The 72,089-nt window shown below is 46.3% G+C and overlaps 4 protein-coding genes and 1 pseudogene across 4 annotated transcripts in view; all 5 read left to right on the forward strand.

The window, feature by feature from the left end:
- The first annotated feature begins 4,063 nt into the window (after positions 1 to 4,063).
- Positions 4,064 to 5,748, forward strand: LOC145354564 (interferon-induced protein with tetratricopeptide repeats 5-like; annotated as a pseudogene).
- Positions 5,749 to 15,468: 9,720 nt separating this feature from the next.
- Positions 15,469 to 22,059, forward strand: LOC145354179 (interferon-induced protein with tetratricopeptide repeats 5-like). Its single transcript, XM_080205253.1, has 2 exons — positions 15,469 to 15,483; positions 20,605 to 22,059. Exons 1-2 carry the CDS (start codon positions 15,469 to 15,471, stop codon positions 22,057 to 22,059), a joined length of 1,470 nt encoding a protein of 489 aa, XP_080061379.1.
- Positions 22,060 to 36,552: 14,493 nt separating this feature from the next.
- Positions 36,553 to 49,185, forward strand: LOC145354331 (interferon-induced protein with tetratricopeptide repeats 5-like). Its single transcript, XM_080205502.1, has 2 exons — positions 36,553 to 36,687; positions 42,562 to 49,185. The coding sequence occupies exons 1-2, from the start codon at positions 36,683 to 36,685 to the stop codon at positions 44,057 to 44,059; spliced, it is 1,503 nt and encodes a 500-aa protein (XP_080061628.1). The 5' UTR covers positions 36,553 to 36,682; the 3' UTR covers positions 44,060 to 49,185.
- A 3,174-nt stretch (positions 49,186 to 52,359) lies between these two features.
- LOC145354180 (interferon-induced protein with tetratricopeptide repeats 5-like) lies at positions 52,360 to 57,214 on the forward strand. The gene is made up of 2 exons (XM_080205254.1): positions 52,360 to 52,560; positions 55,233 to 57,214. The coding sequence occupies exons 1-2, from the start codon at positions 52,556 to 52,558 to the stop codon at positions 56,728 to 56,730; spliced, it is 1,503 nt and encodes a 500-aa protein (XP_080061380.1). The 5' UTR covers positions 52,360 to 52,555; the 3' UTR covers positions 56,731 to 57,214.
- A 14,773-nt stretch (positions 57,215 to 71,987) lies between these two features.
- LOC145354181 (interferon-induced protein with tetratricopeptide repeats 5-like) overlaps positions 71,988 to 72,089 on the forward strand; it is a 5,058-nt gene continuing 4,956 nt past the window's right edge. The window contains exon 1 of the mRNA XM_080205255.1: positions 71,988 to 72,087. Coding sequence (XP_080061381.1) covers positions 72,083 to 72,087 — 5 coding nt within the window. The 5' untranslated portion in view covers positions 71,988 to 72,082. The remainder of the gene's footprint in view (positions 72,088 to 72,089) is intronic.

Here is a 72,089-nt window from a genome sequence, read left to right on the forward strand (position 1 = left end):
CCAATCCCCCTAACACTAGGGTCAATTTAGCATGGCTAATCAACCTAACCCACACCTCTTTGGAGTGTGGGAGGAACCTGAGCACCAGGAGGAAACCAATGCAGACATGGGGAGAATGAACCTGGCGCTGTGATGCAGCAGTGCTAACCACAGTGCCGCCCCCAATGGTTGTTGAAAATGCTTAAAAATCATGATCCACGAAGGGTCTTGGGAGTAACGCGAACCTGATACTTTCCCTCTGTGATTAAAAGTCTTTTTTTTTTCTACTTATTCACTCTGAATGTTGATGCCAGTAGATCTGGGGCACGGTTCATTGAAAATATCTCATTGTCATTGTAATCCTAAATTAGTTGACATAAAATGGGTTATTTCATGACTTTTAACAATTTGATTTGATTTATTGTCACATGGTTTACAGTGGAAAGCATTGTTCCTTGTGCTATATAGACAAAGCATACCATTCTTAGAGTACATAGGGGAGAAGGAAAGGAGAAGGTGCATGACAGTCACAGCTAGGGTGGGGAGAATGATTAATATAAGGTAGGTCATTCAGAATCCAAGGAGGTGGTGGCTAGTGGTATTATCACTAGACTATTAATTCAGAAACTCGACTAATGTTCTGGGGACACGGGTTCGAATGCTGCCAGGGCAGATGGTTGAATTTGAATTCGATAAAAAATATCCGTAATCAAGAATCTACTGATGACCATGTAACCATTGTCGAATGTCGAAAAAACCCATCTAGCTCGCTAATGTCCTTTAGGGAAGGAAATCTGCCATCCTTATCCAGTCTGGCCTACATATGAGTCCAGAGCCACAGCAGTTTGGTTGACTCTTAACTGTCCTCTGAAATGGCCTGGCAAGCCACTCAGTTCAAAGGCAACAAGGGATGGACAATAAATGTTGGCCCAGCCAGCGATGCCCATGTCTCACGAATGAATACAAAAAAAAGTCAGATGACACCAGGGAAGAAGCTGTTCTTGAGCTGCAATTGTTTTTGCAGCAGAGGGGAATATGAACAGAGAGCACATGGCAAGTTCCAATTTAAATAGAAAATAATCCCAGTGGGGGAGGTGTTATTTTGTATTTTTGATGAGGCTTAACACATTCTCTGTGGATGAGCGATCTGTGACTTTCAGTTTACAGGCACAAGTAGATGATCCACCTCTTGGTAAAGACTGCAAAGTAGTGAAGTAATTGCACCGTGCTTTAGCACTGAACCCAAATGATTCTCTTTTCAAGATTATTGTGGTTCTTAGGTTGCAGGAATTTGATCGAAAGAAGGAATTTTACAGATTGGTGGAAGAAGTGCTACAGAATTCACCTGATGATCCATATATAATTCAATACGCAGCCAAAGTTTTAAGATAAGTTGGATCTGATGATTATGCCTTGCAGATATTGAAAAAGACTCTGAATTTAAAATCAAATTCTGCACTCCTTCATCACCAGATAGGTTTATGCTACAAAAATAGGCTGTTTGAACTGAAGAGAACACCTCACAAATATTGTGAAGAAAGACAGCAATTCATTGGATTGTGCAAGTATCATTTTCAAACAGCATTTGATCAGAAACCCTCACTATATTTTGCAATGCTCGATTCGGCAGATATCTATGAAGAATCTGAAGAATATTCCAAAGTCGATGAGATCTATGAAAACCTGATTAGAAATTAACATTGCAACTGTTTGAGTGAACAATTAATACTTTTGAACTACGGAAAGTACCAACTGCACAGGAAGAATTCCCTGCTTAATGTCATTCACCATTTCAAGGAATGCTTAAAACTCAAAGTTCCAAGTAAGAGGAATGAAAAATGACGTGCCAAATTGGAACAAATTGCTGAAGATCGACTGGATGAATATTCAAGAGACAGCACTGTCTTTCATATAAAGGGACTAATTCACCAACTCGATGGCAAGAAATCAAAATGTGGAGATGCCGGCATTGGACTGGGGTAAATACAATAAGTCGTCTCACTATCTCCACTCACATTGTCTGCATCTTTAAGACTTGAATAGCAGGTTAGCTATAAAGACTTGCATTCTAAATCAGTATTCTGTAAACTGTGTGCACCTTTTATATGCCCTTCTCTGATCAGAATCTTCCACACACCTGACCAGGGAACAGCATTTCCGAAAGCTTGTGGGTTTACTATCAAATAAACTGGCTGGACTTTAACCTGGTGTTGTGAGACTTCTTACAGAAGAATTCAAAAGCCATTGAATTCTATGAGAGAGCCCTGGAGTGTGATTGTCACAGGGAAGAATTTCAAAGTGCTCTACGTGAACTGCAGGAGGCTGCATTGAACAATTTTAAATGCATCTCTGATCTATCTGGTGTTAGGGACTAGATCAGAAACTCCATGATAATATTATGAAGCTCAGCTAGACCCCAACTTTACTTGATTTTGGCATTGTGCAAGCATAAAGTATTTCATTCCAAGGTTGATTCTACTGACTCACTAGGTAGTTTGTTTTATTAAAACAAATTTTATTTAAAAGAGTTTTAGAATATAACTTCATGTTCTTTTTATTCATTCATGGGTGGTCATTGCTGGCTGGATAGCATTTATTGTCCACCCCTTGTAACCCTTGGAGGAAAGTCAATGACATTGCTGTGGGTCTGGAGTCACATGTAGGCCAGGCCAGGCCAAGGATGGCAGATTTCCTTCCCTAAAAGACATTAGTAAACCAGATGGGTTTTTCTGACAATCAGCAATAGGTTCATGGTCATCATTCGATTGTTAATTCCACAATTTGCCATGGAGGGATTCGAACCCGGGTCCCCCAGAACAATAGCTGAGTTTCTGGATTAGTAGTCTGGTGGGAACACCTGCACACCAAACACTTCATTGGCCTACTCAAAATGCACCACTTTCCACCTTAATTCTCTGCTTGATGTCTCAGACTGTTCACTGAGCACAGACACATTTACACTGCAGACTGTAACTTTCAGTCTTTCTGCCGCAGTAATTGTGTTCGGATCACATCACTTTGTTCCATGAGCGAACAGAACCCTAACAAGCTCACCTGTAAAATTTCCAAATATGCATTTTCAAATTAGCAACCTAAGATTTATAGAATAGAATCCCTACAGTGCAGAAGGAGCCCACACCGACAACAATCCCAACCCAGGCCCTATCTCCATAACTCCATGCACTTACCCTGGCTAAAGGTCAATTTAGCAAGGGCCAATCAACTTAACCCACACATCTTTGGACCGTGGGAGGAAACCGGAGCACCCGGAGGAAACCTACGCAGACAAAGAGAATGCTCAAACTCCACACAGACAGTGGCCCAAGGTTGGAATTGAAGCTGGATCCCTGTTAGAGTCAGATAAATGCAGAATTCTCAGGGAATTATAGGACTGAAGGAGATAGAAAGAGGTGAGATGCTGAAGGGACCTGAATACCTGGATGGCATTTTTACAGTGTGACCTTCTTGGACCTGAGTCAATGAGACCAAGGCTGACAGGTTGTGGAAGTTGGTGATGGGACAGGATGTATATAGAAAAGAATGTAGGAAACAACTTCCTGTTCTGCCTTAAATAGTGCCACAGAATCTGTAATTTCCAACAGAACCACTGGAACAGGCCCATCTGCCTCACCAGAGCAATGGAATGCTGGGAGATTTTCAGCAGGATAAGAGTTGAAGATGGGGCTGGCTTTTACAAGGTGGTGTAGACCTACCCTGCCCCACACCCCATCTGAAAGGTCAGGGGGAACCAATCCCAGATACTGCCGGTTGCCCTGCATCAATTTAACACCGAGTGCTGCATTAAGGTGAGACCTAATGTGAAATTTCACTTAACTTGGAGGACATTCCACCTTAAAGAGCAGCCCACCCATAGTGAGGTCAGCAGCTCTGCAGACCCAGCAGTGCCAGGTTTGAGTGGAGCCACTCCTGGGACGACAGGCAGCCTCGGTGAGGAGGGGACTGTGGAGCAGAATGAGAAGGAGATGTACTGGACAAAACCAATAGGCAGATTGAGTACTTCAGCTAGAGCTCCTCTTCATCTCATTGGGATTGAGATTTACTATTGACATAGTGAGAAGGTTAAATGTCCATCAGGTGGTACACCAACCACAGGTGCAAGAACAGGCAAAGTTATGAAGTAAATCCCTTTACTTTGCTGGGAGGTTTTGCTGATATAATCATTGTGGGACCAGAGGTTTCAGGGACATTGAGTCCCGGAGTCAGGAGCAGCTCTTAGATAATAAAACTGGATGGAGGAGCTGGGAAACGGATCCGTGTGAGATAGATTTTGACGATTTTTGTTTCTCTTGCAGTGACCAAGAGAAGGATTTGTTGAAAGTGAAGCTCGATCAGATTCAATGTCACTTCACGTGGGCGCCACAGAAAGAAAACATTGACTTGGATGATTTGAAGCAAAGATTAGAATGCTTAATTCAGGGTGGTGTGAAATATCGAGATATGTCTTACAACCAACTCGCTTTTGTAAACTGTCTGCAAGGAAACTGTGAGGAGGTGATTCAAAACTTACAGGAAGCTGAAAAGATTCTGAGGGAGAATCATGAAGATGAATTTGAAAAAAGAATCATCGTCACCTATGGAAACTGTGCCTGGGTCAATTATGACATGGGACAACTGACAGAGGCTCAGTCCTACCTCGACAAACTGGAGAGGATCTGTCAACAATTCCCTGATGCCTCTCGGTATACAGCAATGATACCTGAGGTGTACGGGGAGAAGGGTTGGGCACTGCTGAGAACAGCAGCTCAATATTATAAAGAAGCAAAGGAATGTTTTAAAAAGGCTCTGGAGAAAGATCCGGATAATATTGAATGGAATGTTGGATATGCGACTGTTCTGTCTCGTCTTGAAGTTTTTTCTGGAACCTCAGAGTTACAAACCCAATCAATGACGTGTGCTGGAGCTTGATCCAGATCATGCTGTAGCCATGGTGCTGCTGGCTCTAAAACTACAACAGTGTAATCAAACTGAAGAAGCACTTGGATTAGTTGAAAGAGCATTGCAGAAATCCCCTGACCTTCCACATGTGATTCGCTATGCTGCCAAATTTTACAGATTAAAAAGGAAATGTGGAAAAAGCTGTGGATCTGCTGAAGACAGGATTAGATATTACCCCAAACTCTACCTTCTTACACCATCGAATAGGTGTGTGTTACAGAAAGAAACTATTGTCATTGAACAGAAAATCACAGGGCAATCCTACTTTTGAACAGTGAGCTGAACTGATTGAATTGTGTAAGTGTCATTTTAAAAAAGGCCTTTGAGTTGCGTCCATTAACATTTATTAGGGCACGGCTGGATTATGCCAGAATCTGTTTATTAAATGACGGATATGCAGAAACAGAGGAGATGTACAATAATTTATTGAAATTGGAAAATATATATCCAGGAAGTAGGCAGGCAATATGTTTAGATGTTGGATTATTTGGACTGAATCAGAAAAAGTCAGAATCAAAAGCTATCTCCCATTTTCTGGAAGGAATGAAAGTCAATTATAACTCAACAGAAAAGACAAAGTGCCGTGATAACTTGAAGATGACAACTAAAAAAAAACTTCGCAGGAATGGCAGAGACAGCAAGGCCTATGGTGTTCTTGGTTTAATGAACCAACTGGATGGGAAGAAGTGGGAGGCTATTGAAAACTTTGCAAAAGCCTCAGAGTTGGATCCTGACAATGAAGAATATCTAAGTGCTCTTTGTGAATTATGCCTTTCCATCGAGGCCAATAATAACTGTCCCAACAAAAGCTAAACTGAAGGATGAATGAACATTCTCTTATCTATAGACAGCTGATAATGGAATCCACTTCACTGATATTCTGCTTAGAATGGAGCATGTTACAACGCGTATAATGTTGAAATAATCTCATTGTAATTATTCTAAATCTCTGTGCTTCATTCAGAAATATTGACCACGCTGGTGAATTCACCAAATCATATTTGTTTCTGTCTCTCCAAAGTTATTGCTATGTGTGGAAAGATGTAGAGGGAGGGAAGACTAATGGATATGAAAATAGGTTAAAATTGGCTAAAAAGAATCAAAAACAATGGCAGCAGGTTCTGATTTTCTAACAGAGATTTCAATTCTATAATCAGAATTTAAATGTTGAAGCAGCCAACACAATGAAAGGCTGGCTGAGACTGGGTTTGTGTGATTGGTGTGTGTGAATGCTGACAGTTTGGTTCGTACAGAATATAATGGGTGTAATGATGTACTTTCAGAGACTCCATCAGTGAGCACTAAATGGGTTTCATTAGTAAGATTTGTTCAGCAGCCACATGGCTGCAGCTTGCTCCCTTCATGTCTTTTGCCCAAGAAGATTCCACTCCAGGGATGATTACCTGGTCTGAGTCTGATTTGGTCCCCCAAACCATATGACCCTTACTCTGCTGTGTTTCCCTTAAAAAGGATTGCCACATCTCTTCCTCTTTAAGTCCCTTTATTTCAAATCTTCAGTAACTAATTTACTTGGTCCTGAATTCTAAGTAAACATTATGTACATGAGTTGAACAATTATAAATTGAGTCTTTGAGGGGCTTTTCTCTTTATTGTAGAATGGTGTAATTCTATAGCCTTCCACAGGATCAACATTAACAGGAACTGCACTAATGGCTACCTCTTCTGGTACAGGCAATTCATTACCACTTGATTCCACAGAGAATCAGTTATGTCTTTAATAAGTTGATCAGATACTTCAACGCTTACAGGTTCAGAGATATCTCTTGATGACAATATTGAGAACAAGAGCATCTCTCTACTGCTTACATGGTCCACATGTTTATGAATGACCTATCCCTCAATGCCTACTTGGTATGACAGGGGTCTAGTCTGAGAGATGATAAATCCAAGGATCTAATTAGATCCACTGCCAAAATTTCATATTATACACTTTAAATGTTTTTTCTTATGTTACAGTGGTGATGGCTGATTGGTGAGATCTTGGAGCCTATTTTTTGAAACATGATGGCTATCTCATTGAAGACAGAAGGTGGTGATGGAAGGAAAATTTTCAGTTTGGGGGCCAATTACCAACAGTGTACCACAGGGGTCAGTGCTGGGTCCTCTGCTATTTGTGATTTTTATCAATGACTCGGAAGAGGGGGCTGAAGGGTTGGTTAGTAAATTTGCTGGTGACACCAAGATTAGTGGAGTAGTGGATGAGGTGGAGAACTCTTATAGGCTACAAAGAGACATTGATAGGATGCAGAGCTGGGCTGAAAAGTGGCAGATAGAATTTAACCCCAATAAATGTGAGGTGATTCATTTTAGTAGGACAAACTTGAATGCAGATTACAGGGTCAACAGCAGGGTTCTGAGGAATGTGGAGGAACAGAGATCTTGGGGTTTATATCCACAGATCTCTGCATGTTGCCACTCAAGTGGATAGAGCTGTGAAGGCGGCTTATAGTGTATTAGTGTTTATTGACAGGGGGTTTGAGTTTAAGGGTCATAGGGTTGTGCTGCAACTATACAGGACCTTGGTGAGACCACATTTGGAATATTGTGTGCAGTTCTGGTCACCTCACTATAAGAAGGATGTGGAGGCATTGGAGAGAGTGCAGAGGAGATTTACCAGGATGCTGCCTGATTTGGAGGGTAGGTCTTATGAGGAAAGGTTGAGGGAGCTGGGGCTTTTCAGTTTAGAGCAGAGGAAGATGAGAGGCAACTTAACAGAGGTCTATAAGATGATGAGGGGGATAGATAGAGTGGACATTCAGAGGCTATTTCCTTGGGTGGATGTAGCTGTTACTAGGGGGCATAAGCATAAGGTTCAAGGTGGGAGATATAGGAGGAATGTCTGAAGTAGATTCTTCACTCAGAGTGGTTGGGGTCAAACACTTTAGGAGCTTTCAAGTGGCTATTGGATAGGCACAAGAAGCACACCAGAATGATAGGGAGTGGGATAGCTTGATCTTGGGTTCAGACATAGCTCAGCACAACATCGAGGGCCAAAGGGCCTGCACTGTGCTGTACTGTTCTGTTCTAGGTTCTACAATCACACTTGTTGGAAGATTTAACTATGCACAGTTCCAAATATAGACTTACATGGAGCTCTTCCATGTAGCTATGCTGCTTTATGACTCTGTTCTAGAATGCTCTCTGACCATGTGACAACATACATCACATTGTGAGCAGTGTCATTCTTCAGTCCCACATTAACCATTTCTCTGCTAAGCACCTTACATTATGATGCATGCAGGCACATATCATCACAACACAGTGTAGTAAGTCTTCAGGGACAGAAATCCCTTCACAAACTCCCTTTATCTACAATTCTAACAGCAGTACACAGAGTGCTGTCTGTCAGCAGTCTACCTTTGGGAGTGCCAGAGGGCCTGGCACTCCCAGTTAAATACAAGGAAAAGGCCTCTTGATTGGCCCATCAATTGACTTCTTAATCAAGGAGTTCGTATTCCAATAGGCCAACCTCAGTGGCCTGATTGAAGTCATTCCACACAATAAAGTCTTATGTCTTAATGGATCTCTCACAATCTCGGTCTGTCACATTTGAAGGAATGGTTGTGTTGCTCTGTTTCTGGTACTTAGGATGTGTGATAAAGTTTGTTCTCTTTCCAGCATTTCAATTTTGCATCTTTTTCATCGACCATTTAATCATATTGGTTCATGTGCTTTTGTATTAGTGTGACCATTTCTTCAATCTTGTTCTAGTATGTAATCTCAATTTCTTTCTGTGTCTGAATTGCTGATTTTGCTATCAGTTTCAATGTCTATACCTCTTCAGTTAATTTCTCAATGTCAAGCTTCCTTCTTCAGATCTTATTCTCCTGCTTCAATTTGTTTGAAGTCTTTAATTTCTGTGTATTCCCTACAAGGTGAATCCACCGTGTTCTTATTGGAGATACATTTCACAAAAGGATCCTTCATTTCCACTTGTCTTAACTTCAGATTTTTGGCTTCACTATTGGTCAAGTAGGCCTCTGACAAGATATCGACTTATTTTCACTCTGCAGTTTTCTCAATGCCTTCCTTTTAGGGTCCCTCAATGCCCATATTGTGGGGCCTTTCATTGCCCTTCTTCTAAGGACTTCTGTTGCCCACTTTCTGAGATCTTCTACTGTGTCTTCTTTGAAGTCTCATTTGCCTCCTCTTTGAGGCCATTGCTGCCTATAGATATTTTTTGACATTTGCCCTCTATCTTGGTCTTTTGCCTCTTTCTAAGGTTTTTACTTTCCTACTGAGGTCTTCTTTTGTCCTCTTTCTGAGGTCATCTATTGCCTCCTTTCTGAGGTCTTCATTGCCTCTTCTTTGAGGTCTTCCATTTCTTCTTATTTGAAGTCCTTGTTGTCCGTGGAGTTTTTTTGAGAAGTACTCTCTATCTGGAGGCTTCTCTAATTTTCATGTCCGTTGCCATTTGTTCCTTCTTGTGATTGCCAGTTTAAATGCATTGCTACTTTAAATGTATTACCCCTTTAAGAGTCTTGCTGCTTTAAGACCATGCAGTTAATTTTTCCCCACACAGGCTGCAGTTGTTCCGATACAATTGGCTCCCCTTTGCAATTGTATTTCCCAACAAATGGGTCAGTGCAGGTGCAGAGTGCTCCGAGATGTTTTTGTTTTATTGCTTACTCTTAAAGCTGCAGCACTGTTTTCCAATGCCAGCTATTTCTAGTGAAGCTTTTAAACTTTTCTTAACCAGCAACTTTTTGCGTTTTATACAAATTCCTTCTTTTTAAATTTGAAGCTATGGCTCTTCTAGCTGCCAGCTCTGCGTGGCCAAATTTACAGGTTTGTTTTTTCTACACCTGACTTTCAATTTCTTTAATGCAGTGAGCCTCATGGCCTGCCTCACCTCCTAGGCTACAATGTAAGGAGAGGAACGTTTCTGTATTTTGCTCACCCTTCATGTGGTGTCTGACTCAGGGATCTTGCCGTGGTTGCTTTCTTGCTCACCTATTTCTGTAAACCATACTGAAAACCATATAGAGACATGTGTATGCAGCAAAAATTATCTACAGACATTTGCACTCTGAAACAATATAGAGACATGTGTACTCAGTGAAAACTGTATACAGACATGTGTACGCAGTGAAAATTATATACAGATATGTGTACTCAGTGAAAGCTATATAGAGACACGTGAACGCAGTGGAAATTATATACAAATATGTCTGCAGTGAAAACTATGTGCAGGCATGTGTACACTGAAAATTATTTACAGACATGTACACAGCGAAAACTATATACAGGAATGTGTGTGCAATGAAAACTATATACAGACATGTTCTGGAGTGAAAACTATCAAGCCATGTGTATGCAGTGAAAACTATACACAGACATGCACACACTGAAAGCTATATACAGACGCGTGCATGAAAACTTTATACAGCCGTGTATACACACTGAAAACAGACATGTGTACAGCGAAAACCATAGACAGACATGTGTTCAGTGAAAACTATATACAGACATGTGTACACAGTGAAAACAATATGCAAACATGTATATGCAGCGAAAACTATATATGGATATGTACGCATTCTGGTTCACAAGGTGGAATCAAAGTTTCCTTGTACACAGGGGAGAGTGGTTACATTTTCTGTAATGATTGTCCACGTAAACCATGAGGTCAGACTGCTGGTCAGCATCCAGTATCGCGTCTGAGTCTATCTCTGCACTTCACCCCTATTTCAATCCTAACTCTCAGCCTGGCGTTACTAGAGGGTACATGTAGTGTAGTGAAGATCTTGCCTATTTCTGCAGCAGATTCCAAACCTTTTGCAATATAATGTTGTGGTTGGTGCTACTGGTCCTGTAATTTGGAATTGAATTGTAATTCTATTGATCATGTCTCGGAGGTTGATTAGCAGTTGTGCTGTTGTTAACAGAAAAAGGCCAGTGTTATTTGGACCTGCAGCATCTGGCAAAGTGCACTTGCTGCATCGATTGTATTTTTAAAATTCATTCATGGGACATGGAGTCATCATTTATTACCTGTCCTGTATTGCCCAAGGGCAGTTGAGAGTCAACCACATTGCTGTGACTCTGGAGTCACATATAGGCCAGACCAGGTCAGGACGGCAGATTTCCTTCCTTAAAGGACATTAGTGAACCAAATGGGTTTTTCTGACAATCAGCAACGGTTTCATGGCCATCAGTATTCACAGGGGGTGATTCCCCCATCGCGACCCGCAAATGTTCTAGCTGGTCCAGTCGGGAGAATCGCGTGTCGACTATTTTGTGGGATTCGCACATGCGTTCCCGACGCAGGCGCGTATCCCAGAGCCAGGGAACAGTAGCAGTCGGGGCTGCGCTGAAAACCAGTAGGAAGAGAGGTAAGTTGATTTAAATATTTTTTTAATGCACTTTATATCTATTTTGCACATGATTAAATTTCTGTGCCGGGGCCAAAAGCATCTCCCGCACCAACAGGAGTACTTCACTTCGGCGGGGTTTAGAGTAGCTCCCCATGTTCGGGGAACTAGTGGGACATCCCACTGGAGTGGAGGGGAGTCAATCAGTCTGATTCCTTGTTGTAACCAAGCTCTGATCTTTCCCCGATCTCGGGGGCTGGAAGTCTCTCCTTAAGAACTTGAGGCTGTTGGTCTCTCTGTCCTTTGGCATATTTATTTTTTTTTCAAAACAGCTGCATGGAGTGGGAAACAAAAGATCAGGAATCCAGCTTCTTGGATTCAGGGTGGACGGAGGTGAGGGGTACGCGGGGAAGTGACTGCTCTCTTTAAAACCCCTGATCCCAGGATTGGGGATGGTGTCACTGCCAAGATCAGAGGGGTGGGGGAATGTGCTGCCCCAGTCCTGTTCCAGTGACTGAACAACCTGACTGGACTTTCAAATGTTGGTGTTGTCAATTTATCCTCGAAAAAGCCACTGAAGAATCTCATATCAGTGGATGCCCGGTGGGGGAATATGGTAAACCGTTGAGATTAGTCAAACAGGCTGGGCTTGTTGGTTCTCTCTGTGTTGGTGTGCGTGTCATAAGAACATAAGAAATAGGAGCAGGAGTAGGCCATCTGGCCCTTCAAGCCTGCCCCGCCATTCAATAAGATCATGGCTGATCTGTCGTGGCTCAGTTCCACATTCCCGCCCTCTCCCCATAACCCTTAATCCCCTCTCTTATCAAAAACCCATCAACCCGCGTCTTAAAAATATTTAGCGAGGCAGCCTCCACCACTTCAACGGGCAGAGAATTCCAGAGATTCACCACCCTTTGAGTGAAGAAGTTCCTCCTCAACTCCGTTCTAAACCGCCCCCCCTTTATCTTGAGGCTGTGCCCCCTAGTCCTACTGTCCTTTCTGAGCGGAGGATGCTTGGAGATCTGTGACATTATACAATGCCTCGTGTTTTGGAACCAGTGTCCCTGGAGATAAGACAGTGACGGGTAGGTTTATATCACACTTCCAGTTTCTATCCTCACACTCCGGGTATAAATAATCAGGAAAGGATAACACATCAAGCACTCTTCATCACCGACTCACTGGTGGAGGTAAAGTTGAAGAAGGAATTTAGTTTTCGATCAGCATCATGAGGTAAATATGGAATCCTATCTGTATTAGACTTTTAGAAATGTAAATGGATTGAATAGGATCTTTTCTCTGAAATGCGACAGGCTAAATTACGTAGTTGTTGAAACACGAGAGTGGGATTATCTGTCACAGTGAGACATACAGATTAGTGTTTATACTGCACCAAGACAAGAAATTAGACACAGAATGTTACTCCCCTCCCTGAATTGCAAGCCAACGTACAGATTGGATGGGGAAAACCCTTAATCCATCCCCTTGCTTACTCCTAAACCAATTCAGGTTCAATCCATTTCACGGTCCCCACAAAAGAGACATACAAGATCCAAGCTGCCAGCAACAGGCATTAGACCTGATCTCATTCTTGATCTTAGCCTAAAGGCTGAGAAGCAGCAGTTACTGCTGCCTGTTTCTGTGACTCTGCTGTCGTAGAGTCCCTGCTTTCTGCCCCAGTGACTGTTCTGCTGCTTCAATCTCCTTGTCTCCCATCCTCTCCTGAGTAGTATGTGTGATAAGAGCAGTAAATATTATTAATCTGTGTAACAAATACCATTTTAAAATACAAAGCATGTTGTTCCTAATCCCCTGCTGTATGTCTGAGAGTGTTTGAGAATAATAAGAACATAAGAACACATGGAGCAGGAGTAGGCCATCTGGCCCCTTGAGCCTGCTCCGCCATTCAATAAAATCATGGCTGATCCTTTTGTGGACTCAGCTCCACTTACCCACCTGCTCACCATAACCCTTAATTCCTTTACTGTTCAAAAATGTATCTATCCTTACCTTAAAAACATTCAATGAGGTAGCCTCAACTGAATCACTGGGCAGGGAATTCCACAGATTCACAACCCTTTGTGAGAAGAAGTTCCTCCTCAACTCAGTCCTAAATCTGCTCCCCCTTATTTTGAGGCCATAACCCCTAGATCTATTTTCACCCACCAGTGGAAACAATGTCCCTGCTTCTATCTTGTCTATTCCCTTCATAACCTTATATGTTTCTATAAGACCTCCACTCAATCTTCCGAATTCCAATGAGTATAGCCCCAGTCTACTCAGTCCCTCCTCATAAACCAACCCTCCCATTTCCAGGATCAACCTAGTGAATCTCCTCTGCATCCCCTCCAATGCCAGTGAATCCTTTCTCAAGTAAGGAGACCAAAACTGTGCACAGTACTCCAGGTGTGGCCTTGCCAGCACCTTATACACCGGCAACATAACCTCGCTGTTGTAGAACTCCATCTCTCTAGCAACGAAGGACAAAATTCCATTTGCCTTCTTAATTAATGCTGCACCTGCAAACCAACTGTTTGTGATTCATGCATAATTAAATGAAGTAATCTTGTATTAATATCGCATGTTTCACATCTAAAGTGTGTTACAGTCTTGAAAGTGTGTTTTGACGTCTCCGTCACTGTGGTATCGTAGGAAGCACAGGTGACAGATTACACATAACAAGCTGCACAACATGATAATGACTGGGTGAACTCTTTTAGTGATGTTGACGAAGGAATAAATATTTGTCAGGATAATGGAAAATATTATGGGGTGGGGTGCGGGGGGGGGGGGGGTGTGGGAGGGGGTGGGTGTTGGGGGGTGGTTGGGGGGGGGAATAGTCTGCCGGGGTGAGAGGGGCAGGGGGAATCGCCACGGCTGGGGGGGTGGGGCCTGGGAATTGGGGCGCCCCAGGACGGAACGAGTCAGGGCTGGCCCTGGAATTGTTGTGGGAGCTGTGATCGGGCCATGGGTTGGGCCGGGAGGGGGTTGGTGACGGTGGAGGGGCAGCACTGCGATTGAGCTGGCCAGCAAACGGAACTTTGTGAGTTTGGGGCCACTGCGCGTGCTCAGAGTTCTAGAACTGTCAAACTCTGGCACGAATAGGTTCCACCTCCACCCCCCCCCTGAATTTTTAATGACATTCACGACTGGGACCTTGTCAGTGCACAGAGTGTGGAGATTCAGGTGAGAAGCTGAACTGTCAGAACTGGCGCAATCTAGAACAGTCTCACCACCAATTCAGCACTTTTGGGAAAATTGTGGCTGATGTTTCTTGCACAATGTATAGGTAAACATATCATTCACAGAGTACGTAGGGGAGAAGGAAATGATAGGGTGCAGAATATAGTGTTACAGTTACAGGTAGGGTGGAAAGAAAGATCAGCCTCATACATAATAGGGCCATTCAAAGGTCTGATGACAGCAGGGAAGAAGCTGTTCTTGAGTCGGTTGATGCATGTTTTCAGGCTTTTGTATCTTTTTTCCAATGGTAGAAGGTGGAAGAGAGAATGTCCAGGGTGCATGGGATCCTTGATTATGCTGGCTGCTTTTCCAAGGCAACGGGAGGTGTAGACAGAGTCAATGGCTGGGAGACTGGCCTGTGTGATGGACTGAGCTACGTTCACAACCCTTTGTAGTTTCTTGCAGTCTTGGGTCAGAGCTTTTCTGCACTGTAGGGATTCTATGATTACCTGAAGTGGGCATAGACGTGATGGCAGAGTAGGGAGCTAAGTTCTTAGTCTTTTTTACCATTAACAGTTCACATGGTGCTCAATCATTTTGGAGTGGAATTGAATGGGAGCTCAGAACTACAAGTTGGATGTCACCATTCTTCCTCAGCAATGCTTTCATTGTACACACTCATCTTTCAGCTTCACCAATAGCTTAAGGGTATCTAGGTGAGCTGCTAGGATGGACAAATTCATACAATGCTGTGAACTTTTTGAAATATTCATTGGCAAACTGTGCTCCATTATCTGAGACTTCAAGTTCTGGGATTCTGCACAATGCAAATATCTCTTTCAGCAATGTAATCACTCTTTCAGAAGCATTAGCCAGTAGTCACTTAAATTCTATTCATCTGGAGTAGTAGTCCACAATCATCAGGAACACCTTAATTCTGTGTTCAAAGAGGTCCACCCTCAGGTGGTCACAGTGGGAATGTAGACGACATCAATGGTTCTGTTATCTCCTGATGATGAATAACACAAGCGTCATCTCTTCCAGTGACTCGGAGAGACCTGGCAACCAAACAGAAAGCCTCGCACTGGCTTGACATTTTCTGATGCTCAAATATCTTTGGTGCAATCGTTGTTGTTGTTGAGAATTCTGACTAATTCTAAATAGCCAACATGAGGAATAAAACAAAATATTTAAGTAACATCTTAATAATGTCTCTAGTAAATGAGTTTGTAGCATGCCAGTATAATGAAAGATGTATCCATGAAAGAGATCAGCACAAATCAGGCACAAATTATGCAACAAAGTAAATTATGCAGTTAAGTAAATTACCCAGACTGGGTGATAAAAGATAAAAGTTTATTTTGGTATTAAAGCTGGTTTAAACTGATTAGAGAAATGCTGAATCATAAGAAGACATTTTTGGGAGAGAATTTCTGTAAAATGGACAGATGAATGACAGATCAATGTTTGAAGGTATCAAGATATGATTAATTGAAGGACATGCCATTGTTAGATTGACAGAACAGTGAATGAATGAAATTGCTTTTAATTAAGGGCTGGGCTGATTAATCTGATAAGGAAAACTATAACCAATCCTGCACTTTGGCATGAAATCTGAGATCTTCTGTGAAAGCCTGCTGGCTCATTAGCCGTGTAGGTGGATCCATTAATCTCCCATTTTGGCCAAAATGAGATTTGTCTTGTCCTAATTGTAAGTTTATCTGAATATTGTTAATTTGTCATGTTTTTGATTCTAACATGTCAATGTTTTAATAAAGCTGGTATAATTGAAGAATTTCATTGAGTTGAATAAACTTTCCTTGCCTTTGTGAAATAAACGTTTAATGAAAAGATTTAGTCTTTAACCCAAACAGGCCACCTAAAAGGATTTCCCACATCAGTTGTAGTATGTCTAGTCTCAGGACGCTTGGAATGATCACTGTCTCGTTGTAGATGAGTGAATCATTAAATTCACTGAGGTGTCCTCTCGGCTCTTAGTACCATCTAAGAATGGCATTTGGTGACATGCTGACCATCCTTTGACACAGTGATCCCTGAGCTGAGGGGATTCTGTATCAGATTCCTCAGTTGATTCTGTCGCTGAGTTGTCCCTGATAAGTATTGTAGTTGCTGTTAATACAAAGTTTTCTATCTCTTCACCCTGTTTGGGCCTTGCCATTAAGATGTAGAACATATTTTGCTGTATATCTGCTGTATATTGCTGTTTCCTGGAACCAAACTTTGCTTCAGGATGTAGGGTTACAGCTTCCCTAGTTCTGCGAACAGCTGTCAGAATTCAGCTCTGAAGTTTTTGAGCTGGCCTTCTCAGCCTTTTCAATTCCTCAAACCTATGAATCAGATGGATGTCAGTAACAGCCTTCCTGCTCAAGAGTGAGGAAGTCTGAGCCGGAATCACAAGCAATTTTTCCATAATTTCTCGCTCTTGATTTTGGAGGGTTATATCCGATTGAGCTATGGCCTTGTGATCTGCAGATTTTGAAATATTGCCAGTGTAATCAGTTGATTCCTGAAAGAAGCTGGAAACAATAATAATTAACAAACCTCCATTATAGTTTTATTGGGAACGTTCCAAAGGCAGGTCCGGAAGTCCACATGCCGCTGACTTCGCAGTGTGGAAACTACCCTTGGTGCCCCAGCTATATTATTTAACCCAGGGTTATGGTGATCTTGACTGCCACAGGCATTGCATGGATAACTAGTCCATTGGGAAAAGGCTGTGTCATGTTATTATAATACCATTCTTTGGGCCTATTTACAGTACAAGACACAAGGCATAGTGATTGTGTAAACACTGTGGGCTCATGTATTAAGATGAGGCACGTGAGAACAGTTAGACATAGGTATAAAAATAGGTACAAATTGTGTGTGTGTGTGTGCCTGTGTGTCCACACACATGCAGACGAGTATGCATGTGTGTGTGTGTGTGTGTGTGTGTGTGTGCCTGTGTGTCCACACATGTGCAGATGTGTGTGTTCTATTCAAAGCAAAAATGAGACGAAGACAGGATTTCATGACACGTTTCTCTTTTGGTGATATCCCATTTATATCCCTTAAAGATATATTACAATATCCTCCTTTCTTTTTAAAGATACTTTCCTCCTTCCAAAGACATATAAATCTTCATAAATACATTTTTATGTTTTGTTACCATGAGAGATTTGCATAGAGCTAATAAATCTCTGAGTCTCTACAGTTTAAAGGCACTCTGCTGGTGCACCCTGTGCCTGGAATGGTAACCTTATCTGGATTTTTCTTTAATTTTTCACGCTGATCTGTGGGATTTTTGTTTTTGGAGATTGTTTGTAGTTGCATGTGGACTATTGTACTAGATGCAGTAGGGTTGTTTGGTGGGTGAGGAGCTGGAATGGATCTGATTTGTCCTTGGTGACACATCACTGTCTTTGTGTGTTGTGACTTTATAGGACCTTAGTTCAAAGTAAATCCTTGTCATCTTGGCCAGCTGCCAACTGTGAGATTCTGTGTGTGAACTTTGCTGTCCCAACTGCAAACCTGGCAATTCAGTACCTGCATTTTTATTATGCAAATTGGTCACTTTCTCTTGTAGTTCTATAAGTTGCTCTTTAGTTTCTAAGAAAGTAGAATGGCTATGAATTAGTATGGTGGGACACACAGAGCCAAATTTTAGCTCTGCCGGTGATGGAGAAACTTCACTTAAAGGCATGTAATACTGCAATGTGTATATCTTTATTTGCTTGACTATGTTTGAGAGCTAGGGATTTCACAGCATGAATAATTTGCTCAGTTAGGCCATTAGATCTAGGATAATGAGGAGAAGAAGTAGTGTGATCAATATTCCACAATTCAGAGAGATCCTTAAATGACTCACCAATAAATTGCAGACTGTTATCAATAACAATCTGTTTAGGAATGCCAAACAAACCGTAGAGTGTGGGTGACTGTTGTACTTGACATATATTGTAATTGTTGAAGAAAAGGATACTTAGTAAAGTAGTCAGTAGTCAAAAGTAGTCAATGATGACGATGAAGTCAGTGCCATAGATCTGAAAGAGGTCAGATGTGCTTTTGAACCAATAATGAGTGGGAACTTCATATGGAATCAATGGTGCTTTAGGCTGAGTTGGTAAATTTTTAAAACATACCTCACACTCCTTGATACCGAGGGAAATCTTGAACCCGAGCTCTCCAAGTGGGGGATTGGCAGCAAGGGCGAAAACTGGAAATCATGGAACTCTGAATTACACCACCCCTAGCCAGAAATATAATTAATTTCATGGCCATTATGGGTGTGAACCTCATTACAATACATTTACATACATTTCAATATAAGCAAACCCCTCCCCCAGCATCATATATTCTCCCTAGATGTATATTCCAGACTCACCCACGTAATGTTACTTTGGCGTGGTTTACAACAGGTTCACCTAGATGAGAACCTGCCCTGTGATCCCTGGGGAGGTGTAAAGGTGAGTATAGCCCCCAGGGGTGAGGGATATGGCCACCTGACACTGCCCTCAGCACAGATTGGTGCTGCCAGGTTGGCCCAGTCGAGAGAGGCTCATCAAGGGAAACTGGTTCCAGAGCACATGGGTGCCTTTGTGCCGGGCGTCCCTGGCGGATGGTTGTGCCCCATCCCCCAAGTGACCCACCTTATATAACCACCCCTCCTTGCAGAGCCCTGCTCCACTCCTGGCAAAGCCCCCCGCCCCATCCCACATAAGCACTGTGGCAAGCAGTAAGATTGCGTGCGAGGCCAAAATCGGGTTTGTGCCAGGTTTAGCATTGTACGTCATGTTCCGGCCTCGCTCTGCTGGTGGGACCAAAAGAGGACAGAAAGTCGATTTGCACAGAATTGGCTCCATTTCAATCCTATTAACACTTCCTGCACACTGTTTCTGGCCTCTCCAGCATGACCTGATGCTGTTCATGTTGCTGCTCCTGCTGTTTTTGCTGATATTACACCTCATGTTCCTCATCAGAGACAGAGCTGCAGAAATTGCTTTCGGGCTGCAGTGAAAATTGACGACAGGACGTGCAGAGAAACATGTGGAAATTCAAAACAGCAGCAATGTCCTCAAGATGCTGGAAATTACCAGCAAAGAAGTGAAGACAAATTCCCCTGAGCACAAGCTCCTCACACCGAGGCAAAATGGAAACTGTCCTGTAACATTGTGTAAAGGCTTTCCTGTCTGTCACTTTCACAGCCTTGTCAATATCCCAGCCCTCCACTGACTGTGATCTTGCCTTGCTGAGTTTCACACAGCTTGGGAACCTGTGTACTCAGTTCAATTCATGACTCGCTATTAATTCTGCAGCCAATTAGTCTTTGACATAATTAAATCACTCACCCAACTGACTCATTGCATATCCCACAGGGCGAAGCAGTGGCAAAATGATATTGGCAATGGGCAATGGTATTGGAAGAGACCCAGGGTAATGCTCTGGGGAACTGGGTTTGAATCCCAACACTGCAGATGGTGAAATTTGAATTCAATATAAATCTGGGATTAAAAGTCTAATGATGACCATGAAACCATTGTCGATTGTCATAAAAACGCATCTGTTTCACCTTTAGGGAAGGAAATCTGCCATCCCTACCTGGCCTGGCCTACATATAACTCCAGAGCCACAGCAATGCAGTCCACTCTCAACTGCTCTCTGAAATGGAGGGCAGTTAGGGTTGGGGAATAAATGCTGGCCCAGCCAGTGACACCACACCTTATAGATTAATAAAAAACTTGCCCTCAGAATTGAGGACCCTTGTGAGTTTCTTCACAGATTGACATGTTTTCAAATCCACACACTGTTATATTTCAACTTGCTGTTAATTTTCAGCCCCGGGTATCCTGTTACCTGATTTGATCATTGGAAGAACTCTCTACCCCAGCTGAATCAGTGTTCAGAGAGGCTCTCTTGTTCTACTATTGAGACTGGAAAAAATACAGGAGACTATTTTCCTCAGGTGCTGTGAGGACTGCCTTTCCTGCAGGATATACTGTACCATTGGTAAAATATTGCAGCTGTATCAAATGCTAACCAAAAAGGCAACAATGAATTACTCCCAATGATCAAATAGATTAAATCAATGAATTACAGTTGCTGCTAAGGTGGATTATGAAAGATTTGTTTCTCTTGCAGTGACCAAGGGAAGGATTTGTTGAAAGTGAAGCTCGATCAGCTTCAATGTCACTTCACGTGGGCACCACAGAAAGAAAACATTGACTTGGATGATTTGCAGCAAAGATTAGAAGGTTCAATACAGCTCGATGTCACATATAAAGACAGATCATACAACCAACTTGCTTTTGTAAACTGCCTGCAAGGAAACTGTGAGGAGGCGATTCAAAACTTACAGGAAGCTGAAAAGATTCTGAGGGAGAATCATGAAGATGAATTTGAAAAAAGAATCATCGTCACCTATGGAAACCGTGCCTGGGTCAATTATCACATGGGACAACTGACAGAGGCTCAGTCCTACCTCGACAAACTGGAGAGGATCTGTCAACAATTTCCTGATGCCTCTCGGTATACAGCAATGATACCTGAAGTGTACGGGGAGAAGGGTTGGGCACTGTTGAAGTCTACTTCTCAATGTTATGAAGAAGCAAAGGAATGTTTTAAAAAGGCTCTGGAGAAAGATCCGGATAATATTGAATGGAATTTTGGCTTTGCGACTGCTCTGTCTCGTCTTGAAGTTTTTTCTGGAACCCCAGAGAGTGACAAACCCATTCAATCAATGAAGCAGTTCAGACGTGTGCTGGAGCTCGATCCGGATCATACTGAAGCCATGGTGCTGCTGGCTCTAAAACTACAACAGTGTAATCAAACTGAGGAAGCACTTGGATTAGTTGAAAGAGCATTGCAGAAATCCCCTGACCTTCCACATGTGATTCGCTATGCTGCCAAATTTTACAGATTAAAAGGAAATATGGAAAAAGCTATGGTTCTGTTGAAGAAAGGATTAGAAATTACCCCAAACTCTACCTTCTTACATCATCAAATAGGTGTGTGTTACAGAAGGAAACTATTGTCACCGAGCAAAAGACCGAGTGATCCTGCTTCTGAACAGAGAGCTAAACTGATTGAACTGTGTAAGTATCATTTTAAAAAGGCCTTTGAACCTCGACCATTAACATTTATTAGGGCACAGCTGGATTATGCCAGAATCTGTTTATTAAATGGAGAATATGCGGAAGTAAAGGAGATGTACAATAATTTACTGAAATTGGAAGGTATACATCCAGAAAATAAGCAGGCAATACGTTTGGAGGCTGGATTATTTGAACTGAATCAGGAAAAACCAGAATCAAACGCTATCACCCATTTTCTGGAAGGAATGAAAATCGATTGTAACTCAACAGAAAAGAAATGGTGCCGTGATAACTTGAAGACAATCGCAGAAAGACAACTTCGCAGGAATGGCAGAGACAGCAAGGCCTATGGTGTTCTTGGCTTAATGAACCAACTGGATGGGAAGAAGCGCGAGGCTATTGAAAACTTTGAAAAAGCCTCGGAGTTGGATCCTGACAATGAAGAATATCTAAGTGCTCTTTGTGAATTACGCCTTTCTATCAAGGCCGATAATGACTGTCCCAACAAAAGCTAAACTGAAAGATGAATGAACACTCTCTAATCTACAGACAGCTGCTAATGGAATCCACTTCACTGATATTTTGCTTAGAATGGAGCATGTTACACACGTGTATAATTTTCAAATAATCTCATTGTAATTATTCTAGATCTCTGTGCTTCATTCAGAAACATTAACCACGCTGGCAAATTCACCAAATAATATTTGTTTCTGTCTCCCAAGTGACTTGCTGTGTGTGGAAAGATGTAGTGGGAGGGAAGACTAAACGATATGAAAAGAGGTGAAAATGGGCTAAAAATAACCAAACACAATGGCAGCAGGTTCTGATTTTCTAACAGAGGTTTCGAGAATGATTCTCCCAAAAGTGCTGAATTGGTGGGAAACCTGGTCTAGATCACGGCTGTTTTCTTAATGCAGCTTCAGACCTGAATCTCCGCACTCTGTGCAATGCAGAGGTCACAAGCATGAATCTCATTAAAAGCCATGGGGATGGGTCCTATTCGCCTCAAAGAGCCTGAAATCGGTGAGATGAGCGGGAACCCACGCATGTGTGCGTCGCTGGGAGATCGTGGAAAAGACATCCCAGCATCCAAGTCACTGCCATCCAACCCCCACACACATCGATGGCCTCATCGCTGGCCCCCACAACCCCCCCACAGTTATCGCTGGCCCCCACAACCCCCCCACAGTTATCGCTGGCCCCCACAACCCCCCCACAGTTATCGCTGGCCCCCACAACCCCCCTACAGTTATCGCTGGCCCCCACAACCCCCCCACAGACATCACTTGGCCACCCCTCCCATACAGACGATGCTACCTCTCCTCCCCCATACAGATAGCGTTGGCCCTCCTCCCCCACACAGACATCGCTGCCTCTCCTGTCTCCCTCCACACACAGACGTGGCTGCCCACTCACCTCATGCCGCCATGGATCCAGATAATGCAGGTACCCAATCCCTCCATCCCTTGAACATACTGACCACACTGCTGCCCAGCAGAGAATTTATGCTGTGCTGTTGTGCACACCAGCAGCTTGTGAGCCTTCCCTCTCTTGAATGGGAGTCCTGAGTATTGCCCCACTGCCCCCTGGACACAACAGCCTATTGAATGTCAGCCAATCAGCACCCAATGGATGGATGACAGTCAATTGATACCGGCCTTCAAAATCTCTCACAAGGATTTGTTGCCAATGGGCCCCTGATTGGCCACACTCACTGCACCCGCACTCCCCTGATTGGCCACACTCACTGCACCCGCACTCCCCTGATTGGACACACTCACTGCACCCGCACTCCCCCCATTGGCCACACTCACTGCACCCGCACTCCCCTGATTGGCCACACTCACTGCACCCGCACTCCCCTGATTGGAATCACTCACTGCACCCGCACTCCCCCCATTGGCCACACTCACTGCACCCACACTCCCCCCATTGGCCACACTCACTGCACCCGCACTCCCCTGATTGGCCACACTCACTGCACCCGCACTCCCCTGACTGGACACACTCACTGCACCCGCACTCCCCTGATTGGCCACACTCACTGCACCCGCACTCCCCTGACTGGACACACTCACTGCACCCGCACTCCCCTGATTGGCCACACTCACTGCACCCGCACTCCCCTGACTGGCCACACTCACTGCACCCGCACTTCCCTGATTGGCCACACTCACTGCACCCGCACTCCCCTGATTGGCCACACTCACTGCACCCGCACTCCCCTGACTGGACACACTCACTGCACCCGCACTCCCCTGATTGGCCACACTCACTGCACCCGCACTCCCCTGACTGGACACACTCACTGCACCCGCACTCCCCTGATTGGCCACACTCACTGCACCCGCACTCCCCTGACTGGACACACTCACTGCACCCGCACTCCCCTGATTGGCCACACTCACTGCACCCGCACTCCCCTGATTGGCCACACTCACTGCACCCGCACTCCCCTGATTGGCCACACTCACTGCACCCACACTCCCCTGACTGGACACACTCACTGCACCCGCACTCCCCTGATTGGCCACACTCACTGCACCCGCACTCCCCTGACTGGCCACACTCACTGCACCCGCACTTCCCTGATTGGCCACACTCACTGCACCCGCACTCCCCTGATTGGCCACACTCACTGCACCCGCACTCCCCTGACTGGACACACTCACTGCACCCGCACTCCCCTGATTGGCCACACTCACTGCACCCGCACTCCCCTGATTGGCCACACTCACTGCACAAGCACTCCCCTGACTGGACACACTCACTGCACCCGCACTCCCCTGATTGGACACACTCACTGCACCCGCACTCCCCTGACTGGCCACACTCACTGCACCCGCACTTCCCTGATTGGCCACACTCACTGCACCCGCACTCCCCTGACTGGCCACACTCACTGCACCCGCACTCCCCTGACTGGCCACACTCACTGCACCCGCACTCCCCTGACTGGCCACACTCACTGCACCCGCACTCCCCTGACTGGCCACACTCACTGCACAAGCACTCCCCTGACTGGACACACTCACTGCACCCGCACTCCCCTGATTGGACACACTCACTGCACCCGCACTCCCCTGACTGGCCACACTCACTGCACCCGCACTCCCCTGATTGGCCACACTCACTGCACCCGCACTCCCCTGACTGGCCACACTCACTGCACCCGCACTCCCCTGATTGGCCACACTCGCTGCACCCGCACTCCCCTGATTGGCCACACTCACTGCACCCGCACTCCCCTGATTGGCCACACTCACTGCACCCGCACTCCCCTGACTGGACACACTCACTGCACCCGCACTCCCCTGATTGGCCACACTCACTGCACCCACACTCCCCTGACTGGACACACTCACTGCACCCGCACTCCCCTGATTGGCCACACTCACTGCACCCGCACTCCCCTGATTGGACACACTCACTGCACCCACACTCCCCTGACTGGACACACTCACTGCACCCGCACTCCCCTGATTGGCCACACTCACTGCACCCACACTCCCCTGACTGGACACACTCACTGCACCCGCACTCCCCTGACTGGACACACTCACTGCACCCGCACTCCCCTGATTGGCCACACTCACTGCACCCACACTCCCCTGATTGGACACACTCACTGCACCCACACTCCCCTGATTGGCCACACTCACTGCACCCGCACTCCCCTGATTGGCCACACTCACTGCACCCGCACTCCCCTGATTGGCCACACTCACTGCACCCGCACTCCCCTGATTGGCCACACTCACTGCACCCGCACTCCCCTGATTGGCCACACTCACTGCACCCGCACTCCCCTGATTGGCCACACTCACTGCACCCGCACTCCCCTGATTGGCCACACTCACTGCACCCGCACTCCCCTGATTGGCCACACTCACTGCACCCGCACTCCCCTGACTGGACACACTCACTGCACCCGCACTCCCCTGATTGGACACACTCACTGCACCCACACTCCCCTGATTGGCCACACTCACTGCACCCGCACTCCCCTGATTGGCCACACTCACTGCACCCGCACTCCCCTGACTGGCCACACTCACTGCACCCGCACTCCCCTGATTGGCCACACTCACTGCACCCGCACTCCCCTGATTGGCCACACTCACTGCACCCGCACTCCCCTGATTGGACACACTCACTGCACCCACACTCCCCTGACTGGACACACTCACTGCACCCGCACTCCCCTGATTGGACACACTCACTGCACCCACACTCCCCTGACTGGACACACTCACTGCACCCGCACTCCCCTGATTGGCCACACTCACTGCACCCACACTCCCCTGACTGGACACACTCACTGCACCCGCACTCCCCTGATTGGCCACACTCACTGCACCCGCACTCCCCTGACTGGCCACACTCACTGCACCCGCACTCCCCTGATTGGCCACACTCACTGCACCCGCACTCCCCTGATTGGCCACACTCACTGCACCCGCACTCCCCTGATTGGACACACTCACTGCACCCACACTCCCCTGACTGGACACACTCACTGCACCCGCACTCCCCTGATTGGACACACTCACTGCACCCACACTCCCCTGACTGGACACACTCACTGCACCCGCACTCCCCTGATTGGCCACACTCACTGCACCCACACTCCCCTGACTGGACACACTCACTGCACCCGCACTCCCCTGATTGGCCACACTCACTGCACCCACACTCCCCTGATTGGCCACACTCACTGCACCCACACTCCCCTGATTGGACACACTCACTGCACCCGCACTCCCCTGATTGGCCACACTCACTGCACCCGCACTCCCCTGATTGGACACACTCACTGCACCCGCACTCCCCTGACTGGACACACTCACTGCACCCGCACTCCCCTGACTGGCCACACTCACTGCACCCGCACTCCCCTGACTGGCCACACTCACTGCACCCGCACTTCCCTGATTGGCCACACTCACTGCACCCGCACTCCCCTGATTGGCCACACTCACTGCACCCGCACTCTCCTGATTGGCCACACTCACTGCACCCGCACTCCCCTGATTGGCCACACTCACTGCACCCGCACTCCCCTGATTGGCCACACTCACTGCACCCGCACTCCCCTGACTGGCCACACTCACTGCACCCGCACTCCCCTGATTGGCCACACTCACTGCACCCGCACTCCCCTGATTGGCCACACTCACTGCACCCGCACTCCCCTGACTGGCCACACTCACTGCACCCGCACTCCCCTGATTGGCCACACTCACTGCACCCGCACTCCCCTGACTGGCCACACTCACTGCACCCGCACTCCCCTGATTGGCCACACTCACTGCACCCGCACTCCCCTGACTGGACACACTCTCTGCACCCGCACTCCCCTGATTGGCCACACTCACTGCACCCGCACTCCCCTGACTGGCCACACTCACTGCACCCGCACTCCCCTGATTGGCCACACTCACTGCACCCGCACTCCCCTGACTGGCCACACTCACTGCACCCGCACTCCCCTGACTGGCCACACTCACTGCACAAGCACTCCCCTGATTGGCCACACTCACTGCACCCGCACTCCCCTGACTGGCCACACTCACTGCACCCGCACTCTCCTGACTGGACACACTCTCTGCACCCGCACTCCCCTGATTGGCCACACTCACTGCACCCGCACTCCCCTGATTGGCCACACTCACTGCACCCGCACTCCCCTGACTGGCCACACTCACTGCACCCGCACTCCCCTGACTGGCCACACTCACTGCACAAGCACTCCCCTGATTGGCCACACTCACTGCACCCGCACTCCCCTGATTGGCCACACTCACTGCACCCGCACTCTCCTGACTGGACACACTCTCTGCACCCGCACTCCCCTGATTGGCCACACTCACTGCACCCGCACTCCCCTGATAAGTCTGAGCTGTATATAAGCTACAGGAAGGGAGACACATCCAGCCAGGCCACAAAGACAGTTGGGCGCAAACCTACACCCAGTTTCACAGGGACAGACCAGGAGCACCTGCTGGATGCCGTGGAGGAGAGGCAAGAGCGGACCTTCCCTGGCTGGGGCTCCCACCCAAGGAGTACATCCGCCATGGCATTGTGGGAGGAAAGTGGCAGAAGTGGTGAATGCCAGGACCCTGACACCGCGCTCTGGCAGGCAGTGTCGGAAAAACATGTACAACCTTCTTCGAGCAGCACGAGTGAGTGAGCATCCCACTTGGAACCCCGTATGTGCTTGGCATGAATCTCAAACCCTGCTTTGACAGCTGAAGGGCCTGCAACAACCAACCCTTCCCCAGGAACAGAATCTAACCCCTTCCCCTCACCCCCTCAACGAGCCCCCTTCAGTAGTGACCGCTTTCCCCGAAACTGCCAGCACAACACCCGAGACACCGGCACGCATTGGGCACCGTGCACCGCGATATGTTAATGCTGGCTATCCACCTTATACTCCCACAGGAAAGGAAAATCCACAATGCACGGGAGAAGACACAGACTGGTGGTGGTGTGCCTGACCTGTGGCAACTGAGTAGCATGGAGGAGCGTGCCATGGAGCTGGAAGGGGTGATGGGGGCATTCCAAATGGTCACTGACAGCTTGGTCGCCGTCCAGCAAGCAAGTGAGCATAAATGTACCCTCAGCCTAGATCCTCCTCGAAGTAATTGCGATGCTGCATGGAATGTTGCACCTCCCTTCCTCTAATGTGTGTTCTTTATTGCAGCTCTGGACCCAGCCCTCCAGGTGTTGTCGCCAACCCCGCTGCTCTGGAACAAACTGCCCATGACCCCCTGGATGACACCTCGGAGGGAGGCACTGAGGAATCCTCTGCTTCCACTGAAGCAGCACCGGCACGTACAACACATCCCACCAACACAGAGACTATCACCGCGGCGGGTACCTTTGGTGTTGGGGTCAAGAAGCACATCCAAGGGCTCGAGGACACAGAGGTCTGCCGGAGGCCAGGATTCAGCTGTCCCCAAGCCAGCTGCTGTCCTCTGGGCTTGATCCTCCCAAGGCTGGAGGAGATACATCAGGATACGCGGGGAGTTGTGGGAGGGCTGACAGCAGCCATTGCTGCGACCGCAAGGCGGTTTCGGGGAGTCAAACAGAATGCTGTTGAAGGAGGTGGTGCCGACTCAGTGTGAGACCCAGGCCAACATTGCAAGGGTGGCGGCCACAGTGGGAAGTCTGGCTCAGGGGTCTGAACTCATGGGTGACAGGGTTCAGGCCATCCTGGAGACACTGTGCGGTAAGGGTGTTTCCAGATCCAAGAGGCACAACGTTTCATGGCCATGGTGTCGGGGGCATGTGGGAGACATTGTTGGCCGTGGCTGGGACTCTCACTCACAGCCCGGAGACACAGCCGGCCATGGCTGTGAGCCTCGACAACTTAGCCCAGGCTCAGAGGCTACTGCTGAAGGGCTCCAAAGTCCGATTCGCTCGCAGAATGCAGCAGCGAGGGTCTCCAGAGCTTGGCCCAGTCTCAGAGGGCCAGGGCTGAGGGATCACAGGCCACAGGGCAGACACACCTGGGCCTCCAAGACTGGCAGAGCCAGGTGACGTTGGTGCTTCTGCAGCTCAGTCCAGCTACCCTGGCGTCCCATGAAGTGTCCCCGGGGCCTCTGGTCACCCCAAGGGAGGAGGAAGGACTTGAACCCGTGCGGGAGTCTTCCACCCAGGAGATCCCGCACGTCCCAAGATATTCCGATTTCCCCCTTCCTCATAATGGGGCATCTCAGGGCCAGCGAGATGGACAGGGTGGCGCCAAAACAATCCCATCTGCAAGTCAGCTGGGGCCCACCGGGCAGGGCACATCTGCCAAGGGCATCACAGGCAAGTGGTGTGCGTCATAGCTAGATACCTCCGCCTCTGATGTGCATCCTGGGGTAGCATTGAGAAGAAGGAGAAGGCCGCAAAATTTAGAAAGTTTCAGAAATTTAGTTCACTAGAAGACACAGATGAAGGTCAGAATTAGTCAGTGTTTATTAATAACATTAAAAGCAAAATAAACTGTTAATTGTACCTCACAGCTGTGACTAATGTGTCTCTGATATCCCACCCCCGCCACAGAGCTCAGTGCTCCCGACTCCCATCCATCGAGGTGCTGTCTGTTGTGCCTTGCAGACTCAGCCCATATTAGAATGTCTGCCCTACCTTCCCCAAGATCCACCAGACCCTTGGTGCAAGTGCTCCCCCTGCCTCCCTTCCCCTCCCGTCACCCCCCGCCCCATCCACACCCCTAGCACTAAGTGAGTCCCAGTCAATATATGGGAAATTAAAATCTCCCACCACAACAACCCTGTTACTTTTACGCCTTGCCAAAACCTGCCTACACATCTGTTCCTCAATCTCCCACTGGCAGTTGGGTGGTCTATAGTAAACTCCCAACATTGTGACTACACCTTTCCTATTTCTGAGCTCTACTCATATTGTCTCGCTCTGTGAGCCCTCCGAGGTGTCCTCCCGGAGTACAGCCGTCATATTCTCCTTAACCAGTAGTGCAACTCCCCCACCCCTTTTATATCTCCCTCTATTATGCCTGAAACATCTATATCCTGAAATTTAAGCTGCCAATCCTGTTCTTCCCTCAACCAAATCTCTGTAATGGCAAATACATCATAGTTTCTAGTACTAATCCAATCTCTAAGTTCATCTGCCTTACCTGTTACACTTCTCACATTGAAACAATCCACCAGACCCTCTCTGATTTGCAATTCTATCCTGCCTGCTCTTTCTCTGAGTCTTACAGGCCCTACTCTCTGGTTCCCCTTCAGTTAATTCACCTTTGCTTTGGATCCCACCACCACCACCACCCCCCCCACTCCCCCCCGCAAGCCAAACTAATTTAAATCCTCCCGTGTGACACTAACAAACCTCCAGAATATTTGCGCCCCTCCAGTTTAGATGCAACCCATCCTTCTTGTACAGGTCCGGAAGAGACCCCAATGGTCCAGATATCTGAAACCCTCCCTCCTACACCAGTTGTTTAGCCACGTGTTGAGCTGAACTATCTTTCTATTCCTAGCCTCACTAGCAGGTGGCACAGGGAGTAATCCTGAGATTACAACCCTAGAGGCCCTGCTTTTTAACTTTCTACCTAACTCCCTAAACTGCTGCTGCCGAAACTCATCGCTCTTCCTGCCTATGTTGTTGGTACCAATTCTTTGTTCTTTGTTCAATATGTACCATGACCTCTGGCTGTTCACCCTCTCAACTCAGAATGCTTTCTGTCCAATCAGATATCCTGGACCCTGGTACCAGGGAGACAACATACCTTCCCGGAGTCTCTTTTACATCCACAGAAACACCTTTCTGCACCCCTAACTATGGAGTCCCCTATAACTATTACTCTAGTCCTCTTTGTCCCTTCCTGCTTAACAACAGAGCAGGGTAGGCCTCAGGGTAGCACATGGTGCATTCCTCCCCCACCCCGAAACTCAAGTAGAGGCTAGACTCAGGGTGGCATAGGCAAGGCTGAGAATTTCATGGATAGAACATTAAGGCGGTGGTCACAACACAGCTCCAGGGATTGGAGGAAAAAAGGTTGACCACCAGGCAGTTCAAGAGTAGCAGACAGATATTGCAGGAGCCCCTTGGGCACCACTCTCAAATTGGCATTCCATTTTGGAAGCTGATGAGGATTTTCTTTGCTCAAGGGAGTGCAGACAGAGCAAAGCTTCTGGCAACACAAGCAGGCTGACTGTACAGGAGGGGAGAAAGAAAGATGGAAGAGTAATAGTAATAGGGGACTCACTAGTGAGGGGAACAGACAGGCGTTTCTGTAGCTACAGACGTGACTTCTGAATGCTGTGTTACCTCCCCTGGATCCAGGGATAAGGTGTCACCGAATGGCTGCAGAGCATCCTACAGGGGGAAGGTGATATATCAGAGGTTGTGCTACATGTTGGCATCAACGATGTGGATAGAATGAAGGATGAGGTGTTGCATCAAGAATTGGGGAGCGAGGCAGCAGATTAAAAAGCAGGACCCGAAAAGTTGTAACCTCTAGATTACTCCCAGTGCCATGTTTTAAAGTTTAAAAATTTAGTTATTAGTGCTACTTGTCACAAGTAGGCTGACACTTACACGGCAGTGGAGTTACCTAGTCCCCTCACTCCAGCGCCTGTTCGCGTACACGGAGGGAGAATTTAACATGGCGAAAACACCTAACCATCACACCTCTCAGATTGTGGGAAGAAACCAAAGCACCCAGAGGAAACCCACGCAGACATGGGGAGAACATGCAAACTCCACACAGACAGTGACCCAAGCTGGGAATCGAACCAGAGTATCTGGTGCGCTGAGGCAGCAGTGCTAACCACTGTACCACTGTGCCGCTGTGCTAGCGAGTACAGAAATAGAGAATGGGGTAAATGATTATGTGACTCGAGTTGATGCAGGAGGATCAGTGGGCCGCTGCCCCACAGCGCCAGGGACCAGGGCTCAATTCCGGCCTTGGATCGCCGTCCGTGTGGAGTTTGCACATTCTCCCTCTGGGAGTTCTGGTTTCCTCCCACAGTCCAAAGATGTACGGGTTAGGTGGATTGGCCATACTAAATTGACCCTAGCGTCAGGGGATTAGCAGGGTAAATATGTGGCGTTAAGGGAGTAGGGCCTGAGTGGGATTGAGGTCGGTGTAGATTTGATGGGCTGAATGGCCACCTTCTGCGCTGCAGGGATTATATGATTCTATGAAAGGTTTTAGATTCCATGATCATTTGGATTGTTTTTGTGGAAGATAGGACGTGTACAAACGGGACAGTCTGCACCTGAATCAGGATGGGGCTAACTTCCTTGTGGTGGGATTACTAGTGCTGTTGGGAGGAGTTTAAAACAAGCTCAGCAGGGGTAGGGGACACAGGGTATCAGTACAATAGGAACAGAGCATTCTATAGTAAAGGAACCAAGACAGAGGGAATTCAGCCAATTTGCGTTCCAAGGAAGGAAGGTGAGGCTGGATGGCCTCTACTTTAATGCTTGGAATATTATAGTTAAGACTGATGAGTTCAGGCTGTGGATTGATACGAGGAACTGTGATTTTGTTGCTGTCACAGAGATATAGTTGACGGAGGGGCAGAACGGGCCATTTAACATTCTGGGGTAGGATAGGGATAAGATCTTCAGGTGCGACAGGGGAGGGTGTAAAAGAGGAGATGGACTCACGATATTAATTAAGACATCAGTTACTGCAAGAAGGAGGGACAAGAGGCACGATCTTACCAACCGTTCACGCCCTGCTGACCTGAACAGGCGCTGGAATCTGGCAACTAGGGGAATTTCACAGTAACTTCATTGCAGTGTTAATGTAAGCCCTAGTTGGAACTAATAAATAAACTTCACTTTTATTTTTAACTTCAACTTTTTAACTTTACTGCAGCGAGGATGGAGAATTTGACGCTCAGCCAAATCTCTGTTCACTGGAACAACACAGTAAGAAGTCTCACAATACCATGTTAGAGTCCAACCAGTTTATTTGGTAGTAATCTCACAAGCTTCATGATGTAGAGATGCCAGCGTTGGACTGAGCAGTGCTGAATCTAATTCTGGAGAGCGAAGCTGGACAATGTTCGAAGTGTCAGTAAGGGAGCATTTTGGTGAAAGCATCAATAACACAGCATGAGATAAGGTTGTTATGGAAAAGAAAAAGGATTATAGAATCTCTACAGTGCAGAGTGAGGCCATTCTGCCCATCAGGTCTGTGCCGTTTGTTTGCAAAAAACAGTTTTGGATTGGGGGAAGGCAGATTTTGTTAGAATAAAGCAGGATCTGACCAAAGAGGATGGGGAACACCTTCTTCTGGGAAAATCTACAGCAGAGTGGAGGGGGGCATTCAAAAAAGGTACAGGGAGAGTACAAGCCCAACATGTTCCCTTTCGGGTGAATGGAGGAGTGACAAGCCCAAAGAACCTTGGATCTCTTGAAATATTCAGCACGAGGTAAGAAAGAAAAGAGAGGCATTTAGCGGGTACAAAGGGGGCAAATCAGCGCAGGCCTTAGTGAATTACAGAAAGTGCAGGGGAGGATCTTAAGAAAGCAATTAAGAGAGTAAAGAGGGGCATGGTGGCTAGGATTAGGGAGAATCTCAAGATGTTCCATAAGTATATTGAGAGTAAGACTACAACCAGGAAAAGAGTAGGGTCCATTAGGGACAAAAGGGGGCAATCTGTGTTTGGAGCTGCAATGGATATTTCACATCTGTCTTCATTCAGGAGAAGGGGGATGTAGGAACCGAATTCAGGGAGAGGGACAATGACGTTCATGAACATTTTGACATAAGGAGTGAGGAGGTATTGTAGGTTTTGGTAGGCTTAAATGTGGATAAATCCCCGGGACAGGATGAGTTGTATCCTAGGCTGCTGTGAGAGACCAGGGCAGAAGTTATGGCGGCTCTAACTCAAATTTTAAATTCCTTGCTGGCTGTAGGGATGGTCATGATGTGGGTATGCCGGCGTTGGACTGGCGTAAACACAGTGAAAAGTCTGACAACACCAGGTTTTAGTCCAACCTATTTATTTGATAATATCCTCGCAAGCTTTCGGGTTAGTCCCTTCGTCAGGTGAATGGAGAGTTCTCCATTCACCTGACGAAGGGACTAACCCGAAAGCTTGCGAGTATATTATCAAATAAATAGGTTGGACTAAAACCTGGTGTTGTCAGACTTTTCACTGTAGGGATGGTGCCAGAGGATTAGAGAACAGCTAATGTGGCTCCACTTCTCAAGAAGTGTGGTGGATAGGAACCAGAGAATTACAGAGCAGTGAGTCTCTCATCAGTGGCAGGGAAACTACTGGAGAAATTTCTGAAGGGGAAAATGAATCTCCAGTTGGGTGGATCAGTAAGGTTTGATCAGCGATAGTCAACATGGGTTTGTCAGAGGACAGCCCTGCCTAATGAATTTGATTGGATTTTTTGAGTAGGTGATCGGGTGTGTAGAATAGTGTAATTAATGTAGTTTATGTGGGTTTCAGCAAGGCCTTTGACAAGGCCCCACATGGGAAACTGATAAAGAAGGTCAAAAGTACGTGGGATCCAGGGCAATTTAGCAAGTTCCATCCAAAATTGGCTTTGTGGTGAGAGAGAGGATGGTGGCAAAAGTCTGTTTGCGTGAGTGGAGGCTGGTGCCTATTGGGGTCAGTGCTGAGTCTCTTATTGTTAGTCATATATATATGATATAGACGAGGATGTGGGGGGGATGATAAGTAGTTTGTGGATAACACGAAGATTGGCAGGGTAATTAATAGTGAGGAAGAATGTCTTAGGTTGCGGGAAGTTACGGACGGATTGGTCAGATGGGAAGTTCAGTGGCAGATGGAAGTTAGCCCTGAAAAGTGAGAGATGATGCAGTAACAGGACAGAGTATTCACTGGTAGGAGATTCGGAGACACAGAGGAATGGAGGAGCTGGAGGTTGCAGGACAGGTGAATAGGGTGGTTAAGAAGACATATGGGATACTTACCTTTATCAGTTGAGGCACAGATTATAAGATCAGGGAGGTTATGTTGTGCAAAACTTTGGTGATGCCACAATTGGAGAGCTGCGTGTAGTTCTGGTCACCTCATTATAGAAAGGATGTGACTGCACTGGAGGGAATTTAGAGGAGATTCACCAGGATGTTGCCTGGGATGGAGCATTTGAGCTATGAAAAATATCTGGTTAGGCTGGGGTTGTGAGCTATGAAAAATATCTGGTTAGGCTGGGGTTGTTTTCTTTAGTAAGAAGTCTGACAACACCAGGTTTAAGCCCAACCGATTTATTTGATAGTAAACTCACAAGCTTTCGAGGTTCCCCTCTTCGTCAGGCGAATGGAGAGTTCTGGCCTCAGACAGTACGTATAACAGCACAGACAGTTTAAAATTACTGATTAGAATGCGAATCTTTACACCTAACCTGCTATTCAAGTCTTAAAGTGGCTAACAATGTGAGTGGAAGGAGCACTGAGCACAGGTTAAAGAGATGTGTACAGTGAGTGAGGTTTTGCAAACCCAGGCAAGCCATGGGGGTTACAAATAGTGCGACATGAACCCAAGATCCCTGTTGAGACCGTCCTCACATGTGCGGAACTTGGCTTTCAGTCTCTGCTCAGTGACTCTGCGCTGTCGTGTGTGGTGAAGGCCGCCTTGGAGAACACTTACCCGTTGTTTTCTTCAGAGCAGAGAAGGCTGAGGGAGGACATGATTGAGGTGAACAAGATTATGAGGGCTATGGACAGTGTGGATAGGAAACAGCTATTCCCCTTCGTTGCAGGGTCAATAATGAGATGGTGGCCATAAATTTAAAGTGAGGGACAGGAGGTTTAGAGGGATTTGAGAAAAATTCCTTTCACAGAGAGGGAGGTAAGAGTCTGGAATGCACTGCTTAGGAGGGTAGGAGAGGTGGGAAAGCATTCAACATTTAAAAAGTACATGGATAAGAACCTGAAATGTCATAACATTCAAGGCTATGGGTCAAGTGCTGGAAAGTGGGATTAGTGTAGTTTTTATCAATGATGGGCTGAAGGGCCTCTTCTGTATTGTATGGCGATACAGTGATTACTCTCTATGTAATCCAGGAGGTACAGTCCCATGTCAAGGACGTGTAATCCAGAGGTATCATCACATGTCAGGAGCATGTATGTAATCTGGGGGGGGGTAAATTTGCATGTCAATAATGTGTAAAGGAGGGGAAACAGTCACATGTCGGGATGTGTAATTAAGGGAGGTGCATTTGCAGGTCAGGAACATGCAATCCACGAGGATATGGTAACATGTCAATGACATGTAATCCGGGAGTGGTGGACCGGAGTGGGGTGGTGGTGCAGTGGTGTGGGGGGGATGCTGAGTTCACATATCAAAAATGAGTAGCAGCCTGGTAACACAATGGACAAAGGAATTCTCCTTACAGAACCAATTGTTTTTTTTCTGTGACTAACCAGGAGCTGTAGGGTTAAACACAGTGTTACTGCACTGGCAGCGTTCCCTTCTGCTTAGACACTTGGCCTCAGCTTCAGTTTTTAGTTTCAGTTTCAATTCCCACCCAAGAAACGATTTTCACTGATTCATTGCAGGAAGCAAAACAGCTGAAAAACAAAACAATCAATACTCTCCTCGATCCGCTTTTCGAAGCCGAATTAACACCGCGAAAGGAATTTGACACGTTTTTCATTCGATCGGCACTATGAGGTAAGGTTCACGGGAAATGTTTTAATCCTGAAATCTACCTGTAGGCTGCTGAATAAGGAGCTTTTTTTCTGTATTAAATAACAGACATTACAAAGCGTCTCAAAGGACTGTGTTTTCTCTTTATTCTGGGTGTCTGAGCTTGGGCAGCAGAGCCAGTATTTATTACCCGTCTCTGATTACCCTTGAGAAGGTGGTGTTGAGCTCTGTGAGCCGTGCTGTCTATCTCGTGTAGGTACACCCACTGTGCTGTTAGGGAGGGAGTACAGAATTCTGGCCTGGGAATGGAGGAATGGCGAGTCAGGATGGGGTGTACCTTGAGGGGAATTTGTGATGTTCCCATGAGGCTGTAGCCCTTGTCATTCTTGGCGATAAAAGTTGCCGGTTTGGTTGAGGCTGTCAAAACAGCCTTGGTGAGTTGCTGCAGGGCATCTTGTAGATGGTGCACACGGCTGCCATGGTGCATCGGTAGTGAGGGCGAATGTTTAAGGTGCAGACTCTGAAGGCTTAAGGTGGAGATGGTGAATGTTTAAAGCGGTGGCGGGCGTGTCAATGTTTAAGGTGGAATGGGTGAATGTTTAAGGTGGTGGAGGGGGTGAATATTTAAGGTGGAGTGGGTGAATGTTTAAGGTGGTGGAGGGGGTGAATATTTAAGGTGGAGTGGGTGAATGTTTAAGGTGGAGTGGGTGAATGTTTAAGATGGAGTGGGTGAATGTTTAAGATGGAGGGGGTGAATGTTTAAGGTGGAGTGGGTGAATGTTTAAGGTGGAGTGGGTGAATGTTTAAGGTGGAGTGGGTGAATGTTTAAGATGGAGTGGGTGAATGTTTAAGATGGAGGGGGTGAATGTTTAAGGTGGAGTGGATGAATGTTTAAGATGGAGGGGGTGAATGTTTAAGGTGGAGTGGGTGAATGTTTAAGGTGGAGTGGGTGAATGTTTAAGATGGAGTGGGTGAATGTTTAAGATGGAGGGGGTGAATGTTTAAGGTGGAGTGGGTGAATGTTTAAGATGGAGGGGGTGAATGTTTAAGGTGGAGTGGGTGAATGTTTAAGGTGGAGTGGGTGAATGTTTAAGGTGGTGGAGGGGGTGAATATTTAAGGTGGAGTGGATGAATGTTTAAGGCGGTGGAGTGGGTGAATGTTTAAGGTGGAGTGGATGAATGTTTAAGGTGGAGTGGGTGAATGTTTAAGGTGGTGGAGGGGGTGAATATTTAAGGTGGAGTGGATGAATGTTTAAGGCGGTGGAGTGGGTGAATGTTTAAGGTGGAGTGGATGAATATTTAAGGTGGAGTGGATGAATGTTTAACGTGGAGTGGTGAATATTTAAGGTGGTGGAGGGTATGAATATTTAAGGTGGAATGGGTGAATGTTTAAGGTGATGGAGTGGGTGAATGTTTAAGGTGGAATGGGTGAATGTTTAAGGTGGAGCAGATGAATGTTTAAGGTGGAGTGGGTGAATGTTTAAGGTGGTGGAGGGGGTGCCAACCATGCGGACTACTTTTCTCCTGGATTGTGTGAATTGCGTGTTTCTGGAGCTGCACTCATCTAGCAAGTGGAGAGTATCCAACACACTCGTTTCACGGGATTTTCTGGCCATGCTCGCCCCAAGGCCGGAAAATCCTGCCCACAACCCTACGTGGTTTTTACTGTCACTCTGGCAGGGCCTGATCGAAAGGACAATGCCAGCTCCATAGAGATCGGGGTGCCATCTTTAAATGGCGTGCCAACCTGCAATGAAAATAAACTCTTCCCACTCCCACCCCCCCCTTCCCTCTAACACAAGCACTGGGATGGCTCCCCGCTCCTTCCCATCACACATAACAGGAACTCTCCCAGTCAGCCTCCCTCGAGGGACCTCCCCTGACACTGCCACCCTGAGTGCACAGCCTCATCCATGAAGATATTAGTGACTCTCATGGAGATGCTGCTCCAGAAAAGCAATGGCGTACTACTGCAGTAGTGCTTGGAGCTGCAGGTCCTCACACAGGCGCTGATCTCAGGAGGTCAGTTGCTGTGTAGGAAAAGGAGGCACCAACCAGTGTCCCCATTTTGCCCGTCCATCATTGATGAGCAGGGTGGTGGGGACTCACCTCAGCACGGTGGACAAAGTGGCTGTCCTTTCCGTAGACTCCTCGCACAGAGCCCTGGATGAGGGCACCAGCTCCTCCAACTCTCTGCCAGTCTCCGCCCCATCCCAGGGGTCTACAGTGGCTGAGGGTTTGCCTGGCAATGTTGTCAAGTGCAGCCTCCCAGGAAGTGTCTGCTCAGGCTCCTGTGACCAACCGCCAAGGTCAGCTGTGGAAGCGGGGTAATGAGAACAGAAATTGCCTTCAATGCCACTGTCAGTGAGGGGTGAGGTCACAAGCGGGGGTTCACATTGGGTGCTATTAATCTGTTTAAATCAAGGCTTTATGTTTATGATCCATGTGAATCGACCTTTTTGTATCTCTGAATTTATCACCTTATATATTATTCTACCCTTAAGTCAGATATACCCTGTGTGTTGTATTGGTGTTAGACCAGTTATTGCCTGATCAGAGATGTCTAAGATATCGAGTTTAATAGAACGGAAGCAGCTTCCTGGAATGAATGAATGTTAAGAGCCTGGGATGTTCGTAGTGCCCACTGGTGTTGCTGGAAGGAAGGTGATGCCAGCCTATATGGAGAAAGGTTGAACGAGGGCATTCCTGGTCCCCCTGCCCCCGCCCCGGATTTACCTTATTGTATCCTCATTGTCCTCATCCTCTGTCTACCCGGCATCATCACTCTCTGGCTCAATGTGCTGCCCCCCCACAACCCCCAGAGAAAGTGGGAATGAGGAGGGCACGGCAGAGCACCACAATGAGTGACACTCGCTCAGACTGGCACTGCACAACACCCCCAGTTCGGTCGAGCATCTCAACACCATCTTCAGCAGCTCAGTGGTCCTTTCCACCACCGCTCTTGTGGAAACCTGGCAGTGGTTGTTTCTCGCCTTAGATTCTGTGCTTGGTCACCGAAACACTGTCACCAGCCGTCTTCTCAGTGGGTAACCCTTGTCTCCTCTCAACGAGATGGCAGTGAAGAGTCTGGGTACCTGAGAGTGACGAAGAGTGCATGAATCGTTGGAGCTGCCCAGGTAGCTTGCACACCTGCAGGAGCTGGGTCCCGTGGTCACACGCAGTCCAGACGTTCATCCAGCGAAAGCCCTCCCTGTTCACAAAAGGCACCCAGCTGGCAAACTGGCACTTTGATGGCCACGTGGGTACAATCATTGGCGACTTGTACGCAGGGAGAGCCAGTGGTGAAGCCTCTAGACCGCTCAGCCTGGCATCCTGAAATGAATAGGTCTTTTCACTCACCGGAACAACACATCAGTTACCAACTTAATCTAGCTGTGAGCGGCAGACTGAGACTCCACAGAGCAGCACAGTGGCACAGTGGTTAGCACTGCTGCCTCACAGCACCAGGGACCCGGGTTCAATTCCCGGCTTGGGTCACTGTCCATGTGGAGTTTACATGTTCTATCTGTGCCTGCGTGGGTTTCCTCCTACAGTCCAAAGATGTGCGGGTTAGGTGGATTGGCCATGCTAAATTGCTCCTTAGAGTCGGAGGACTAGCTAGGGTAAATGCATAGGGTTATAGGGTTAGAGTCTGGGTGGGTTTGTTGTCGGTGCAGGCTCGCTGGGCCGAATGGCCTCCTTCTGCACCGTAGGGTTGTGCGTGGGCTGCTCTTGGATGTTTCGAGAGTAGCCTAGTACTTCGTGTTGTTTGTGTATGCTTTAGCTGGACCAGCAGATGGGCACCACGACAGCTCAGTGACTATCACTGTTTGCTGTGCATTTGGGCTGGTATCCGTGGGAGTTTGCGCGTTCTCCCCGTGGTTGCGTGGGTTTCCTCCGGGTCCTCCGGTTTCCTCCCACATCTCAAAGATGTGCTCTTAGGCTGATTGGTGTAACAAATTGTCCCTAAATTATTCTCCCCTCAATCTGGTTTCCAATGTGGGTGCCATAAGCATAGACATGGGTCAAGGGCGAAAGAGGAAAAGCAGATTGTTAAAATGGCGGCGCGGGCTCGTTGGGCCAAAGGGCCTGTTTCCCGTGCTGTGTTGTTCTTTGTTCTTTATGATTTTATGATCACTGCAGCACCGTGGAATGATCCAGAGGCATTTAGTGTCACCATGACCTTCAGAGCCACCGGCAATGGCTGTCCACCCACACCATTGGCGGCTACCTCAGGCCTATCATCTGGCAGATGCTCGTGACCCTGAGAGCCGGAGCCTCCTGTGGTTCTAGACCTCAGTCATGTCGAGGTGCATGTACACCCTGGCAGCTGGGTAGTGGCGTCTTCTCCCGGGATGGACTCATTGCTCTCTCTGATGGCACTGACCATCCTGTGCCTAGGCCTCTGACCGAGGGGAGTGGTTTGAACTGAAAGCAAAACGCCACCATGAACGGGGCAAGGGGGTCAGAATGACAGCGAGGATTGAGGGGGAGAGGGGAGAAGAGCGGCAACGTGAAGAAGAGGCAGCTGGAGTCGGGAATGAGCTGGGATGTCCAGGGAATGGAGTGGGATTTGAACAGGAAGAAAGCAAGAAAGAAGTTGTGTTGATGCAACATCTTCCCACAGGAATGTCCCAAAGTGTTTCACAATCGGTGAGTTATTTGAAAATGAAGTCACTGTTGTTTTATGGGTCAATGTAACAGTTCAGTTTGTTATCATAGAATAGAATCCACACAGCGCAGAAAGAGGGCCATTGGGCCCATTGAGCCTGCACCAGCAACAACCCCACCCAGGTCCAATCCCCCTAACCCCACGTATTTATCCTGCTAATCCCTCTGACACAAAGGAGCAATGTAGCATGGCCAATCCACCTGACCCACACATCGTTAGATTGTGGGAGTAAACCCGAGAACCCAGAGGAAACCCACGCAGACACGGGGAGAACATGCAACCTCCACACAGACAGTGACCCAAGCTGGGAATCGGACCCAGGTCTCTGGCGCTGTGAGGCAACAGTGCTAACCATTGTGCCACCGTGCCACCCAAGTTGTGTGGTAACAACTTGCATTCATATAATACCTAGAATGTAACAAATTGACCCAAGACGTTTCACACAGTCATGATCCAGAGAAACATCAAAATGAAGGAAATGCTTAGAGGGTGATAAAATTCTTTATGGAGAATGAATCATTAATGGGGGAATTATGGGATATGGATTACTGCCTAAGCAATGGAATTATGGGAAATCTTCAGAAGGTTAAGAGTTGAACATGGGGCTGGATTTTATGGGAAGGTGTAATGTTACCCTGCCACTCACCCACTGAAGTGTAAACCCCACCCTCATCCTCCCCCAGATTCTCCTGGCTTCTCCGCATCAATTTAAACCGGAGGCAGCATCAACTGTCTCATGGTGAGACTTCATACTTAACTGGTCTACCTTAAAGAGCAGTCCACTCATCGTGAGGTCAACAGCTCTGCAGACCCAGCAGTGCCAGGTTTGAGTGGAGCCTCTGCTGCCTCGGTGAGGAGGGGACTGTGGAGCAGAATGAGAACAAGATGTACTGGACAAAACCAATAGGCAGATTGAGTACTTCAACTAGAGATCCTCTTCATCTCATTGGGATTGAGATTTATTCTTGACTTAGTGAGAAGATTAAATGTCCATCAGTTAGTACACCAACCAGCAGAAAGGAGACAAGTGTAAGAACAGACAAAGTTACGAAGTAAATCCGTTCACGTTGCTGGGAGGTTTTGCTGAGATAATCATTGTGGGACCAGAGGTTTCAGGGACACTGAGTCCCGGAGTCAGGAGCAGCTCTTAGATAATAAACTGGATGGAGGAGCTGGGAAATGGATCAGTGTGAGATGGATTTTGACGATTTTTGTTTCTGTTGTAGTGACCAAGAGAAGGATTTGTTGAAAGTGAAGCTCGATCAGCTTCAATGTCACTTCATGTGGGCGCCACAGAAAGAAAACATTGACTTGGATGATTTGAAGCAAAGATTAGAAGACACAATCCAGACAAATGTGAAATCTCGAGGCAGGTCTTACAACCAACTTGCTTTTGTAAACTGTCTGCAAGGAAACTGTGAGGAGGCGATTCAAAACTTACAGGAAGCTGAAAAGATTCTGAGGGAGAATCATAAAGATGGATTTGAAAAAAGAATCATCATCACCTATGGAAACCGTGCCTGGGTCAATTATCACATGGGACAACTGACAGAGGCTCAGTCCTACCTCGACAAACTGGAGAGGATCTGTCAACAATTTCCTGATGCCTCTCGGTATACAGCAATGATACCTGAAGTGTACGGGGAGAAGGGTTTGTCACTGTTGAAGTCTACTTCTCAATGTTATGAAGAAGCAAAGGAATGTTTTAAACAGGCTCTGGAGAAAGATCCGGATAATATTGAATGGAATTTTGGCTTTGCGACTGTTCTGTCTCGTCTTGAAGGTTTTTCTGGAACCCCAGAGAGTGACAAACCCATTCAATCAATCAAGCAGTTCAGACGTGTGCTGGAGCTCGATCCGGATCATGCTGAAGCCATGGTGCTGCTGGCTTTAAAACTACAACAGCGTAATCAAACTGAGGAGGCACTTGGATTAGTTGAAAGAGCATTGCAGAAATCCCCTGACCTTCCACATGTGATTCGCTATGCTGCCAAATTTTACAGATGTAAACGAGATGTGGAAAAAGCTGTGGATCTGTTGAAGAAAGGATTAGAAATTACCCCAAACTCTACCTTCTTACACCATCAAATAGGTCAGTGTTACAGAAACAAATTATTGTCCCTGATCAAAAATCCATGCAGCAAAAGACCAAGTGATCCTGCTTTTCAACAGAGAATTGAACTGATTGAACTGTGTAAGTATCATTTTAAAAAGGCCTTTGAACCTCGCCCATTAACATTTATTAGGGCACAGCTGGATTATGCCAGAATCTGTTCGTCAACTGGAGAATATGCGGAAGTAAAGGAGATGTACAATAATTTACTGAAATTGGAAGGTATACGTCCAGAAAATAAACAGGCAATATGTTTGGAGGCTGGATTATTTGAACAGAATCAGAGAAAATCAGAATCAGATGCTATCACCCATTTTCTGGAAGGAATGAAAGTTAATTATAACTCAACAGAAAAGACAAAGTGCCGTGATAACTTGAAGACAATCGCAGAAAGACAACTTCGCAGGAATGGCGGAGACAGCAAGGCCTATGGTGTTCTTGGCTTAATGAACCAACTGGATGGGAAGAAGCGCGAGGCTATTGAAAACTTTGAAAAAGCCTCGGAGTTGGATCCTGACAATGAAGAATATCTAAGTGCTCTTTGTGAATTACGCCTTTCTATCAAGGCCGACAATGACTGTCCCACCGAACCTAAACCGAAAGATGAATGAACACTCCTCATCTGTAGACACAGTGACACAGTGATTAGCATTGCTGCCTCACAGCACCAGGGACCCGGGTTCGATTCCCAGCTTGGGTCACTGTCTGTGCGGAATCTCTTCATATTCATGTGGGTTTCCTCTGGGTGCTCCAGTTTCCTCCCACCGTCCGAAAGACGTGCTGGTTAGGTGCATTGGCCATGCTAAATTCTCCCTCAGTGTACCCGAACAGGTGGAGGAGCGTGGCGACTAGGGGATTTTCACAGTAACTTCACTGCAGTGTTAACGTAAGCCTACCTGTGACACTAATAAATAAACTTCAAACTTTTAGCTTCCAATGGTTCCAATAGCTTCCAACTTAGTTTATACTCTGCTTAGAATGGAGCATGTTACACATGTGTAAATTTTCAAATAATCTCATTGTAATTATTCTAAATCTCTGTGCTTCATTCAGAAACATTGACCACGCTGGTGAATTCACCAAATAATATTTGTTTCTGTCTCCCAAGAATTGTTGCTGTGTGTGGAAAGATGTAGTGGGAGGGAAGACTAAAGGATATGAAAATAGCTTAAAATGGGCTAAAAATAACTAAACACGAAGGCAGCAGGTTCTGATTTTCTAACAGAGATTTCAATTCTATAATCAGAATTTGAATGTTGAAGCAGCCAATACAATGAAAGGCTGACTGAGACTGGATTTGTGTGATTATATCTTGTCGCCCATTTAAAAATGGTGTTTTATTTTGTTAAGAAAAAGTTAAATCTTAAGCCTGTATTATGAGCACTCAGGTCCCATATGGGACAATAGAATAATGCACCCACTCAGGGGCCTGCTTTACAAAGGGCTTGGGATTTGTGTTCCACTTGTTTAGGGAATTACCTATCAACACAGGAACTCGTATTCTACGAGTCCCACTGGGAGGCTAATAAGAGATTCCCCATGTAAGATCGGGGGCTTATCACAATGAACAACATTTCATCTTGGCCAGCACTGTGACTTGTACAAAATCTGCAAAGCTCATTTCAGGGAGACTGATGGCGAAAGGAAGACGCAACAGAGGCAGGAAAAGTAAGTCGATACAAAGTGAGGTGAAAATTACATTCTATTGTTATAGACACAGATACTTAATCAATGATACTTGTCTCCTGGAACCCAATCGACACAACACAACTGACGTTTATAGAGTGCCCATGGTGCCCAAGTCACTTTGCAGGAGTGTTATAAATCAAAGTTACTCACCAAGACATAGAGGAATTGATTTTCAAGAGAGTGAACTTATGAAAAAAATCTAAGTGCTGAATGAGCGAGAAAACGGGAGTGAGTGGCATCATTTTTTTTCAGTGAGATGCAAACCACAATCTTACTAGTGCAATTGTGGAAGCAGATATGATAGTGACTTTTAAGGGATGTCTGTATAAATACATGAATAGGATGGGAATAGAGGGATATGGCCCCCGGAACGGTAGGAGGTTTTAGTTCAGTTGGGCAGCATGGTTGGTGCAGGCTTGGACGGCCGAAGGGCCTGTTCCTGTTCTGCAGTTTTCATTGTTTTTTGTTGAGATTCTCACTGCAATGGACAATTTGGGCGCATGACTTGCCCAAAGTGGCTGCATCTGTACAACGTTAGCAACCGGAAGCTGCATCTAAACACTAATGATGGGCACACAGGCAGTGACGTCAAGAGGATGGTACCAGGAAGAACTGTCCCAAGGTTCATGAAGGCAGAGCTGGGCCATCTGCTGGACGCTGTGAATGAGAGGAAGGACATTTTATTCCACCTGGATGGGCACCGGGCCATAAATCGGGCCCACAGTGGGTTCAGGAGGCAGTGGCAGCAGCAGTCAGTGCCCGTGCACTAGCACAGAGGACCCACCCACCACCAGTGCCAGAATAATTTACTAACTCACAGACCACAATCAGTAAGCATCGGCAACAACACCTCCTCCACGATCATCCTCAACAGTGGTGCCCCACAAGGCTGTGTTCTCAGCCCCTTACTACACTCCTTATACACCTATGATTGTGCAGCAAAATTCCCCTCCAATTCAATTTACAAGTTTGCTGGTGACACCACAATAGTGGGTCAGATCTCAAACAATGAGACAGAGTACAGGGATGAGACAGAGAATCTGGTGAGCTGGCGTGACAATGATAATCTCTCCCTCAATGTTAGCAAAACAAAGGAAATAGTCATCGACTTCAGGAAACATAGTGGAGAACATGCCCCTGTCTACATCAATGGGGATGAAGGAGGAATGGTGGAAAGCTTCATGTTTTTAGTGTCCAGATCACCAACAACCTGCCCTGGACCCCCCATGCCGACACTATAGTTAAGAAAGCCCACTGATGCCTCCTCTTTCCCAGAAAACTAAGGAAACTTAGCATGTCAGCCACGATTCTCACCAACTTTTACAGATGCACCAGAGAAAACATTCTTTCTGGTTGTATCACAGCTTGGTATGGCTCCTGCTCTGTCCAAGACCGCAAGGAACTCTGAAAGGTTGTGAATGTAGCCCCATCCATCTTGCAAACCAGCCTCCCATTCATTGACTCTTTCTACACTTCCCGCAGTCTCAGCAAAGCAGCCAGCATAATCAAGGACCCCACGCACCCCGGACATTCTCTCTTTCACCTTCTTCCATCGGGAAAAAGGTATAAACGTCTGAGGTCACGTACCAACTGACTCAACAGCAGCTTCTACCCTGCTGCTGATTAGGCCACAGACTGGGGCCGGCAACGTCGGGAGAGGCGAGAAATTGACACGTGGTTTTTAGCCTCTCCCACAAGTCTTACTGGCTCACTATGCAGATCGACTGGTGCGACGAGTCAATGAGATAACCCCCTTAAAATCTTCCTGAGAAAATTCCGACCGATGGCTTTAGTTTATCCAATGTTTTACTGGAGGAGGTTTCTGCTCAATCAGAGATGGGTCAGTTTGTGATGGGTCAGCAACAATACTGGAGTGGAGACAGGGGGTGGTGAGGCGGAGCTGGCTGTTGTCAGTGTCAATGTGAACAGAAACACTGTACTTTTGGAGATTGTCACTGAGGAGCTTCATATCGATGAGAGAAATGAGCGGGTGACGGAGAGATCCTGAGGGAGACACCAGCAGACACGGTGTGAGAGGAGGAAGAGAAGGCATTACCCGCTCTGCTCTAGTTAAGCTGAAATAGATAAGAATGGAACCAGGTGAGTGTCGACCCATTCAGCTGGACAACAGAGGAAAGAAATTTCAGGATGAATGGATTGTGAACTGGACTTCATCGATCCTCTGTCAGTGAGGGTGGGATCCATTTACCACCCTGACAATATTTACTGAAGACAAGGTAAAATTGGTGGAAACTTTGATTCCTCCCAGTTACAGACTCTCTGCTGATGATGAGAAAAAGATACTTTCACATCTTCAATAAATCACTGGGGAAATGAATATGGAACATTACCTTTCATTTTGCTGAATGATTCCAGCCCCCAAGATATAAATTCTGGTTCTCGACTGGCCCCATACCCCGCTTTAACCCAGAATTGGCTTGGGATGTTCTGGAAAATTGCACACTTGTACATTTGCTGAAATGTGCAGAGCGACAGTTGAAGTGACATCCACAATGTGATAAAATTGCTGAACTTTCAGTAGGTTGTAAGGTTGACGGCATGGTGAGACTTCCATTAGCACTGGGAGGAAGGAGGTGTGTTGTCAATTCTACCTTTCTAACTATTCCTGTTCTTAGAATACCTACAGTGCAGGAGAAGGCCATTGGGCCCATCGGACCTGTACTGACAATAATCCCACCCAGGCCCTATCCCCGTAACCCCACATATTTACCCTCCCAATCCCCCTGACAGTAAGGAGCAATTTAGCATGGCCTATCAATCTAACCCGCACATTTTTAGTCTGTGGGAGGAAATCGGAACACCCGGAGGAAACCCAGGCAGACATGGCGACAACATGCAACCTCCACCCAACCAGTTACCCAAGCTGAGAATCGAACCCTTGTCCCTTGGCGCTATGAGGCAGCAGTGCTAATCACCATGCCACTGTACTGCCCCCCCGTCACTCTCGTTATCTTTGTTTCTCTATTTCTCTTTCACTCTAACTCCCTTGTTTCTCTCTCTTTGCTCCTTCTTTGTCTTCTCACTTGCCTGGTGTTGGTGATTGCTTTGCTGGGTGGTAGGAACCGAGGTAGTATTTTACTCTTGAGGATGGGCTGCCTGATCCCAAGAGCTGCCATCTTAGTTTCAGTACAGCAAGAGGTCTCACAATACTAGGTTTATTTGGAATCACGAGCTTTCACAGTGCTGCTCCTTCATCAGGTGAGTCTCTGAAAGCTCGTGATTCCTAATAAACCTATTGGACTTTATTCTGGTTCTGCGACATCTTACTGTGCCCACCCCAGTCCAATACTGATATCTCCATATCTTTAGGGCCTGATTCTCCCATTGCGACTGGTAACTTTTCTGGCGTGTCTGGTTGGGAGAATCGTATCGTTGGCCTTTTTTCAGGATTTGCTCATGCGCCGGGAATGCACGTGCATCTCCCAGAGCCGGAGAACAGTCGCAGTCCAGACCAAGCTGGAAATCCTAGATCATAGAAGATCATAGAACCCTACAGTGCAGAAAGAGGCCCTTCGGCCCATCGAGTCTGCACCGAACACAATCCCAGCCAGAAAATCAGCGGGAAGAGAGTTAAGTCATTTGAATCTTTTTTTTTAATATAGTTTAAATATGTTTTCAATGTCATTATCAGAACCAGCAGGAAACTTGCCAGGCCGATAGAATCTCCCGCATCACCAGGAGTAATTCATTCTGGTGGGGTTTAGAGTAGCTGCTCACGTTTAGGGAATTAGCTGGAGACCCCGCCAGAGTGAAGGGGGGGTGGGGGGTAAACCGTGCCCACCAGGACATCAGACAGCAGGGGTTTGAGGGAGTGTTCCTGGGCATGGGCTCCCTGGCAGTGTCAGCCCATCCTTTTGGCAGTGCCCAAGGGGCAAAGTGCCCATGCCAGGGAGGCACTTTGGAAATGCCCAGTGGGCATCAGGCAGTGCCAAGGGGACAGAACCTATTGTGTGCAGGGCCAAGGGGCCAATCAATAGGGTGGTGGGTCCCACTGCCATTGTGCATGGGGATCAGTCTAGGTTGGTGGAAGGTCAATGATTAGGGCGGGGTAGGGGGGGACAGTGGTTGTCTGTTGGGGGCTGGGTTTGAACTTGGGGGCGTGGGAGTCGGGGGGGAGTGAGTCTGCTAGGGTGAGGGGATGTGGAAATTGCCATTGCTGGGGGGTGAGATCTGGGCATCGGGGCGCTCCGGGACAGGGATAGGTGTCAAGGCTGGCCTGGGAATTCTCGTGGGGGTCGTGATCGAGCCATGGGGAGGGCTGGAGAGGCAGCACTGTGGGGCTTCCGAGCTGGCCAGTGATTGAACTGGCCAACAAACGGGGAGTCTGACAGATCGGGGCCACTGCACACGCACAGAGTTCAAGAGCTGTCAAACTCCAGCGTAAATAGGCCCCATTCCCCTGGGATTTTAATGAGATTCCCAATTGTGACCTTTGCAGTGCACAGAGTGGGCAGATGTGGGTGAGAAGCTGCACTGGAAAAACAGTTGGGATCTAGAACAGTTTCCCCACCAATTCAGCGCTTTTGGGAGAATCACCCCTATAGTTTCAGCAATTCTTCCTCCCCGCACTATAGGATCTACATTAAACATGCACCAGTCACCCTGCTCTGTCAAAATGCCAATGGCATCTGTGTCCAACCTGTAATTGGACTTTTTAACTCTATGAATTGGTTGTCTCCCTTCTTGGGGCGGGCAGCCTGTTCAATTCTGATCCCACCATTTATAAAATGCCCCAGCACTGGGACCACGTTAGGGAACTGATCCGCTGCTGCTGTAACTTCACCAATCTGTCCAAAACTACACCTCCTGAGGGCCAGTAATATCCAACCCAATGGTTTCAATGCCATTGGAATGCAGGGAGTCGGAGCTGTGGATACGGCAGTGATTTGCAAGTAGCTGCCTCAGGGGAACACCCAACTCCAAACTTTCATCCCTGTACCTGATGCAGTGATGGTGGAGGTCACCTTTGTCTCTCTCTCTCTCTCCAATCTTCCTCTCCAAACTCTCCCTCCCTCTCTGTAAGAACTGGCTCTGGCCTCTAGAGGGTGACAGAGCTCAGTTATTAGGGACACGCACCATTACTATACAAATAAAGTGTTTGTGTTTCTACATAAAACACACTTGGGAATCTCAGCGTGTGTTGCTAATGATTACCTGAAGGATATGCTGCTTTGTAATAAGAATCATTGTCATGGGGCCTCTGATTTACAATAAACTAATCAGTCAAATTCCATCGCCCTGGTGAAAGGTGAACTTTTCAATCAGAGTTTAGAGGGAAGGGATTGGCTGAAAGGGTCTGTTGAAGTTTAAGAGGACTCACTGGGACAGGAGTCCGTGAGTGAGTTGTGTCTGAACTGAGCTGAATGAACACAAGGAGGGCACTGTTGGAGAATAGGGTGACTCTGGGACACAGAACATACGAAGAAGGGATTTGGGGTCAGTCTGTTAGTCTTTGAGAGCAGTATGGTGGGGAATGCGGACAGTAAGAGGGTTCCAGCAAATACTTCTACATTGGATATCACTGTAAATACTTCAGTCAGGCCATTGAGGTTGACCTATTGGAGCCAATTGATGGGCCAATTGGGGAGTCTTTGCCTTGTAATTAACCAGGAGAGGCAGTTCCTCTGAGACTCCCAGAGGTAGTCTGCTAACTGCTCACACTCTGTGTATTGCTGTTCGAGTTTGTAAATATAGGGATTCTGGTGAAGGGACTTCTGCCTTTGGAGATTTTTTACAGTCACCACTTCAAAACTCTGTGACTAAGGGTCCTTGATCTGGAATACTAGTTGGAGATGAGAGATAGGGAGGAACATCTGGAGAGTCCATTCCACATCACAATCACACTTTGTACAGAGGTGCACGATCAGAAGGGGTTTGGTGTAATATTTCTACAAGAATTGAGATAGGAGGCGGGAGAAGATCAGTCAGAAATTCACTTCAGGGACAAAAGGTTAAAATTGAATTAATTTTGATTGGAATGATGGAGAAAAATGTGTGAAAAATCTTTGCCATGAAAAGCATGTTAGAATGTGCGGCCAAAATAGGCAATCTTTAGGGAAGTACAAAGGAACAGATGCAGGGACAAAGGGGTGCAAGTGGCAGCTACAGTTTATTATTGGTTACCAGATAGTCAGCACTGGAAATTGAATAGATCAGGTTAGAATGTCTACAGAAAGAATATGGAAACTGGGAGATGGGGAGTCAGTTTTAGTGAATAATAGTGAAATTATTTCAATGATAAGACAGGATAAAATGATGGGCAAGCAGGCACTGCAGATTCTGGGTGGAATTCTCCCAATCTCTTCTCTGTCAGAGGACTTCAGACCGCAGGCCGGATAATACCTCCTCCTGACACCCACAGACATTGCCCCATCCCACAACATTTCTGACCCTCTTGTCCCCCCCTCCCACACACCATCCAGACTGATCACAGCCCCACCCGCCCTTCCCCCCACCAATCTCAGGCAGAGTGGCAGTGGATCCCCCTCTTTCCCTCCACCAACCTCAGGCAGAGTGGCAATGGATCCCCCTCTTTCCCTCCACCAATCTCAGGCAGAGTGGCAATGGATCCCCCTCTTTCACTCCACCAATCTCAGGCAGGGTGGCAATGGATCCCCCTCTTTCCCTCCACCAATCTCAGGCAGGGTGGCAATGGACCCCCCTCTTTCCCTCCACCGATCTCAGGCAGAGTGGCAATGGACCCCCCTCTTTCCCTCCACCGATCTCAGGCAGAGTGGCAGTGGATCCCCCTCTTTCCCTCCACCGATCTCAGGCAGAGTGGCAGTGGAGCTGCCCATCCCTCCCCACTGACTACGCCCCCACACCCCACCGATCTCAAGAGGCGAGCCATCGGAGGCTAGGCACCTATCTCCTCACTAACTGGAGCGCCTAAATCGGAGTTTGATGGAGCATGTCTATCTGATGCCAATTCTGAATGGCCAAACGTGGTGGTAAAGGGAGAGTGCCGGTAAAGTTGGGCGTGCAGCCCAGTAAGTCAATTTAAATGCATTTAAATGGACGTTGCACCTGTTTCGGGCACGGTCCCAATTGTGGCCATTTTCAGACCTTGGTAAAAGGGGGATCCGAGGTGGGCACGGATCACGCTATTCTCCTCATGCCTGACTTTGCCAAGTTTTTGCACCCCGGCACAATGTGATGGTAAAATCGGGTTCAATGTTATACTCTAATAGCAGCATTCCTTGTTGCTGAGACACTTGGCCTCAGCTTCAGTTTTTAGTTTCAGTTTCAATTCCCATCCAGGAAATGACTTTCACTGATTCATTGCAGGAAGCGAAACAGCTGAAAAACAGCCCAATAAATACTCTCCTCGATCCACTTTTCGAAACTGAATTAACGCTGACAAAGAAATTTGACACGTTTTCCATTCAATCGGCATTATGAGGTAAAGTTCACGGGAAATGCTTTAATCCTGAAATCTACCCGTGGACTGTTGAAAAAGGGGTTTGTTTTCAGTATTAAATAAGAGACATTACAGAGTATTTCAAACAAAGGACTGTGTTTTCTCTTTATTCCGGAGGTGTGAGCGTTGCCAGCTCAACCAGTACTCATTGTCATCTCTAATTACCCTTGAGAAGGTGGTGTTGAGCTCTGTGAGCTGTGCTGTCTATCTCGTGTAGGTACACCCACTGTGCTGTTAGGGGGGGGAGTACAGAACTCTGGCCTGGGAATGGTGAAGGAACGACAAGTCAGGATTGGGTGTGTCGTTACTTGCCACTGATCAGCTCAAGCCTGATCTTCCCCAGGTCTTCCTGCAGCTGGGTACAGACTGTTCCAGTGTCTGAGGAGCTGCAGCGAACCTTGAGGAATGTTAGAGTAAGAAGTTTCACAACACCAAGTTAAAGTCCAACAGCTTTATTTGATGATAAACGCCACTAGCTTTCAGAGCGCTGCTCCTTCGTCAGGTGAGTGGGAATTCTGATCAGAACAGAGCATATAAAAACACAAACTCAATTTACATGAATAATGATTGGAGTGCGAGTTTTTACAGCCAATCAAGTCTTGAAGGTACGGACAATGTGAGTGGAGGGAGCTTTAAGCACAGGTTAAAGAGATGTGTATTGTCTCCAGACAGGACAGTTAGTGAGATTTTGCAAAGTTGTACAGGGTTACAGATACTGTGACATGAACCCAAGATCCTGTCTTCATGTGTACGGAACTTGGCCAAGTTCTGCACACGAGGACGGCCTCAACTGAGATCTTGGGTTCATGTTACACTACCTGTAACCCCCCACGACTTGCCTGGAATCGCAAAATCTCACTAACTGTCCTGTCTGGAGACAATACACATCTCTTTAACCTGTGCTTAAAGCTCCCTCCAACTCACATTGTCTGTACCTTCAAGACTTGATTAGCTATAAAGACTCGCACTCCAATCATTATTCATGTAAATGGGCGGCACGGTAGCATAGTGGTTAGCACTGCTGCTTCACAGCTTCAGGGTCCTGGAGTCGATTCCTGGCTCGGGTCACTGACTGTGTGGAGTTTGCACATTCTCCTCGTGTCTGCATGGGTTTCCTCCAGGTACTCTGGTTTCCTCCCACAGTCCAAAGATGTGCGGGTGGGGTTGATTGGCTATGCTAAGAAATTGCCCCTTAGTGTCCAGGGATGTGTAGGTTAGAGGGATTAGTGGGTATAATATGTAGGGATATGGGGGATTGTGTTCGGTGCAGACTCGATGGGCCGAAGGGCCTCTTTCTGCACTGTAGGAATCTACGATGATAAATTGAGTTTGTGTCTTTAGATGCCCTGTTTGTTATCAGAACTCCCACTCACCTGACGAAGGAGCAGCGCTCCGAAAGCTAGTGGCATTTGCTACCAAATAAACCTGTTGTAATTTAACCTGGTGTTGTGAGACTTCTTACTGTGTTTACCCCAGTCCAATGCTGGCAAGTCCACAGAATGATAGAGTATACAGCTGCAACAAGACTGGTGATTGTCATGCGACACAAGGCAAAATGATCTGGTTATGGTTTATATTCAATACTACTTCAAATTAAAATGAGTTTCCATTCGGCTTCCATCGAAGGCTGAGGGCTAAATGTGAAATTAATATTTGGATTCTGCAAATGCCCCAGGTTATTTGCAGTCTTTGAGGAGAGGGAGTTTTACTCTGTGTCCCTTTGTAATCTCGAAGGGGTTCACTGATGTAAAATTGTAATTTTCAGCATTTACGTTGGTACAGAATAAACTGAAGCAATCAGAGCCATCAATCAAAGTGAGAGTAACAGCATGAACTGGGAGGGGTAGCAGTGAATGTGGTATGGAATGTAGCAGCTTATAGTGTGTAAGAGGAGTGTCATCGTTAGCCCCTTTAAGGGGCGTGCATCTGAAGAGATGTGTGACCCAATCACCCATTCGGGAATAAGTGTGGGGATCTTGGGGCAGAGTGCGGGCTTTTGCAGCCAGATTGACCCCCCCCAGTGCTGACAGTGAACACATTGATTACAGTACTCTATATTTAGATGTAAATGGTAATAAACTGCTTATTGTTTGCTAGAACCCCTCTTCATCTCATTGGGATTGAGACTTATTGTTCATTTTGTGAGAAGATGCCAACTAGCACCAACCAGCACACTGGTGTAAGATCAGGCAAGGTTATTATAATAACTTGGGACTCAGTTGTTTAAGAAACGGTGCATTATTGCAGAAAGCAAAAATAAAGTAAAACCACAAGCCTGTGGTGAACACAAGCAAGTCCCAATGGGGACATTACAATAATGGACCCACTCAGGGGCCTGCTTTATAAAGGGCTTGATATACAAATTCTATCTAGGAAGATAATTACCAATTGCCTGGAAACTAGTATTCTACGAGTCTGACTGGGAGGTCAGTCAGGGACTTCCCATGTAAGACTTGGGGTTTCCCACAGTAATGAAGTAAATCTCTTTAGTTTGCTGGGAGGTTTTGCTGAGATAACCATTGTGGGACCAAAGGTTTCAGGGACATTGAGTCCTGGAGTCAGGAGCAGCTCTTAGATAATAAAACTGGATGAAGGAGCTAGGAAATGGGGTCAGTCCATGAGATGGATTTTGATGATTTTTGTTTCTCTTGCAGTGACCAAGAGAAGGATTTGTTGAAAGTGAAGCTCGATCAGCTTCAATGTCACTTCACCTGGGCGCCACAGAAAGAAAACATTGACTTGGATGATTTGAAGCAAAGATTAGAAGACACAATCCAGACAAATGTGAAATCTCGAGGCAGGTCTTACAACCAACTCGCTTTTGTAAACTGTCTGCAAGGAAACTGTGAGGAGGCGATTCAAAACTTACAGGAAGCTGAAAAGATTCTGAAGGAGAATCATGAAGATGAATTTGAAAAAAGAATCATCATCACCTATGGAAACCGTGCCTGGGTCAATTATCACATGGGACAACTGACAGAGGCTCAGTCCTACCTCGACAAACTGGAGAGGATCTGTCAACAATTCCCTGATGCCTCTCGGTATACAGCAATGATACCTGAGGTGTACGGGGAGAAGGGTTGGGCACTGTTGAAGTCGGCTGCAGAACACTATGAAGAAGCAAAGGAATGTTTTAAAAAGGCTCTGGAGAAAGATCCGGATAATATTGAATGGAATTTTGGCTTTGCGACTGTTCTGTATCGTCTTGAAGATTTTTCTGGAACCTCAGAGAGTTACAAACCCATTCAATCAATCAAGCAGTTCAGACGTGTGCTGGAGCTCGATCCGGATCATGCTGAAGCCATGGTGCTGCTGGCTCTAAAACTACAACAGCGTAATCAAACTGAGGAAGCACTTGGATTAGTTGAAAGAGCATTGCAGAAATCCCCTGACCTTCCACATGTGATTCGCTATGCTGCCAAATTTTACAGATATAAACGAGATGTGGAAAAAGCTGTGGATCTGTTGAAGAAAGGATTAGAAATTACCCCAAACTCTACCTTCTTACACCATCAAATAGGTGTGTGTTATAGAAAGAAGCTAATACCACTGAACAGAAAACCACAGAGCAAAAGACCAAGTGATCCTGCTTTTCAACAGAGAATTGAACTGATTGAACTGTGTAAGTATCATTTTAAAAAGGCCTTTGAACCTCGCCCATTAACATTTATTAGGGCACAGCTGGATTATGCCAGAATCTGTTTATTAAATGAAGAATATGCAGAAATGGAGGAGCGCTACAATAATTTACTGAAATTGGAAGGTATACGTCCAGAAAATAAGCAGGCAATACGTTTGGAGGCTGGATTATTTGAACTGAATCAGAAAAAATCAGAATCAAAAGCTATCACCCATTTTCTGGAAGGAATAAAAGTTAATTATAACTCAACAGAAAAGACAAAGTGCCGTGATAACTTGAAGATAATTGCAGAAAGACAACTTCGCAGGAATGGCAGAGACAGCAAGGCCTATGGTGTTCTTGGCTTAATGAACCAACTGGATGGGAAGAAGCGCGAGGCTATTGAAAACTTTGAAAAAGCCTCAGAGTTGGATCCTGACAATGAAGAATATCTAAGTGCTCTTTGTGAATTACGCCTTTCTATCAAGGCCGACAATGACTGTCCCACCGAACCTAAACCGAAAGATGAATGAACACTCCTCATCTGTAGACACAGTGACACAGTGATTAGCATTGCTGCCTCACAGCACCAGGGACCCGGGTTCGATTCCCAGCTTGGGTCACTGTCTGTGCGGAATCTCTTCATATTCATGTGGGTTTCCTCTGGGTGCTCCAGTTTCCTCCCACCGTCTGAAAGACGTGCTGGTTAAGTGCATTACCCATGCTAAATTCTTCCTTAATGTACCTGAGCAGGTGCAGGAGTGTAGCTTTAGGGGATTTTCACAGTAACTTCATTGCAGCGTTAATGTAAGCACACTTGTGACACTAAGAAATAAACTTCAACCTTTTAGCTTCCAATGGTTCCAATAGCTTCAAACTTCGTTTGTATTTTGCTTAGAATGGAGCATGTTACACATGTGTATAATTTTCAAATAATCTCATTGTAATTATTCCAAATCTCTGTGCTTCATTCGGAAACATTGACCACGCTGGTGAATTCACCAAATCATATTTGTTTCTGTCTCCCAAGGGTTGTTGCTGTGTGTGGAAAGATGTAGTGGGAGGGAAGACTAAAGGATATGAAAATAGCTTAAAATGGGCTAAAAATAACTAAACACGAAGGCAGCAGGTTCTGATTTTCAATTCTATAATCAGAATTTGAATGTTGAAGCAGCCAATACACCAGCAGACACGGTGTGAGAGGAGGAAGAGAAGGCATTACCCGCTCTGCTCTAGTTAAGCTGAAATAGATAAGAATGGAACCAGGTGAGTGTCGACCCCTTCAGCTGGACAACAGAGGAAAGAAATTTCAGGATGAATGGATTGGTGAACTGGACTTCATCGATCCTCTGTCAGTGAGGGTGGGATCCATTTACCACCCTGACAATATTTACTGAAGACAAGGTAAAATTGGTGGAAACTTTGATTCCTCCCAGTTACAGACTCTCTGCTGATGATGAGAAAAAGATACTTTCACATCTTCAATAAATCACTGGGGAAATGAATATGGAACATTACGTTTCAGCTTGCTGAATGATTCCAGGAACGAAGATATAAATTCTGGTTCTCGACAGGCCCCATACCCCCCTTTAACCCAGAATTGGCTTGGGATGTTCTGGAAAATTGCACACTTGTACATTTGCTGAAATGTGCAGAGCGACAGTTGAAGTGACATCCACAATGTGATAAAATTGCTGAACTTTCAGTAGGTTGTAAGGTTGACGGCATGGTGAGACTTCCATTAGCACTGGGAGGAAGGAGGTGTGTTGTTAATTCTACCCCTTTCCCTTTCTAACTATTCCTGTTCTTAGAATACCTACAGTGCAGGAGCAGGCCATTGGGCCCATCGGACCTGTACTGACAATAATCCCACCCAGGCCCTATCCCCGTAACCCCACATATTTACCCTCCCAATCCCCCTGACAGTAAGGAGCAATTTAGCATGGCCTATCAATCTAACCCGCACATTTTTAGTCTGTGGGAGGAAATCGGAACACCCGGAGGAAACCCAGGCAGACATGGCGACAACATGCAACCTCCACCCAACCAGTTACCCAAGCTGACAATCGAACCCTTGTCCCTTGGCGCTATGAGGCAGCAGTGCTAACCACATTCCCCCCATACACCCCCCCCCACCCTGTTACTCTCATTATCTTTGTTTCTCTATTTCCCTTTCACTCTAACTCCCTTCTTTCTTTCTCTTTCTCTTTTCTCCCTCTTTGTCTTCTCTTCTCACTTGCCTTTTAGTTATTTGGAGCTGGTAGCGATGATTCAGTGATATTGCTTTGCTGGGTGGTAGGAACCGAGGTAGTATTTTACTCTTGAGGATGGGCTGCCTGATCCCAAGAGCTGCCATCTTAGTTTCAGTACAGCAAGAAATCTCACAATACCAGGTTTATTTGGAATCACGAGCTTTCACAGTGCTGCTCCTTCATCAGATGAGTCTCTGAAAGCTCGTGATTCCTAATAAACCTATTGGATTTTATCCTGGTTCTGGGACATCTTACTGTGCCCACCGCAGTCCAATACTGATACCTTTAGGGCCTGATTCTCCCATTGCGACTGGCAACATTTCTGGTGGGTCCAGTCGGGAGAATCGCGTTGTCAGTCTTTTTTCAGGATTTGCTCATGCGCCAGGAATGTATGTGCATCTCCCAGAGCCGGAGAACAGTCGCAGTCCAGACCAAGCTGGAGATCAGCGGGAAGAGAGGTAAATCATTTGAATCTTTTTAATGTAGTTCAGATATGTTTTCAATGTCATAACCAGACCCGGCAGGGAACTTGCCAGGCCAATAGAATCTCCCAAGCACCAGGAATACTTCATTCTGGTGGAGTTTAGAGTAGCTGCCCTCATTCAGGGAACTAGCTGGAGACCCCACTAGAATGAAGGGGGGGGGTTAAACTGCACCCCCCAGGGCATCAGAGGGTGGGGGGGGGGTGATCCCTGGGCATGGGCACCCTGGTAGTGCCAACCATGGTCCTGGCACTGCCCAACGAGCACAGAGCCCATACCAAGAAGGCACTTTGGCACTGCCCAGTGGGCATCAGACAGTGCCAAGGGAGCAGAGTCTATTGTGTGCAGGGCCTAGGAGGCGATCAATGGGGTGGAGGGGGATGGTCCCTCTGCCACTGCATGGGGATCAGGCTGGGTTGGTGGGAGGCCAATGATTGGGGGGGGCTGGGGGGTTGGTTGTCTCTTGGTGGGGGTCTGAACCTGGGGACGTGGGAGTCGGGGGGGGAGTGGGTCTACTGGGGTGAGGGGATGGGGGGAATCGCCATTGCTGGGGGATGGGATCTGGGTATCAGGGCGCTCCGGGTCAGGGATAGCTGTCAAGGCTGGCCAAGGAATTCTTGTGGGGGTCGTGATCGGGCCATAGGGAGGGCTGGAGAGGCAGCACTGTGGGGGTCCCGAGCTGGCCAGCAAACGGGGAGTCTGACAGATCAGGGCCACTGCGCATGCACAGAGTTCCAAAACTGTCAAACTCCAGCACAAATAGGCCCCAGTGCCCTGGGATTTTAATGAGATTCCCAATTGTGACCTTTGTTGCTCCAATATTGAACCCCACAGAATCTATATTGAACGGTTATTTAAAACGCAGAGCCGACAGGTGTAAATTCCTTATTGGACAAATAACTGCTTTTGGGAAATTGTTTATTGTGCATCTATTGTTACTAACAAGGAGGATAGGGTGAACTCTATAGGTTTGTATTAGAACCCAGAGGGATTAGGACCGGAACATAGCCCAAAACCGTACCCGCAGTCCAATCGACTCTCTACCCCTTGTTGTTAAACGTAGAATATCAGGAAACAGTATAGAGACAGAGAAGTGTTCCATATGGGAAAAAAGAATCTGGGAATTTATGAAGAAGAGTGGCCCCTATGGGCAGAATCTTGTGCCAAGACTGAGATGAGACAGGGAGCCCTAGGGCAGAAGTATTGGGATGATCTAAGGAAGGTTCAGTTGAAAGTTGATGTTCAGTTAGAGTTAAAGTTCAGGAAAGAGTTAATGAGTTGCAACTGTTTGTGTTTGAGTTGGCACTAGAAGTGTTAAATAAATAGTTGAATTACTGTTCTTGTTTGTCTCATTAAACTGGAATGCTTGGAAAGTGTTTAAATTAAAGAGGTATAACAGAATGGTGCCCCATACGGTACTCAATAAGAGGCAAGTACTGTTACCCCCACGATTGAGCCTTTTATTTGTTAAGTGGGTTCTTAAGTGTTCCAGGTATTTCATATAATGCGATGAAACAACAACAGAACTAGTTTAAACAGGGGAGGTGGTAACCCTGTGGCCGGCCGTGAGTGGGATTAAAGACCTATCTTTCGGTAGTTTTTTGGGGGGTGGATTGACTCATGTTTCTGATATGCCAGGTGTAGGGGGAGAAGGAATTAATTTTTTTTAGCGTGAGCATTGTTCCTGGTCTGAGCGCCTGTCTCCTTCCTTAGTTAATCTAGAAGTGTGATTTTGAAGTAAGATTAGTCAAGGGGAAGGGTGAACACTATTGTTGGCCATGGCTCAAAACTAACTCTGGAGTAGAGAGGGGGTGTTCATCATACCCTTGATACCAACTGACTTAGAGGGACTGATTGGTAAATTAGTAGGCACTGTACCCTTTCAGTCACTTCTTGTTCTCCTGGGACTATGCCTAGAGAAATGGGTAGAATACACTTCACTGAGTTTTTGGATCTGGGATCCGTGAGTCAGAGATGTTTTAATGAGAGAAACAGAGATAAAGGAAAATGTTTGTTGAATCTGAGTGACGTTATTGTGATTATTAGTTTAGAAGAATTACAGAGTGAGAGATCAGAGAAAATGAAGTTAAAAGATGAGTTAGAGATTATGAGAGAGTTAGTTGAGAAGTTAAGAGAAGAAAATAAATAATTTTGTGGACAAGTAGACAACAGAAACAAAACAATGAGGTAATTATATTGTCTATGAGTCAGTTTAAAAAATATCAAGTTAGTGGAAAGAATCAAAGTTCTGATTACTCCAAGTTCCAGCAGGAGATTAATCAATTAAAATCTCAGTTTCAATGCAAAGAACAACAAAGAACAAAGAACAAAATAGCACGGGAAACAGGTCCTTCGGCCCAATGAGCCCGCACCGCCATTTTAACATTACGAGAGCCCCCTCCACCCATGACCCTTATCTATGATTGTGGCATTCCACATTGAGGGAAACTAATTTAGGGACAATTTATTCCACCAATCAGCCTAATAGCACACCTTTGGGGTGTGGGAGGAAACCGGAGCACCCGGAGAAAACCCACGCAAGCACGGGGAGAATGCGCAAACTCCCACAGACACTGGCCCAAATCCATGTGTCTGCACAGCAAACAGTGATAGTCACTGAGCTGTCGTGTTGCCCAGCATCTGGTCCAGTTTAAGCGTACGCTAACGACATGAAGTACTAGGCTCAAAACAACCAAGAGCAGCCCTTGTACAACCCATCGCATGTATGCCCCTCGTTGGACAACAAGGCGGACCGAAGCACCTGTGAATTAAAAGAGAAAAACATTCGTATCATCCACATCCTTATATGTTACCAGGGACGTCCCAAGGCTACTGAACCTTATTTAAAACAATCTCCTATATTCCTCCATCTCCAACCCACTCATGTGCCTGTCTAAGTAACTCTTAAACAACTCCAGCGTGCCTGCCTCCGCTACCTTGCTTGGCAGAGCATTCCATACCCCCACTACCCTCTGTGTGAAAAACCTCCCTCTAACATCCGTGTTATATCTCACCCCCCTCACCCTAAGCCCGTGGCCCCTTGTAATGTGCGTTTCTAACATAGGAAAAAGCTTACCACTGTTTACTCTATCTATACCCTTCATAATCTTATACACCTCTATTAGATCTCCCCTCATTCGCCTTCTTTCAAGGAAAAACAGCCCCAATTTGCTCAATCTTTCCTCATAACCCAGTCCTTCCATACCAGGCAGCATCCTGGTAAACCTCCTCTGCACTCTCTCCAGGGTCTCCACATCTTTCCAGTAGTAAGCCGACCAGAACTGGACGCAGTACTCCAAATGCAGCCTAACCAAATGCAGATAAGGATGTTGTCTGTGTTTGGGACAGTTGAGCCTGAGGGAGATGATGTTTATGGATTGGGTTGTGGATTGTATCTGGAAAAGAACGCCCATTTTGCACGTGGCATTGACTGGGGACCCCCACCTCCTCTTCCGGAGGCAGCTGATCCCACAGTAAGTTTAGAATTTGCCCCTGGTCTGATGAATTCTGTGACTATTAGTTGAAAGGAAGGCATGGAATTACCAGGAAATGTTGTTGATTGGGTGGGAATGAATGTTTTGAAGAATCTCAGCACCGTATATAGTTCTGAATGCAAACTTAACCGTCCCCATCAATGGATAGTCTTGCGTTATTAGAAAATGTTATGCCCATGAACCCCATTAAAACAGACCATGCGGGGTAAGAAGCTTACACCCTCACTAACATCACAAAGAACCCCAAGTTGTCCTTTGTTTTGTTTTAGAAGGAGGGAGTGTGCAGTGTGTGTTACAGAATTTTGAGAGAAAGGAACTATGTTCTCTCAACTTACGAGGGAAATACTATAAATTGGCAAGATGGAAAATTGATTGGAGAAAATCTAAGGTTGAGCTCATAATCTGAGTAGTTTTTGTATTTCAGTGTGTTTGTGTGGTCTGGTTGCTTGTCGAATGTAGGTGATTGTTGTTGCATTAGATTGACAGCAAGAGTGTTTGTTCTTGTGGAGTATTTATTGCGGGCAATAAATGAAATGCTTCACACTTTGGTTTAACTTCAAAGAGGCTGAGGAAGTGTAAAAACTGTTAAAATTTAAGTATAAGATTTCTTGAGTTTACTTCTGGTTTGAGGTTAATTACAGTGTGGAAGAAAGAAGAATGAAGATGACTGTCTTAATCTATTTTCTTTATTTTCTTTCAATGTTTCATTTTCATCCTGGTTTAAAATGTTGGATTTGAATGAAAGATAATGTGGAATGCATGTTGGAGTCTTCCACATGTGTCTGTGTGTGTTTAATAAAGTGGTTATGTCAATGTTTTTGTTGTTGTTTGTTTTAATGTTCTTCCCCTAATTGTGATTTTACAACAGTGAGTTTGATACAGAGTTTAAGTACAAATTGGAAATTGGATTGGATTAAATTGAAATAAATTTTTGGAATTTTCTTGGCCATGATTGTGCTTAAGAGGTATAGAATATAAATACATAAACAATATATATATTTATACATACGTTACTTTGAACACAATTTTTGGAAAGTAAATTGACATTTTAAAATCAAAGGACATAAATTGAAATTTGAAATAACCAGTTTGGATTTAGAATAATCCTGAGTTCAAATTTTGTTAAGAAAGGATTTAAACCTTAGCGGGAACCATGTGCTCTTTCCTTTGTCTTGAAGAAATTGTGGCATCATCACATTGGAATGTGTTTTATTTCTTGTGTTTTTTTTAACTGGCAGAGATTTCACCATCTTCTGTTCCTAATTTGGTAATTAAAAATTATATACATTGGAGGTTGTAAATTTTATTTTTGTTTTTGTTTTTAATTTGACAGATTTTGAGGCCAAATTAATTCATTTGGCTCTAAGCCGAAAGTATTTTTTGTTGTGTATTGTTTCGAATAGAATTGAGATTTGAAGAGTTTGGTTCCTTCAGATTTTCTCATTGTTAATTTTCAAATCAAGGTGATTGATTACGCTTAAGCTTAACAGTTTGTGACATTTAATTGATAGGATAAATTGAGTGCACAAAATAACCAACTTGAAAATGGGAAGTTGCCTAAATTCTAAAGTGGTAAATAAGTTTAATTTTGACAAATAATGGATAATGGAGAAAGAGTCTGTATGGGTTTTGTGTTTCAAAGAGGGCTGCATTGAAACATATTCTCAGTTTAGTATGTAACTATTTGAATGTGAGATTATTTTACAAAGTAATATCTGTTTGTTTTGTGACTTTCCTATACTGAGTAAATGTTATCTGTGGTAATCCTCATGTTCACATTTAAATTTATTCTGTTCAATTTATGTAAATGCTAATAAATTGGGAGTTAATTTTTCTGGAAAGTTAACGGGCTCTGGAGAGTGTCAATGACTTTACAACAGATGACAGGATTTTTCCTAGTACTTAGTTATTTGGGGTCACAGGAGTTAAAATGCTTAATAGAGGAACAAATAAACCATTTGTGCAAATCATGTTATTCATAAATAAAATAGGTAAAGTAGGCAGAATGCTGGAGGAGTTTCCTCTATAATTTGTTAAACTGGTAGAAAATCATTTGAATTACTTCTAACTTGTACTTTGGTTACATTGTGTTAATTGGTTCATAAAAGAACATAGCATGTGTATGTTAGAAGGAGATAGATTTTGAGCTGTGACTGTGGAAGTTTAGATCTAAAATGGTAACTGTGACAAAATGTGTTTATTATGCAAATTTGGATCATTTTTAAGTAACAAATACTTTGGAGAGTTAAACTACCACTTCAGCACTTTTGGGTGCATGACCCTCCAAAATCCAAATTTAAATGTTCTGTATCAATTGTCCTGTGCATAACTCTGAACCTAAAATGGTGTTTAGAATATGTGATTGTTTGTATTTGTGGGTAACTAGCTTATTGTAATAATAGGGCTTAGAATACGTGGTTGTTTGTATTTGTAGAGTGTTGTTGTCTGTAGCTTTTGGAATATCAGTATGTTGTGGGAATGTATTATCACTGTGCATTCCCATACTTGTGCCTTACTTGATTGTTGAGTGACTGGGAATTCCTGACAGATACTGGTCCTGAGTTTGTGATCTATCACACTTCGCATTCAGGATCAAAGGGGACTGTGGCCAAGCGGGCCATCTAAAATGGTGATTTGTAAAGCACTCTGGGACAATTGGGCAAGAACTAAAATGACAGGCTGCAGTTTAAAGACAGAGTCAAACAAGCTGTAACCCTGATGAGTGAATAAACAGGAGATGGGTCATCTCCAGGATGAAAGAGACTTTCTGGTCACACTACCTTGTTTCATCTCCAGGATGAAAGAGACTTTCTGGTCACACTGGCTTGTTTCATCTCCAGGATGAAAGAGACTTTCTGGTCACACTGGGCTGTGTACCAGACATAAGGGCACCATGAACCCTTACTTAGGAGGGAGGTATGCGACCTATGTGCCTCCAGCACCTACGGACATGGTCGTTGGGGACACACCCTGAGATCGATATGGCAGCACCTGACTGGACTCTTGTCGATCAGGGGGATCAATTCCTGATCGATTGATTGGTAATGGCCAAAAGGGGCGTGAAACCAAATGGGGTATAAAGGGTGCTGCGCAACCAGGAATCTCTCTCTCTCTCTCTGACCCCATGAACAAGCTACAACAATGGTGACCATCGCCAGCATGAGGAGAGCCACCACAACCGAGAAGGAAGGAAGGAAGACCAGAGCCAGAGTGCCAGACCAGACTGTGCAGACAACTACCGAGACCAGCGCACAGATAAAGGCCAATATCTGCTTGGGTACTTGTCAGTCACGCAAAGTTAAGTCAAGGTCTTATATTGGACTTGAATTCTAGTATTGTCTGTAAGATAACTTATTGTTGGTCAGGTGGGTGATTATTGATTGTGTGGATTCAAATATATATTGGTTGTACTAATAAGACGTCTGCTTGTAGTTATTTGTCCACCATATAAGGGTTAAAACAGACTGTGCGGCAGACAACACGATACAGCAGTGATTAGCAAGTAGCTGCCTCAGGGTAACATCCACCCCTATCCTTCATCCCTGTATCTGATGCAGTGATGGTGGAGGTCACCTTTTTCTCACTCTCTCTCTCTCTCCAATTTTCCTCTACAAACTCTCCCTCTCTCTGTAAGAACTGGGACTGCTGTATGCTCTGGACTCTAGAGGTTGACAGTGCTCGGTTATTAGCTGCATGCACTATTACTATACAAAGAAAGTGTGTGTGTTTCTACATAAAACACACTTGGGAATCTCAGCATGTGTTGCTAATCATTACCTGAAGGATATGCTGCTTTGTAATAATAATCATTGTCATGGGGCCTTTGATTTACAATAAGCCAATCAGTCAAATTCCATTGCCCTGGTGAAAGGTGAACTTTTCAATCAGAGTTTACAGAGAAGGGATTGGCTGAAAGGGTCTGTTGAAGTTTAAGAGGACTCGCTGGGACAGGAGTCCGTGAGTGAGTTGTGTCTGACCTGAGCTGAATGAACACAAGGAGGGCACTGTTGGAGAATAGGGGGACACAGGTCAAATAGGATGGCAGAGTATAATATTAATGGTAGGACAGTGTGGAAGAAGGATCTTGGGGTCCAAGTTCATAGGATGCTCAAAGAAACTGTGCAGGTTGAAGCTGTGGTTAAGAAGGCGTATGGTGTACTAGCCTTCATCAATCGAGGAATTGAGTTTAGGAGTGGAGAGATAATGTTGCAGCTATATGGGACCCTGGTCAGACCCGATTTGGGGTACTTTTGATAGAGGTTTTTAATAGAGGTTTATAAAATGTTGAGGGGTATAGATAGGGTGGATTCTCAGAGGCTATTTCCCAGGGCTGAAATGGTTGCTACGAGAGGACACAGGTTTAAGATGCTGGGAAGCAAGTACAGAGGAGATGTCAGGGGTAAGTTTTTCACTCAGAGGGTGGTGAGTGAGTGGAATTGGCTGCTGTTGGTGGTGGTAGAGGTGAACTCATTGGGGTCTTTTAAGAGACTTCTGGATGAGTACATGGGATTTAATGGGATTGAAAGTTATAGATAGGCCTGGTAGGTATGGATATGATCGGCGCAACTTGTGGACCGAAAGGCCTGTTTGTGCTGTAGTGTTCTATGTTCTACTGTGCTCAGTTCTGGTCACCTCATTACAGAAAGGATGTGGAAACCATAGAAAGGGTGCAGAGGAGATTTATCAGGATGTTGCCTGGATTGGGGAGCATGCTTTATGATGATAGTTGAGGGAGCTCGGCCTTTTCTCCTTGGAGAGATGAAGGATGAGGGATTGACCTGATAGAGGTGTATAAGATGCTGAGAGGTATTGATTGAGTGGATTCTCAGAGGCTTTTTCCTAGGGCTGAAATTGTTGCCACAAGAGGACACAGGTTTAAGGTGCTGGGGAGTAGGTACAGAGGAGATGTCAGGGGTAAGCTTTTCACTTAGAGAGAGGTGGGTGCATGGAATGGGTTGCCGGCAACGGTGGTGGAAGCAGATTCAATAGGGTCTTTTAAGAGACTTTTTGATAAGTGCATGGAACTTATTAAGATAGATGGTTATAGGTAAGCCTAGTATCTCTAAAGTAGGACATGTTGGGCACAACTTTGTGGGCCGACGGGCCAGTATTGTGCTGTAGTTTTTCTATGTTTCTATAACTCTTGGACACTGAACATACAAAGGAGGATTTGGGGTCAGTCTGTTAATCTTTGACAGCAGTATGGTGGCAAATGTGGACAGTAAGAGGGTTCCAGCAAACATTTTTACAGTGGATATCACTGTAATGACTTCAGTCAGTTAATTACCAGATAGTCAGCACTGGGAATTGAATAGATCAGGTTAGAAGGTCTACTGGAAGAATATGGAAATTGGGAGATGGGGAGTTGGTTTTAGTGAATAAAAGTGAAATTATTTCAATGATAAGACAGGATAAAATGATGGGCAAGCAGGCACTGCAGTTTCTGGGTGGAATTCTCCCAATCTCTTCTCTGTCAGAAAACTTCAAAAGGGTCTGCTGTCACCTGCAGCTTCTGACAGGAAGAAAGGAAAATATCTGCTGCAGAATGGACTGCTGCTGTGATTTAAAAACCTGTCTAGTGATCAGGGGCATGGAGATTAAAATGACCTGGCCACTTCAGAACTTTCACCGCTGACAGGCAGGAATGCAGATGTTAATCACAGAATTGCCTGAAACCACCATGCCAGGGATGATCTTTGGCTCTGCCAGGGCTGGAATGGGCAGTCCAGCCAGGAATCCCTTGCCCCAGCCCGAGCACTACTAACCCCCGGACCCTTGAGAGACCCCAAAAAAACCCTACGTGGCAAAGATTTTCCAAATGAATCTCCCACAATCTGTGCATCACAGACAAATCTAGCATGAATTATGATGAAAATCTGGAGGCAGGGCCCATTCTCGCCCCAGGGGCTGGCAGCATAACTCTGTGTGGGCAAATGTGCATGCTTCGATATGTCACAGTGGAGATCGGGGCATGCACAGTAGCTCCGCACTACCAGCCTCCCGATCGCTGGCCAGCCCCACAACCCCACATAGCTGGACGTGCAACTCCCCCACCCCCTGATCGCTGGCCTCCTAGACGTCTCCTGGCAATCCCCAAACCCCCCCACCCTGCGAGTCGTGATCCCCACCTGCAGTTCCATCCTCCCCAGCAGGCCAACGCTGCACCCCAATCCCGATGGCCAACCTCTATCAGCACGACCCTCCCTTTACTCACAATCCCTATACAGAGTGGCAGCAGGATCCCTGACCCCCATCCATCTCCCGCATAGACCCCGCATCCCAAAAGGACCTGGCCCCACCCACTTGGCACTGAACGATGCCAAGTGGGCTGTGTCAAGGTGTCCCCTGGATAATGCTAGGTGGCCAGGCTGGCACTGCCAAGCTGGCAATGCCCAGAAGGTACCCTCCTTACCCAGAAAACTTGGGGGGGGGGGTCCTCCATGGCCCCTCTTCACTCCAGCGGGGTCTGTGGGATGGTCTTGTGAACCCCACTTGGGTGAACACTTCGGGTGGGCGGTTGGGGGAGAGGTTAGTGGGTCCGGAGACTTCAGTCCGGGGCCAGCTCTTGAGATTTAAATTCTGATTTAAATATTATAAACAGCTCTGTGCTGATTTCTGGCACGGAGCTGACGATGCTGGAATTCCAGCAGAGCCCCGGCAGAGGGTTGTGGGGGCCTGGAATGCACTGCCAAGTAGGGTGGTGGAGGCAGGCACGCTACAGTTGTTTAAGGTTTATCTAGACAGGCACATGAGCAGACTACAGATGGAATATTCTAGTTAAGGATCAAGAGCCTCAGGACGTTCCTGGGAATCAATAGATTCCTATGGGCCATCCAACATATTTTATGGCTCACCTGTCTCTTACGTTTGAGCTTCTGGGGATCTTCCGTGAATGTCTGTATAGGCTGTTGTATGTTTATTGATGTCTTTTTTTTTACATCCACAGGTGATTCGGTCCGCCTTGTTGGCCAACAAGAGGCATACACGCGGTGGGTCGTGCGAGGGCTGCTCTTGGATGTGGCTTCGAGAGTTGTCTAGTGCTTCACGCCATTAGTGTACGCTTAAACTGGACCAACTGACAGGCAACATGTCAGCTCAGTGACTATCACTATTTGCTGTGCAGATACAGGGACCCGGGTTGGATCTCCGACTTGGGTCAGTGTCTGTGGGAGTTTGCACATTCTCCCTGTGCTTGCGTGGGTTTTCTCCGGGAGCTCTGGTTTCCTCCCACACCCCAAAAACGTACTTTTAGGCTGATTGGTGTTAATAAATTGTCCCTAGATTAGACCTCCCTTAATCTGGCACACTTAAGATTTTCTAAATTTGCACCCCTTTATTGTGGACTCCAAGAGGCATAGACAAAAGTTGTAGGTAGAGGAAGGATTGGAATGAGGCACTCACTGAGTGTTAAAATGGGCAGCATGGGCTTGTGGGGCTGAAGGGCCTGTTTCCTGTGCTGTGTTGTTCTTTGTTCTGGAGGCTGGTTATGTGCAGAGGATGTAACTCCCACTGGGAAGGCCGCTACATGGCCTCAGCTTCTGTCTCACGGAGAATCGGCCTCTCAATGTCTAGAATGATATAGAGCAGAATTTATAGCTGTGGGGAAAATGGTGGATTGGGCTCCTTGTTGGTAACTGAGATGCGAGAGACTACATAAAGAGAGAGATTAGACAAGAATGTGGTGAAGAGAGTGAATTTAATGGGTAAATTCAATTTTCAGTGAGATTGTGACAAGACAGAAAGATAGAACATTTCTTGGCTGCAGGCAGGATTGTTCTCATCAAAATGATGTCCCGGAACCAACAAGATTGATAATGAGCCAGGTTTAGTTAACAGTTTAACAGCACATCAACATTTATTGCAATTTCCACGGGAATATCATTATGTTCTGCATTGTGTTTCAAAGGGAGTCCTGCTCACCAGCTCCAAGTCTTGGGAGTCCAGCTGGGACTCACACTGGTCAGTCCTCACACCGACGTGAGTGGACTTTCTGACAGCGTGGGGGGTGTGGGCAGGGGGGGAGGTGATTCATGGAACCCATTACGTCACTGGCGGGTTGAGGAAACAATGATGTCACACTCTTACATTGGGGAGGAACACAATATGGACATCGCACAAGATTTACTGCTCCCATTACCAAACATTCCCGACGGAAACGGGAGCGTAAGTTCCCAACCAGAGGATAGGGTCAGGGACGGGTAAGCCAGGAGGGTAAACTCACATGACAGGGACATGTAATCCAGGGGGATCCGGTAACATGTCAGGAACATTTAATCCAGGGGGAGCCAGTAACATGTCAGGAACGTATAATCCAGGGGGATCTGGTCACATTTCAGGGCTGCGTAATCCAGGGGGATCCAGTCACATGTCAGGAACATTTAATCCAGGGGGATCTGGTCACATTTCAGGGCTGCGTAATCCAGGGGGATCCGGTCACATGTCGGGAACATTTAATCCAGGGGGATCCAGTAACATGTCAGGAACATATAATCCAGGGGGATCTGGTCACATGTCAAAGTTGGGTAACACAGTGGATACAGGAATTCTCCTTAAGGAGCCAGTTGATCCTTTTCTTTTACTAACCTGGAGTTCTGTGACAAAACACAATGGGCCTTAATTTACCATTTTGATTCTAAGTGCTGGGTGGACTTGAAACTGGGAGTGTTTGAGATCTGACTTTTAGATCTGTTCTCCGGCACCCCCATACGCACTGTCCCTGCCAAAATACCAGAGATTCCGAGTTGTGCTGTAGAAGCCTGTGGGTGGAGCTTAACATATCCAAAATCTTGCAAATTCGATCGGTGCCTCTAACTGCGCATGCACAGACAAAAAAAATAGAATGCTACTCCCCGTCACATCGCTCCTGGGCAGGATAATGCCTCCCCCTGGCTCCCACAGACAATATCCCACCCCCCCCCCCACCCCCAACATTACTGACCCCCTTATTCACCACCCATACCCCCGCCACCCAGACTGATCATGGGCCCCTCATCCCAAATAATCATAAGCAGAGTGGGCAGCAGACCCCCACCCACCTTCCCCTCCACTGATCTCAGGCAGAGAGGCAGCAGACGTCCCCACCACCTCACCGATCTCAAGCAGAGAGCCGTCAGGGGTTAGGCACCTGCCTCCTCACGAACTGGAGCGCCCGATTCGGAGTCTTACAGACCGTGTCTATTTCACGCCAATTCTGGGTGGGCAAACGTGGTGGTAAAGGGGGAAATACCAGTAATGTTGGGCTCGCAGCCCCATGAGTCAATTTAAATGCATTTAAATGGATATCACGCCAGTTTCGGGCACGGTCCCGATTGTGGCCATTTTCGGGCCTTGATAAAGGGGGAACCAGCACGGAGGCAGGTGCGGTTTGCGCTATTCTCCTCATGCCTGACTTTACCAAGTTTTCGCACCCCGGCACAATGTGATGGTAAAATCGGGTTCAATATTATACTCTAATAGCAGCATTCCTTGTTGCTGAGACACTTGGCCTCAGCTTCAGTTTTTAGTTTCAGTTTCAATTCCCATCCAGGAAATGACTTTCACTGATTCATTGCAGGAAGCAAAACAGCTGAAAAACAGCCCAATAAATACTCTCCTCGATCCACTTTTCAAAGCTGAATTAAGAAAGGAATTCAACACATTTTCTACTCGATCGGCATTATGAGGT

This window comes from Carcharhinus amblyrhynchos, chromosome 17 (assembly GCF_965287045.1).
Source record: "Carcharhinus amblyrhynchos chromosome 17, sCarAmb.v2.hapA, whole genome shotgun sequence".
Classification (NCBI taxonomy): domain Eukaryota; kingdom Metazoa; phylum Chordata; class Chondrichthyes; order Carcharhiniformes; family Carcharhinidae; genus Carcharhinus; species Carcharhinus amblyrhynchos.